Here is a 62287-nt window from a genome sequence, read left to right on the forward strand (position 1 = left end):
AGACCGGTTTCAAATCGGAGTCAACGATCGTTCGCTTCAGGTCAAAAATAATCGAGCCCTCATGAGTTCGACCTCGAATACTGGGGGTCATTACCCTTAGATTAAGGTTTTTAGCAAGGGAAAAAGAAAATTTTGTGTGATAAAAGCTAAGGCTTTGTGGTTATGATTCACTGTAAGGGCCAAACGGTCGAATGAACCGTACCCACATAGTCCACTCTAGCCATGGCATAAGTTTTTATGCGCTTTCGATCGTGTACCTTGCAAATTAAGAAATGAGAGAAATTTCCGCTTTGCTATTATGCATTTTTGCTTCTTCGATCCCAGATCCTCGAGCACGAGCTACCCATACTTGGGGACTGTCGCCCGAAGAAAATTCGGATGACTCGGGCTACCGAATCCCGGAGGCACCAAACCTATTAGGCGGTGCCCAAATATAAAAGGCTACGTCCACCCTAAGAAAGGCTCGGAGACGTCCGAAGCCCGAAACTAGAAAGTAAGGCCTTTACGAAAATTCAAAACCTACTAAAAAGTTACCCTCGGCAAAAACATCGTCTAAAAACACTTAAGCATCTTGGAAACCTTCGGTCTCACCTAGGGTTTGAAGCCACGAGCAAACAAAGTTGCATTGAGGTCGGGCTTCGTTCGAACATCCGAAAAATGAATGCCCCAGAACTACACCAGATTCTATGCTAAGGCATCAAAAACAATACACGAATAGGAATTGCAAGAAGATGCTGGAAAAGTAAAGCCACGATATTGCCAGAAAGGGAAAAATATTTATATATATTCCAAGATATATTTACAAAGCCCCGATAGAACGACCTCAAAATAAACAAAAAATATATATACATAAGTAAACATAAAAAAATTGAAAAAGTACTACAGCATCTATGCCTGGTCTTCACCGAGGCCCAACTCGTCGCCAGAACCGTTGGAGCCCTCAGATCCCTCAAAGCCCTCAGAACTGTGATGACCCAAAATGTCATCTTTAAAGTTAATAATTAATTCTGTATTCTAAGACCACAAAAAGAACTATTTTATTATTACTCGAATTACGTGCGCAATCCGTAAAATTTTTCGGAAAGTTTTTATGTGAAAAATGGATTAAAATGTGAATTAGAGCTTTAAAACTCAACTAAGTTGACTTTGGTCAATATTTTGAGCAAGTGGACTCAGATCAGTATTTTGATAGTTTCAGTAGGTCTGTATCATGATTTGGGACTTGGGTGTATGCCCGGAATTAAATTTCGAGGTCCCTAGCCCAAGATATGAAATTTTGATGAAAACTTAAAAGTTTAAGTTCAAATAGTGATCGGATGTCGAATTATGTGCAAATGACCCCGGAATAGAATTTTGATGATTTCAACAGCCCCGTATGGTAACTTTAGACTTAGGAGCGTGATCGGAATTTTATTTGGAAGTCCGTAGTGAAATTAGGCTTGAAATGGCTAAAATAGAAATTTAAAGTTTGGAAGTTTGACCAGGGAGTTGACTTCTTGATATCGGGGTCGGAATCTAGTTCTGAAAATTTTCATAGCTCTGTTATGTCATTTATGACTTGTGTGCAAAATTTAAAGTCAATCAGACTTGATTTGATAGGTTTCGACATCGAATGTAGAAGTTGAAAATTCTAAGTTTCATTAAGTTTGAATTGGAGCATGATTCGTGATTTTAGCGTTGTTTGATGTGATGTGAGGTTTCAAATAAGTTCGTATGATGTTTTAGAACTTGTTGATGTATTTAGTTTCGACATCGAATGAAAGTCGTATACACGAGGTGACGAGTGTGTACACGGGTTAAATGTGAAGGATTATATTTTTAAATTATGTAGATCGATGTTGCATATTAATTAAATTATTAAATCTTGTTATATTCTCTATCATTGATTTAATTTATATACTTTAAATTTGCTTGGCCTTTCCTGCTAATTGTCTTATCTGTTTAGTTGGAACTTGGTTCTTTAATTATGTGCATTATTTGAAGGTTGATTTTTAAAAAAATAAATATTATTAATATGAAGTATTTGGCATTTTAAATTTGGTATTGAAGCAATGTATTAAAGATTTTGAAATATTATTTTGCTGAATCATTTATTCCTGAATATTTATGTAAGATTTTCGTACTTATTGTGATGGAGCCGTGAGCTCTTTATTGTGAAAAAATATTATTGATGAATTATTTTGGCATGAGCCGTGAGCTCTTTATTGTGGAAAACATTGTTGTTGAATTATTTTGGCAAGTTAAATTATTTGAGCACTTGAGGTGCAAATTGTGATATATTGTGATATTGATACGCATGCGGTGGTATAAGGTCCTGGTATTGAAACGCATACGGTGAGATAAGGGTGGCTTGATACGCGTGGCTAGTAGGGGGAACTATTAGAAGTCATGCGGTGTGATAAGGATTGCTAAAACGCGGGATGCTATTTCGGAAAAAATATTTTCTTTAAAATAAATTGTGAAGGCTCTCGCGGTGAGATAAGGAAATGAGATATTGTGAATTTATTTATGATTTGGAACTACGAGGCGGTACCTCGTGAGTGTCCTTGCTGATATTGACTTATGGCCATAGTTCCCTTTGATTATTTGTTGTGATTTTCATAAAGTTGAAAGGAATTCTGTTTTGATTCCACGAGATATTATTTGCCATTATTTTGTGTAATTAAATGGTGACATGCTACTTGATTCATTTCTATAGTCATTTTATTTTATTATATTGTTAAACATTTTACCATGCAATTATTATTTTCCAGTAGGGCCTGACCTGACCTCGTCACTACTCTACCGAGGTTAGGCTTGGCACTTACTGGGTACCGCTGTGGTGTACTCATACTACGCTTCTGCACATTATTTTATGCAGATCCAGGTACATCCTATCAGACCAGGCATCAGTAAACTAGCTGTACGAGGAGACTTCGAGGTATATCTGTCAGCATCCGCACACTCCGGAGTCCCCTTCTATCTTACTATGTTGTCTTACTTAATTGCTTTAGACTCTGATGTATAGAGACATAGAGAATAAATTATTAGAAGCTTGTGACTTATTTCTACCGGGTTTTGGGAGTTGTAATTATTTGAATTGTAGTTTATTTATTTCAGATATTTATGATTATTCCGCATTGATAGGCTTACCTAGTTTTAGAGACTAGGTGCCATCACGACCTTCTACGGAGGGAATTTGGGGTCATGACAAGAACCCTCAGAGCCTTCGGCACACTCACGCTCGTAGAGCTCCTTTGCCTCGGCCTCAAGCCCCCTAGCTTCTTTGATCTCGACTGATAGGTCGAAACCTCGGGCGTGGATCTCTTCGAGTGTCTCTCTTCGGGATATCTACTTCATGTATTCAGTCTTTGTCTTTAAAGAGTCTCGGCTACTTCCACATCGACCTTGTACTGGGCCATCATTTCCTCGAGATCAACAGAGGTTGTGTCAAATTTGGACCTCAGTGTCGCATATTCTCTTTCGAGAGCATCTCGTTACGTAATGTTCGAAATCAGCTATGCCCAGAGATCATCGTTCAACCGAGACCACTTGTCGGCTTTGTCCTTCGCCACCCAAAGTTGGTTTTCGACCGATGCCAGCTCCGCCTTCGCAGCTTCCTTCTCTGAGGCTAGCAGGTCCATCCTGCCCTTCCACACTTCGGTCGTAGCCTTGACATCATCCATCTCAGATGGTTTTTCATTTTTAGTGTTATTAATCACCACAAGTAGTTTTTCATTTTTAGCTTCAAAGACCTTTACCTTCTCAACCAGGTCGGCGTGTTCCCGCTTCAGGGTCGAGGCCTCCTTCTGAGCTTTTTCCAGCTCTGCCTGGAAAATCAGGAGGTTTTTAAGGACCTCGTCATATTGCTCACTAAGAGCTCTGTACATGTCCTTCTGGACCTGCTCTTTGAGCTTGAACTCGAGCTGGCCAATTTCCAAGCGGTATCGGAGGATACTTTCAAGGTGAAGCACTAAAACCTATAAAAATGATGAAATTAGTAATAAATATCAAAGAAAACCTAAATGGGATTCATAAAGGGGTACAAAAATGTTGATGCCTTACCAGGTTCAGCGCCTACTGCGCCTCGTTGAAAAGACATCGCGTGCCCACCTCATTCATATTTGTTGGGTCCTCCTCGGTCACCAGGCATAGGAGGTAGCTGGCTATGCCCACCAGAGCAGACAGGACCTGAGCATCCACCGGGATTATGAGAACGACCGTTCTCCTGGGTCCGGGTCCACACTCGGCGGGGGGAACTGCTTCACTACTTTTGGGCTTGAACTCTGCCCGTCAGCTCCCGAGGGCACGTCCTTCTTCGGGATCTCCAGGTGACCCAGCCCGAAAAAATCCTCCAATGCGGCCATGTTTATGCCATCGAAAAAGAAGTTGAGGGGATCATCCGAACCCTGCGCTCCCTCACTTGACTTTTCTTTGCCCTCTTGGGCCTCTTCGAGCATGGACTCGATATAGGAGGGCGTCTCCATGATGCCAATGACACTGTTTGTCACGACCCAAAACCACGTGACCGGTATCCGGCACACTACCCGACCCGAGCAAACCAAACCATATGATGCACCCAAATCATATGCATGAAAACCAATTTAACTGCGGAAGCTCCTTGAAAATCATATACATTTTCAAATTAAATGATAAAATATTTTTCAATTCGAAATCACATATGACGCCTTTCATGATAATAATAATGAGACTAAGTAAAATAAATATATTTTCATGTATGTCGTGTACAACCCCATTACTACAACTTTTCACAACTATCTATGGAGCCTCTATACCAAAGAGTAGAATTAAACACTTGGGTTAATACCCGACTAGCGTAAATTAAGACAATAACATGATAGCTACCACACCATACCTTAGGAGTGGTGCCTCACCATATACCTTAGGAAGAAAGACATCCTAGCCCTAACCGCATGCCACATATCATACCTCATCCTGAAACATGTAAAGTAAGCGGGACAAACTTTATACAAATGGTACAAAAGTATCATAGACTCTCTCTAACTTAAGTTCTTGGGACAAACTTTATAAAAATAATGCACCAATATTTGATATAAAATGATAAGAAATTTTATCAATTCATGACCCTTGTCATTTTAAATAACAATCAAGTGAAATATAACCCACAATATAAACTTTTAAAATATTTACATTAATCCAAGATTTTGGATAAAATCATACAAAATCATTTCGTTTGCTTTAAGTCAATGAAATCACTTTCATCTCCTTAGGCCTAAACATAAGAAAATCATCCTTACCTTTCACTGGGAATACTATACCATCACCGACATAAGAAGGTCAACTAGGTTATGTACCTAGCGGCAAGTATCATATACCCTACTTGCTCAGGTCGTCTCATCGTAGTGTTGTACGAATCGACTCAACCATGCTAATAATAGCACAAAATAGTATCCTCTCGAGGGAGAGCACTCTGTCGTAGTCTATACCACAAAGTGGCCATCTACGCCTACACCGACACATGTAGTTTCATGACAACGAACACGATATATCTGAAGCCAATCTCGGTGAACACAAGTAATTCCCAAAATATTTGATACTTCAAAAATAGATTCATAGCATAGTAGCCTCAAAGGATCTATTTTTATCAAATCATAGCATTTATAAAAAATCTAAATCATTTGAACAAAATTTAAATAAATAACCTTTTACATGCTAAAGCCTTTAGCAAGTTAACATTAATCTTTAAAAGATACCACAAGTGTTATTTTGCTCATCAATTTCCAAAAGAAATACTTTCCATGAAAACTTATCTTTAGCACTCAAATATGTATACTCTTGTCAATTATCAAAACTTATAACATTTACCTTGAGTGTCATTTTGCCAACAAGATTTAAAATAATATTTTATAAAATAGCATGCCACTATATATGCAATATAATATTTTAATACATGGAGACATCCGTATGTGTTTGTCCCCACAAGCACGAAATCACATTTGCAAACAACTTAAATATTAACTAGAAATATGCTTTTAAAGAAAATCACTCAAGAAGAGTAAATTTTAATGAACTTACCTCACTTTCGCTTTATTAACATTCACAAGCTTTCAATCCTCATCCATCATTACAATATTGATTAAAATGCTCAACATTACCAATAAGTCGATATCTATAATTAGATATCCTAATTACATCAAAATATGACCGAAGATATTGATCAACATCCATATATGGCTCATAAGTTGGCTACAAGCCTCCAACAACTCAAATCGCCAAATAGTTTTACATGCTAGACCATTCAACTCCATTCTTATGTTTTAATACCCATTCGAAGTCATTAATGATACTACATCAATTGTCCATTACCACCAAGTTACTATTCATCGTCTTCCATAATCAAAACTTGCAAAATATATAATTCAGGTGATTACTTAGTTGATCACTTCCATATTTTGCTAACAAATAATTCCATAGGTTAATTGTATTCATAAATTTCATCACCAAGATTACCATTCATCTTCTCTCTTATTTTCTCAAAAGTATTATTCATGCCATGAACTAGAGTTTTATAATTCAATCTTTCAACCACTAAAACTTGTAACAAATGCTTCAAATACTTCTAACTACTCATAATAAACGAGTTTGAAGCATTGGAATTACCTCTAGTAGATCAATCTTGAAAAATTACAACTTGAGTGATTTTTGTATTCTTGAGGATTTGATGATAGAATCTAGTATTTGGATGTAAGAATGATTTTAGCTCATGTATATTGAGTAAGAATCAACCCAAAACATCATTAACAACTTATCTTAGTTGATTGGACTTGATTTAAGCTCAAAATCATCTCTTCACCTCAAGAACTCTAACCCCCAATACAAAAAATACTCTCTTCCCCCAATTTTGTATTTATAGGCCAAGATTTCTGGGTTTCGAATGTGACCCCGGATGCTTCGCATCCCCACTTCACTCCTCTTCGAAGCCCGGACGCGGACGCTATGGTAGTACTTCACTACCAGCCTTTGGTAATTTGATCATAACTTCTTGTAAGAGTATCCAAATGACGAACAGTTTGAAGCATTAGAAACTAGACTAGAAGATATTTCATTTTATAGGTTGTCCATCACATAAATTATTAAATATATGTATATATGTTCGTCCAAAGTTAGGTCTTGTACGTACTTATTTGGAACTTTAGTCTATCACGTAATTTCCAACTTGACTTAGACTTAGAGATCTCCTTAGACCCCACATCACTTATAATATGCCTCATACACTTATTATCATATCCAATTGATATCCTTCATATTAATAGTCGTCGTCTACATATAAAATAATATAATTAGCACACATTAACTTTCTTAATAGCGCTTAAGTACTTCGAAATTTTTCGGGGTGCTACATCGGTCGCCTTCTTCGGAACAGGAGCGGCTTCCTAGGAGGCCGTAGCCTCCATATCCCTGTCAGGTTCCCGAGTCAGAAGGGGATCGACCTCGTGGTACTTTTTATCGGTCGTCACTTGCTCCCTAGTAGGGGTCGACCCATGAGTGACGAAGATGTCGTCTTTTTCGGGCTTATCCTTAAGCCGGTAGAGAAAGTCAGGGTCCGGTACCCTGGACTTGGTATTCTTCTTGGGATTCTGGACCGGGGTGGCCACCCTCTTCTTCCTCTTCCCCTCGGGATCCGGGGAACTCGAGGACTTTTTTTTTTCTCCTTCTTCGCGGGAGCCCCGGGCTGTCCCAAAATGGAGGGCTCGGCAAGCAAGGATGGATCCTCGTCCTCATCCAGCGGCCTAAGTTCGGTGGTCTTAGGAATACCTGTAAGAAAAAAGAAAAGGTTAGCACTGTTTAAGTTAAAAGTGTGATAATTATTCAGGGAAGAACCTCACCATGAGATCGGGCCTCCCATCTGCCCTCCGAAAGTTTGTGCCATGCGCGCTCGAAGTACGACATCTGCTTACAAATTCCCTCGATCCGCTCCTTGAACCGGGGGATTGCATCTGGAACGTGGGCAACAGTTGCACGACCACAAACACAGGCGATGAGAAAAAGAAATAAAAAGGAAGAAATACCCAAGAAAGACAATACTTACGGGATGCGTTCCACTCCTTGGGGAATAGCAGAAACTCGGGGGAGATCAGGTCTTCGATTTTCACCCAAATGAACCTCCCCTGCCAGCCTTGGTCTCGATTCTCGTCAATGCTAGAGAAAGGAGCCTTACTTGCTCGGCGAATGAGCTTGATCTATCCCCCTCGAAAGATTCGGGGACTGTACAGGCGGAGTAGGTGGTCGAGGGTGTGCCGAGGAGATTTGGTGTTGTTCACAAAATGGCGCAAGAGGATCAAAATCCTCCAGAAGAACGAGTGGATTTGTCCAAGACACACTTCGTACCTCTTGCAGAAAGCAAGAACTACAGGGTCCACATGGGCGAACGTGAAGGGGTAAGTGTAAACACTCAGATACCCTTTTACATGAGTAGTAATATCGTCACTGGGCCCGGGGACGATCACGTCCTTTCCCTCCCACTTACAGTCCTCTCATACTACGGGTAGGGTTTCTTCAGTGACAGAGCCATATGTATCTCCATGCTCCCTCACCTTGGTCTTGTTCACTAGAGGCCTTCTCAACCTTGAAGTCATTCCCGATAGAGCAGCCCCCGAGTATGAAGCTCTTCATGTGGGGATCCTGAGCCACCTCGGGAACGACCACCTCAGCATCTGTGGCCGGATGGGAAGATGAGGGGGCAGCTTGCTGAGGCACTGACTTGGAAGTTTTACCATTATAATCTGGAAACTATTGGTTTGAAGAAAAATATGAAGATTTGAAGATGGTATGGAGGTATGAAGGTTTGGGAAGATGAAGGTTCAAAGAAGAAGTATGAAGATGAAGATCAAGATATGAAGGCTCAATGAACAATGTATGAAGATCTGGAGAGATTAAAAGCTGGTAGAATGTTCGAAGGCGAAGTCTAGAATCAGAAAGTGGAAGAAGTAAAGAGGGTTGGAGCTTTTATAGGGGAAAACACAGTCAATGCGCGATGTTTCGCATTCGAAGACGGCCAGTCGATGGCTAACACATGTCCTAAGTCAGAACGACGTGACTGATGGGACGTTTTGATTCATCTGTCATCTCAGTTATAGCGTACGAGGGAAGAAACCGGGGTTTATCTATCGTTTTTCATCGTTTCAGCAAACCTACTCTCCGGAAAATGAGGGGACTATCTATATACGGATAAAATTGAGGATAGAGCATATCCCGATTTCCCAGTGAAGAAAACGAAAGAAGAGCACGGACGCACAAGACTAAAATTGAGGCCGGGAACCTTTCGTATCGAGACCCACAAAAGAAGAATGGTGTGTTCATCATCAAGCACGATAAAAAGCAACTCTCCCCGGATCCAGAACGAATTCTAAAGCCTCGAAAAATATGGCAAACGATTACACACGACGGATAAAGGGTCGTGATATTCGTACCTGACCGGATATCATGGCGCGGATCTCGCTCGATGTCGGTTACGGATCAGTAATAAATGGGAAAGGAAGATTTTTACCTTTTTAAACTTGTACTAGGGATGAAATTCTCCTACTATATAAAAGGGAAGGTTTTTTTTTTTTGCGGATACATTATAATACGCAAACCAAGGCAATACAAATTTATTTTTCTGCGTTTTATCTATTGCAAAGTTCTTACTTTACTATTTGTTCTTCATTCACAATTGGCTTCGAACCAAGGGTCCGATAGAGGGTAAAACTACCGTTCAACCTAAGTTCGAGATGGGCCGTAACATTATAATTGGTCTACTTATTCATTTTGTCTCTAACTTGTTATCTAATATTCTTAATTATTTGTGTTGAATTAATACGCATCCTTAAAATCGCGTACAAATTTAATTGTTATCTGTTTTAAAGGAAACAAAACTAATCACTTTCAAATTATAATGTTTTCTATGAAAATATATTTTACTAATTTTTTCGGTGTTTGGTTAATGAGGTGACATGTTCTAAAAAAAAATAAGACATTAGAATTAATAGTATTAGCAAAGTAGACTAGTAGCCTATATCTTCAGAAGAACTAGAGACCCAAATGTAGAGCTTTGGCTCGGCTTATGACACCTCGTCCTCAAGTTGGAGTGAAAATAGCATGGGCTAATTAATTTTTAGCCGGGTAATAAAAAAATAACCAATTACTATTTAATGTGGAGATAAAATCCGAACAAAAATATCCTAGCTGAAACACAGAAAGTTTCAGCAAAATATGCTGGATTTTGAAGTTCATGTATATAAACTTCCAACATATTACAAGTGGAACTCCAGCACATTATATATAAAATTCCAACACATTATGGTGGAATCTCATATGTAAAAAATTTGAACTCCATCATATTATGCTGGAATTTTATCGGATATTTAAGAGTATTTTTGTCCATATTTTATCTTTAAATGAAAAAAATAGCTAAATTTCAATTACTTTTAAAATTGCGGCTATTTTTAACTACCAATTATAAATCATGTTATTTTTTATTTATTTTTTCCAAGTTGGAAGGTGGGAGGAAACCCACCCAAATGTTTTCTTGTTTCGGCTGTCTTAAAATAATTTCAAGTTTCAACTAGTATTATGTTTTCTAACCTCTTAAAAAGATCATATATAGAATACTAGTTGTAACCAAACTAACCAAATTTAGTTTTGATGAGCTTCCGTTCTCATTTTAAAGAGAAAGATCAAAGGAATCCGTATAAGGAAATTAGTTTACAACCACAACAACAACAAACTCAGTAGTTTTTCACGAATGGGGTATGGGGAGGATAAGATGTACGCAGCCTTACCCCTACCCCTGGAAGGGCAAAGAGGCTGTTTTCGATAGACCCTCGGCTAAAGAACGACTGAAAAAGAAAAGGTAATTACAACAAATAGGAATAACAGCAAGATGAAATAAGATCGAATCCAAGAATACAGTCAAACTCTAGGTAGTAATAGCCATCTATGAATAAAAGATAACATACTAACATTAATGCTACCGAACTGAGTAAGACAAAGAAAAACGCTCGACTACCTACTAACCTTTTATCCTAATCTTTGACCTCCACACCCTCCTGTCTAGGGCCATGTCCTCAGTCAGCTCCAGCTGCGCCATGCCCCGCCTAATAACCTCTCCCCAAGACTTTTTAGGCCTACCTATACCCCTCCTGCTGCCCACCGAGGCTAACCGCTCACACCTTCTAACTGGAGCTTCTATACTTCTCCTCTTAATATGCGCGAATCATCTCAACCTCGCCTCCCGCATCTTATCCTCAATAGGGGTCACTCCCATATTTTCCCGAATAACTTCATTCCTAATCTTATCCAACTGGGTATGCCCACACACCCACCTCAACATCCTCATCTCAGCTACTTTTAGCTTCTAGGTATGAGAGTTCTTGACTGGCCAACACTCTGCTCCATACAACATAGTCGGTCTAACTACAACCTTGTAGAACTTACCTTTAAGTCTCATCGACACATTCTTATCACATAAGACATCGGAAGTGAGCCTCCATTTCATCCAACCTGCTCCGATACAATGCGTGACATCTTCATCAATCTCCCCGATGCCTTGTATTATATATCCAAGATACTTGAAACTACCTCTCTTGGGGATGAATTGCGTATCAAGCCTTACCTCCATATTCCTTTCCTTGGTACCGTTGCTGAACTTGCACTCCATGTATTCCGTCTTGGTCCTGCTCAACTTGAAACCCTTAGACTCTAGGGTCTGCCTCCAAACCTCCAGCCTCTCGTTAACACCACCTCACGTCTCGTCAATTAAAACTATATCATCAGCAAATAATATACACCATGGTACTTCGCCTTGAATGTGTCTTGTCAATGCGTCCATCACCAAGGAAAATAGGAATAGACTAAGAGTTGATCCCTGGTGCAACCCCATCCTAACCGGAAAGTGTTCTGAGTCTTCTTTCGCTGCCCTAACCTGAGTCTTAGTTTCATCATATATGTCCTTAATCACCCTAACGTAGGCTACTGAGTTTACAACTAAATTATAAAGGTGTATTACAGGCATTTCAAAATCTCAAAATCCATTTTTCTCATCAAAATTTGTGAAATTTATTTGACCGTACATAATATTAATAAATAAAAAAAATGGAGCAAATGCATTTGGGGTATAAAGAAAGCTAGTGTTGCATCCCTTGGACAGTTGGCCGGTGTCAAAGGCATATGATAATTGAGTTGATATTTATGTTGGAAGGGAGCATATGTATTGCGTAGAAAGAAGAAAAATAGATATTGATATTCCTGAGAATCAGGAAAATCTTTTCAGAATAAGTATAATTCTCAAGAGGGCAAAGAACTGAGATTAGATAAGGGGCTTATTCAGGTGACTTTCGGTTTTGCCTTTTTTTCTTTTTTTCTTTTTTGTATTTCAATACACGACTACTTATCTTCCCACGTTAAAAGTTTTATACTTCTTTTTACGCTAACCTACTTGAATGGTAATTTTCAAAATTAATTTTACTCTCCACTTTTGGCACATATCTATGGAAACATGCAGTAGGGTGAAATTCTTATTCTATCTTAATATAATGTCCTTAATTAGAACTCGTTAATTGGAACACATCGTAAATTTATGAATATCAGACACATTGTTAGCAAATAGCAATACTAGTTTGGTCATGACAATACTGACTTCAACATTAATTCTAGTTTGGCCATAAAATAGTATTCGAGTATTTATGAATATACTTATATGACCATGATTATTTGCAAATACTAAGCGAGCATTTGGACATAAGAATTGTCAAATTTTGGAAAAAAAATTAAGTGAAAATGACTTTTGAAAATTAGTGTTGTGTTTGGACATGAATACAATTTGGATTTCTTTTTGAATTTTTGTGAATGATTTGAAGTGAGAATTTTGAAAAATAATTTTTTGAAGTTTTCTCAAATTTTGAAGTTCAATTTGAAATTACGCTTATTTTTTTTTAAAAAGTTCTAAAAAAATCGAAAACATTGAAAATTTTCTTATGGAGAAACGGCCCCTAAATTTCAACAATTTGAGTGCCAATTGAAATATTGGTTTGAAATTGTATTTCAAATAGAATACTACTAGTACTAGTTTTCACTTACTATTCTTTTGCATGTCTTGTGTAAAATCAACTTTGAACTTTCACAAACTTTTTTCAGCTTCAGCTCAAATCTGTCCAATAGCATACTTGAAGTATTAAAATACTAGTTTGGATGTGTATTTCATTTTCACGCATATATCTTCAAGTCTGAACAATCCTTTTTTCACGTAAAATTTTATTCAAATACAAAATTTTAGTATTTCTTTAACCTCAACTCCAAATATTTTTATAACCTCAGCTCAAAAAACAATCCAAGTGCTTTTATTTATTTATTTTGAAAGAGAGATGTAACACGAAAGTGCTAAGAAAGAAAATTCAAGGATTGATGCATTAAAACACCTGGTAACTTATTTGGCCCCAAACCACCCCACACGGCCACAACCCTGGCCATATTTAATAAACACAATCTGACGTTCCTGATTTTGCTCCCACATTTTTCCAAAATACATCTTGACCGTCACTCCCATTAAAGTCTTTCTCCACAGGACCACATGGGCAGCTGAGCTTTGTCCAATTCTTGTCCCCCCAAATATATCCTATCACTTTCCTCAACGCTGCAACTCTTCCTACCGACAACTTTAGCTTGTCTTGTCCCCATTTTTATGCACTCTTCCATTATTTCCTTTTCTTAATTCTCTCCAATACCCCCACTTCACCTAATTGCACAAATCTCTCATCTATCTTTCTCTTTATATAAAAGCCAGCTATCCACCACTTCTTCCATCAATCTCAACCATTCTTTAATATTATCTTCAACCCATCTATTCAAAGCAATCTTGAAAAAGAAAAGCAGCAATCTTGAAAATTTTGAAAAAAAAAATGGAGTGCGTTATGGCTCATGAGAAAGATCTGAATCTGAAAGCAACAGAGCTAAGATTGGGATTACCAGGGACAGAAGATGAGTCTATTGTGTCAAGTTCCAAGAATAAGAAGAGGGGTTTGCCTGAATCAGCTGAGGATGAAGATTGTGAATCAAAGAAGAAGACACAAATAGTGGGATGGCCACCAGTGAGATCTTACAGGAAGAATAACATCCAACCAAAGAAGACAGAAACTGAGTGTGGAATGTATGTCAAAGTTAGTATGGATGGAGCTCCTTATCTTAGAAAAATTGATCTAAAAATGTATAAGGGGTATTCAGAACTACTCAAGGCATTAGAGAACATGTTCAAGCTCAGTATAGGTGAATATTCAGAAAGGGAAGGGTATAATGGGTCAGAATTTGCACCTGCCTATGAAGATAAAGATGGTGACTTGATGCTTGTTGGTGATGTTCCTTGGGATATGTTCTTATCTTCTTGCAAAAGGTTAAGGATAATGAAAGGATCAGAAGCAAGAGGCTTGGGTTGTGGAGTTTGAAAAGAGAAGAATTTCACAGGCGAAGTTTGAAGTGAAAATGTCTCTGTTGGCAGGAAAAAAGTGTCTTTTTCCAGCTTGGGTTGTCGAGTTATAAGAACATTGAAATCCCTTTTGTAATCAAACAATTTTTTCTCTAGATTTCCAACTGGGAACTGCAAACAGGAAAAAAAAAGAACCCTTAGCAATTACAGTTTGAATCTTTTTCTGGGGTAAAATGAATATATATGGCAGGGTAAAAACCATGGTGGTTTTATAGATCTTGCAGTGTTATTATTATTTATTTATTGTCTTTGGAAAAATAGCATCAAACATACAAATGAACGATGTATTTGCTGTGGAAGCAATTGTATAGACACAGTATTTCTGCTACTCAAATGAAATCTTGAATGTGAGCTGTTTCCTTGGTTATCTTATATCTTGTGTATATATTTCTTTGTTCTATTTCCATTTGGGTTTTTTAACAGAACTCTTACTATTTTCAAGTAACAACCAAAAGCTCCCTAACTTGCTTGGAATTGAGACTTGTACTAACAGCCAAAAGGTCAATTTCAGCACATTCACTTGGTTGTTTATATTATTCAGTAGGTAATAACTTGGGAAATAAAACACAAGTTGAGGAAACACAAGTCTCTGTTTCAGCCTTTCAGGATGTGTATAATGGAGGATTGTTCTAATATTTCTGAAGCTTTTTAAGGCAGCAGCCAGTTCAAGGCAAACTAGACCAAAAGAACCAAAGACTCGAGCTCCAAAATTCCATTTTCCTCGTATTGAATTAGTTAGAGTGCAGAGAAATCATTTGAAGCTGGTCTAAATTCAAAGCACTATTTTGAGGAATGTAGGAGAGATTGAACACATTAAGAAAGTATCAATTAGGCATCAATGGTGGTGAGCGTCCAATTTGTGATTATCAACCAGTGAAATAATAAGCCAAATACTTTCAGTTCATTCCTTTAATCAGATATAGCAAATCCATGAAGAATAGGAAATGATGATACAAAACTATGCCGGCATGTGGGCCGGGTCCGGGTCTAAATGGGTTTGGGTCTAAATGACATGCCGGGTCCGGGTCTAAATGGGTTTGGGTCTAAATGGGTTTCGTGAGCTGGTTCTAAGTGGGCCCGATCCTAACTTAAACGGGTTTCTCGGGCCCGGGCTTCACGGGCTTTTGTAGGAACTGGTCCGGGGCCACGAACTAATGGTTCCGGTCTAAGTGGACTGGTCCTGGGCCCAAGTGGAACTAAGTGGACCCAACTTATACTTTCTATTTTTTAAAAAATTTATAGAAGTTGGAAAAAAAATGGTAATAAAAATATGTAAGGCAAATCCTTGTAAATTATATTATATACTATTGTTACCTAAATTTTTTAATTCAAATTTAAAGACAAAAATATTGTAAAGAGATTCAAATCAATGCGTTATAATTTTATTATCGCATTAAAAAAATGGCAATATCTTTCTTAGTCTTCCTCCCCCTGTGGAATGAACACAAAAAGGTGTTAATACCACCATTGAGAAGAAAAAGAAACTAATCAAGATGTGCCAAAACACAAGTTACATATTAATTTTTGTTCATACAAGTTACATGGTATCTCTTACAAATTTCATAAATCGTTCAAGGTCCGAAGAAATTTTTGTTGGTGGTGGCGGGTGTAGCAATATCTTGAGGGTGTAGCAATATGTGTCTAGTCAAACTTCCCATCCTCCGGACCTCCAACATATTTAAAAGCTAACTCTTTGCCACAAGTTTTACATTTAGCCCTATTTGTTTTCTTTTAGTTGAGTAAAAAATGGCCAAACAACAGATATTTATGTCCGTTTAGAAGGTTGTCTAGAAAAAGTAGGTAGTAACAGAAGGGTCAGACGGGGCATCATTTGGATTATTATTAGTTGGGTTAACTTCAGGAGTATGACTAGTGGGTGTATCGTCATCCGGTTGCGTTTCATTAAAATCTATTTCTTCATCATCATTTTCATCAATAGTTGGATTACCATAAAGAGCATTCATATATTCATGCTTTAATTGTTCACCGGGTGCAATATTATGGCAAAATTGACTCTCGGTAAATTGTAATAAACTATTATCGCTATCAAGAATAGCAGGTGTAGGACGGGTAACAGGTTTGGGTCCGGGAGCCGGGAAAAGTGGAGGAGGAACAGATTGGCCACTAGATTCACCATTTTTGGATTTTTCCTTATTTTTATTAAATATTTTTTTAAGGAATAAGCCATCTTAATTAATCAAGCAATACAAAGTAAATAAAACAAACAAAACTATAATATTAAAACTTAAGAGTTGGAACGAGTTTACCGAATTGACGAACTTGTTGAAAATTAATTATCGTTGAAGATTTCAATTCACCAACTTCATAATTTTTCACAAATTGTAACAATAAAGTAAGCAATTATAGAAGAAAATTAGAGAGAGATTGATAATTTTGTAAGAAAAATAAAAGAATGAGGGGGTATATATAGTTAAAAATATGGAAAAAGAATAATTATAAAAAGCTTGGGGTTAAAACAAAGTTGGGGGGAAGGGGGGAGGGGAGAGGTTAAATGGCTATTTTGTAAATAGCCAACACTATTTTGGCAGAGGAAACGACTAGATTTTAAATGCCCAAACGGGCAGATTTTTTTTTAAATTATGGCCGTTGGGACCGTTTAGGCCCTCTAGGACCGCTTCGGTCCCGGTCTCAAACGGTCCGGTCTCGCGAGCCTCAAGATAAGGACCAGCCCACTTGCCAGGCCTACCTCCCCCGGTCCCGGTCTTAAACGGTTCAGCCCGATTAGGCCCACTACTCATATGGGTCGCGGTCCTGAACCGGTATCGGTCCTGGACCGGCCCACTTGCCAGCCTTATACAAAACTTAAGACAAACAACAACAAAACCATATACGAGAAAGAGAATTATAATTCTCATAAAAAAATGAAAAACCTGCAATTTGTTAAGTCCCTATGTCCCAATTTATATAATTTTAACCATAAATTCGGACATAAAATTTTTTGTTATAAGAAAAATCAAATCATGGAGGATGTCTAATCTTCTTTCATGATCTTCTCAAATATTTAATGACATATTTTTATGCTTAATGACATATTCAATGACATATTTTTTTTTCACTTTTCATGCCTATATAAAGGCCTTGTAATAGATAGAAAAATACACACAATTGAAGAAGAAATAAGAATCTCCCTTCCTCTTTTTCTCTCTATATCTCTTAGCTTATTTTTCCTTGTTCTATATTGTTACTTTGAGTAATATATCATAATACGTTATCAACACGAATTAGCTTCCACTCAAGTCTGATCCGTCACACACTAGCTACCACCACTCTACTTTCTGTTTTCATTATGTCGAATTTATCAAAACTTTAAATTTGTGGGACTTGACATCTCCGGAAAGAATTATTTATCATGGGTCCTTGATACCGAAATTCACCGTGCTGCAAAAGCTCTTGAAAATACTACTCCCTCCGTTTACATTTATGTGAACCTATTTCCTTTTTATCATGTGCCAAAAAGAATGACCACTTTCCTTATTTGGAAACAATTTACCTTTATGCAATGATTTATAGCCACACAAAATATATGTGCCTCATTTTACACCACAAGTTTAAAAGTCTTCTCTCTTTTCTTAAACTCTGTACCCAGTCAAATGGTTTCACATAAATTGAAACAGAGGGAGTATTATACAAGGAAATGAAACATCAGGCCAGGATAAAGCAAAGGCTATGATTTTTCTTCGTCATCATCTCGATGAAGGGTTAAAGACCGAATACTTAACCCTCAAGGATCCATTTGAATTATGGAGCAGTTTGAAGGAACGATATGACCATCTTAAGGCAACAATATTGCCAAGAGCTCGATATGAATGGATTCACTTACGGTTACAAGATTTTAAAACTGTAAGTGAATATAATTTTGCTGTATTCAGGATAACATCCCAACTTAAATTATGTGGGAAAATTGTGAATGATGAGAATTTACTGGAAAAGACTCTTTCTACTTTCCATGCCTCAAATATAATATTACAGCAACAATACCGTGAAAAGAGTTTAAAGAAATATTCTGAATTAATCTCATGCCTTCTGATGGCTGAGCAACATAATACCCTTTTAATAAAAAATCATGAAGCTCGTCCCATTGGATCTGTACCATTTTTCGAAGTGAATATGATAGCAGCTACCCAAAAGTATGAAAGAAGATAAAATCATTATCGTGACCGTGACCGTGGCCATAGTCGTAGACGTGGACGAGGACATGGAAGGGGACGAAATAATTATCTTCATCATGGTGAAAATAAACAAGAGATCAATAAGGATCCTCAAAATAATACTTTAAAATGCAGAGTTAATATTTGCCACAGGTGTGGTATGAAAGGTCATTGGGCCCGTGTGTGTCGTACACCTGACCATTTTATCAAACTTTATCAAGCATTCAATATACACTTGACTTTTTAAAATGATGATAAAGCAGGCCCCTCAAACAAATATGATGATGCTGAGGCAAATCTTGCATATAAAGATGATGATTTTGGAAGCCTTACAAATATTACTCATTTAGAAGTTGGAGACTTCTTTGAGGATATTGACTGAGAAAGTAATTATCTTACTAGGGAATAAAGCTTTAAGAAAAGTTGTTATTTTCATATTATGTCTTTATGTAGTTTATTCTTCTTAAGTATACTTTCCTAAAGTATCATATATGCTAGTTTCTATATTCCTCGTGTAATTTCTAATATTTCTTTTATTTATAGTCTTTCGTATTTCTTATGATGTACTTTTTGTTTATTTATGAAAAATATGAAAATTTCCCAGTTAGATCCAAGATCAATAAAGATGATATATATCTTTTGGATAGTGCTACAACACATATTATTTTAAGAGATACAAGATATTTCTCTTATTTGGTGATAAAAGAAACCAATGTTAATACAACATCTGGCAGTACAAGATTAATTGAAGGCTCAGGAAGAGCAAATTTATTACTACCCGGAGAAAAAAATTTGGTTATTAATGAAGCATTATATTGTAGTAAGTCTCAAAGAAACTTACTAAGTTTCAAAGATATTCGCCAAAATGGATATCATATTGAGAAATGAAAAGATTGAATATCTTTATATTACTACAATAAAGTCGGGTAAGAAATATGTGCTTGAAATGTTACCTGCTCTTTCTTCCCGATTTATATTACACAAGTATTAGCGGGATTGAAACACATGCCATAGTAAATGAAAAGTTTACTAATCAAGATAATTTTATTATTTGGCATGACCGGTTGGGTCATCCTGGTCTACTATGACGCGTAAAATAATTGAGAATTCACATGGATATTCAATGAAGAACCAAAAGATTCTTCAATTTAAGGAATTATCTTGTACTGCATGTTCTCAAGGCAAATTAATTATTAGACCATCAACTATTAAAATTAGGATGGAATCCCCTACATTTCTGGAACGTATACAGGGTGATATATGTGGGTCCATTCACCCTCCATATGGACCATTTAGAAATTATATGATTTTGGTAGATGCATCTACAAGATGGTCACATGAGTGCTTATTATCAACTCGCAATATGGCATTTGCGAGATTGTTGGCTCAAATAATAAAGCTAAGAGCACAATTTCTAGATTATACAATTAAAATAATTCATCTTGATAATGCTGGTGAGTTTACATATCAGGCATTTACTGATTATTGTATATCAATTAGGGTAACAGTTGAGCATCCGGTTGCTCGTGTTCATACACAAAATGGTCTGGCAGAATTATTGATCAAACGCCTCCAATTAATTGCTAGACTAATGCTTATGAGAATAAAACTCCCCATTTTAGTATGGGGTCGTGCTATTTTACATGCAACATCATTTGTGCGGATAAGGCCCACAAGTTATCATAAAGTCTCCCCATTGCAATTGGCTTTTGATCAGGAGCCAATTATTTTCCATCTTAGAATCTTTGGTCATGCGGTATATGTTCTAATTACTCCACCACAACGCATAAATACGGGTCTCCAAAGAAGGTTGGGAAAATATGTTGGGTATGAATCTCCTTCTATTATAAAATATCTGGATCCTATGATTGGAGATTTATTTACGGCAAGATTTTCTGATTGTCATTTTGATGAATCAGTATACCCAATATTAGGGGGAGAAAATAAGCAGCTGAGAAAGGAGATAGATTGGAATGTATTATCACTATCTCATTTGGATACTCGAACAAATCAAAGTGAACAAGAGGTTAGATGCATTCACTGATCTACCAAGGGTGACTAAGTCACATATTCCAGCTGCTAATGCTCCAATTCGAGTTGATATCCCGGTAGGACAATCAATTAAAGCAAATGATTTTAAACCATACTTTAAACGTGGTAGACCAATCGGTTCTAAGGATAAAAATCCTCGAAAAAGAAAAGGAGCAAATGATCAAAGTGATCATAATACGGAGGTAGTGGCACAAGAAGAGCATAGAGACATAACAAATGATAAAACCTCAAGGGAGGTTCATGTACCTGAAAATGATAAGAATAGAGAGATCTCAATAAGTTATGTCTCAACGAGAAAAAAATGGAACCGAAATAATATTGTTATCGATAACGTTTTTGTTTATAATGTCGCTGTTGAAATAATACAACAAGATGAGGATTTGAACCAAAATCTGTTGATGAATGTAGACAGAGAAATGATTGGCCAAAATGGAAAGACGTTATCCAGGCATAATTAACTTTACTTGTGAAACGTGAAGTTTTTGGGTCTGTAATCCAAACATCAAATGGTGTTAAGCCTGTTGGTTATAAATGGGTTTTTGTACGTAAAAGGAATGAGAAAAATGAAGTACAAAGATATAAGGCACGCCTTGTTGCACAAGGATTTTCACAAAGGCCTGGTATCGAATATGAAGAGATGTTTTCTCCTGTTATGGATGCTATAGCGTTCCGTTATCTCATTAGTTTTGTTGTCCATGAAAAGCTTGACATGCATTTAATGGATGTGGTTACAGCCTACCTTTACGGCTCACTTGATAATGAGATATACATAAAAAAATTTGAGGGATTTAATATGCCTGACGCACATAATTCAAAGTCCCGGAATATATTTTCAATCAAATTGCAAAGATCTTTGTATGGTCTAAAGCAATCAGGAAGAATGTGGTATAACCGCCTTAATGAGTATTTATTAAAGGAAGGTTATATAAATGATACCATTTGTCCATGTGTTTTTATAAAGAAAATAGCATCGGAGTTTGTTATACTTGTTGTATATGTTAATGACATAAACCTTATTGGAACTCCTACCTAACTTCAAAAGGCAATTGATTATTTAAAAAAGGAATTCGAGATGAAAGATCTCGGAAAGACAAAATTATGTCTTGGTTTGCAAATTAAACATTTGGCAAACGGGACGTTTGTTCATCAATCTGCCTACATAGAAAAGGTATTGAAATGGTTTTACATGGATGGACCACATCCATTAAGTACTTCGATGATTGTTCAATCACTTGATCTGAATAAGGACTCGTTCCGACCTCAAGAAAAGAATGAAGAGTTTATTGGTCCTAAAGTACCATATCATAGTGAAATTGGTGCACTAATGTATCTTACTAACACTACAAGGCCTGACATAACTTTTTCCGTGAATGTCTTAGCAAGATATAGCTCTGCTCCTACAAGGAGATATTAAAATAGAATCAAACACATATTGCGGTATCTAAAAGGGACTATCGATATGGGATTATGTTATGGCAATGATTGCAGTCCTGATCTTGTTGGTTATGCTGATGCTGGATATTTATCTGACCCACACAAGGCTCGATCTCAAACAGGCTATGTGTATACATATGGAGGCACTGCCATATCTTGGCGATCGACTAAGTAATCAATCATGGCTATTTCATCTAATCATGCTGAGATAATTGCTATTCATGAAGCAAGTCGAGAATGTGTATGATTGAGGTCTATAATACATCTTATTCGAGACAAATGTAGTTTGAAGTGTGACAAACTACCCACAATTTTATATGAAGACAATGCAACATGCATAGTCCAATTGAAGGGAGGATTCATAAAAGGGGATAGGACAAAGTACATTTCACTAAAGTTATTTTTCACACATGATCTTCAAAAGAATGGTGATATCAATGTGCAACAGATCCGTTCAAGTGATAATATGGCTGATTTGTTCACCAAATCTCTACCAACGTCAACCTTCAAGAAACTAGTGTACAAGATTGGGATGTGAAGGCTAAGGATATGAACTGATGCTCTCATCAGTGGGAGTTAATACGCGTTGTACTCTTTTTCCCTTACAAGATTTTGTCCCACTGGGTTTTCCTTGCAAGGTTTTTAACGAGGCAACCAAAAGGCGTATTTCTAAACATGTGTACTCTTTTTCCTTCACTGGAATTTTTTTCCCATAGAGTTTTTTCCTAATAAGATTTTAACGAGGTACATTATCTATTGACATCCAAGGGGGAGTGTTATAAGAAAAATCAAATTATGGTGGATGTCTACTTTTCCTTCATGATCTTCTCAAATGCTTAATGACATATTCAATGACATATTTTTCTTCACTTTTCATGCCTATATAAAGGCTTTGTAATAGATAGGAAAATACACACAATTGAAGAAGAAATAAGAATCTCTCTTCCTCTCTTTCTCTCTATATCTCTTAGCTTGTTTTTTCTTATTTTATATTGTTACTTTGAGTAATATATCATAATATTTTTAAGTTTTTAGAGACATAATTTATATATTTGGAAATAAGGATTGAGCTAGGGTGGCAGAAGGAGGTTTGTTCGTTGAAAAATTACACTATAAATATAAAGTCAAAATTATTTTTTATGCATAAATAGTAGATGTTGAATTACCTTGGCTTGTTCGTAGATGCATTTACTTTTCAATATTTCAAATCCACAATTTCTTTTGACGTCTCCACGCCACTGTATACATTATACAGATTATCATCCAGTCCGCTAAGAATATAATTCTTACATAAAAAATCAGAATGCTTCCACGCTTCAATCACGATAAAGCGTTCATTCTCTGGAGTTTTATCTGGCAGATCAGGAACATCTTCCTTGATGAACTCCTATAGACATAACGTAGTTAAGTAGAAGAATATCTTCTGCTGCCAGCGCTTGAAATCAATCCCGAAAAATTTTTCGGGTTTTTCAGCCGGTGCCAACGCCGGTGTTCGGCTTGTCGATGCGTTGGGAGTCACCATCGGAACAACTTGATTTTCGCTTTCAGTCGTCATTTTTTCTATAAAAGAATGACACAAACAAACGTTTTCAAACTGGAGTAAAAATCACGTAGATTTTAATCTCCAATAAAACGCCACGAAGGCTTTACTCTCCAAAATGGGAGTACACAAAACCACAAAGATTTTAGTTTGCAGAATAATAAGAATAACACGAATACAGAAATAAATATTAAATTCCTTAAGATTGTTAGTCCCGCCAATATTGCTGTATTTGTAAATAATAATTCTGAAAAATATAAGTTATCGTAATGAAACAGTAATAAATTCGAGCCCACTGAATTCACAGTATTTCCTTAAGGAATTTAATCCCCTCCTAGTACCCAAGGTTATGGATTATTTCCTCCCAGGATAGAACGAATAACATACTGGTGCAATGTATAGCCAAATCTGTTGAGCGATTTCAGTTTTGTGTCTTGTGTATTGTGTGTGTCTTTCTTCAACAGCTGCTGCACATATATATAGCAGCCAGTGTTGAAGAAGAACAATCGTCCACCCTCCATGGTGGAGCAAGCATTAGCTTGTTTGTGGAGCAAGCACATTCATGGTGGGAAGAGCATTAGGCGGCTGCCTGGTGGTCAATACACGGATTAAAAAATATCCGTTACAAATGCGGATAATCTTACGTTAATATTTACTATTAACAAATAAATTTGGTCCAAAAAATTAATCAATCAATCATTTGACCAAATCCGAAGCCGAAGCCGAAGTCGAGCGAGCGAGCGACGACGACGACGCGAGGCTTGCTTTCTTCTTAACTCTTTAAGAGCTACAAGAAGAGCAATTATATATATACCCACCAAAAATCTTTTCCTCTTCCAATATGGGACAATGTCTCATTGTCAAGAAGGGAAAACTTAAAATTTTACTCAAAAATTTTATTTTCCCTCCATTTCGCATTCACCCTCATTTTAAGACTATTTCATCTTAAAAACAAAACCTCAACAAATATTTAGCGTAGTTCGGTCAATTGACCTACATTCAGAGGCAGAGATGATCAATCCACTATATAAAAGATAGTACAAAATATAGAGAGAACAACCTCTCAAAGATGCACACATAAGTGACATGCTAACATTTGTCCCGAAATTCTCCTCCTAAAAAAGACTATCAAACCTCTTATGGCTATTGTGGAATGTACTGAATGAGAAGGAATGATTCTTAATTTATAGAAGTCAAAATATTTTTCTCCAAAAAAAAAGACTAGTCAGACATGAAATAATTATATTTTTCTTTTATAAAAAAATAATCAATTACGCTAAATATATTGTCCTTTCAGCGAATAAAAAATCCGCATATAATGAAAAAATCAGGATAAACACGATCCCTTAGTTAGTTTTTAGTATCTTTTTATCGAACTTATCATTAGTAGAGTATTTTTATGAGTCCTTTAATAATATTTGTAGCAAAGAGGAGTGGGTTTAGACTTAAAATAGCACGGGCTAACTAATTTTCGGACTGATTATTTAAAAATAGTCGGTGTTTGCCAAATAATTAAAAAATAGTCACGATTTTGCTGCAACAGAGACCGGTCCAGCATAATATACTGGAGTTCGGTGCATCTGTTTAAGAACTTCCAGTATATTATGCTGGACCGGTATACTTTGTTGACTCCAGTATAATATACTGGAACTCCAGTATATTATACTGGAATTCCAGTATATTATGCTGGAGTATTTTCCGGATTTCGAACAATGTTTTCGTTCAAATTTATATTTACATAAAAAATTGGCTAAATTTCGATGACTTTTGAAATTGTGGCTATTTTTGAATGACCACTTATAAATGGGACTATTTTTGAATTTCTTCCGACTTTTTAGATTAAAGTATCCGAGGCTTTATTATTAACCATCTTGTTAGCTAGTGGTGGTTATCAGACATTTATCGGATAATTAAAACTTTTTCTTGAGAATCTTTACGAGCAATTAAGAATATTTCTTGTGCTTTGCTAATCTTTTAATTTTCTGACCAACTTTAAGGCTTAAAAAATTAAGTTAGCTTGGAGCCTTGTGCTACCTACATTAAGCAAAAATAAGTTAGCTGAAAAAGGCGAGATAAGTTCATCATGATTCCTACAATATTGATTTTTATATCTGATCTTATTGTTTGGTTACTGTCTAAATACACTGCTATCTCCGTTCCCAAGTATCAATTCATCATATTGAATTTGTTTATTTGACGTTTAAAAAAAACAAAAATCATTCATTTACCCTTATTGTTTGTGGAATGTTAGTTGATTGAAATGTTTAAAGAGAGATAAACTGTAGTTTAAACAAATACTCCACTTTTGTGATTAAAAGTTAAGATATTTTTTGGGTTTTCCACCCAGTGTCCGGTATTCACATTGGGGCCCGACTAAATTTGAATTCGCGCCGGAAAATCCCATATTGGGGGGTAAAGTGCTCCCTAACAAAGGTGACTCTATACTCAAGACTCGAACCTGATACATCTGGTTAAGGATGAATGAATACTTACCAACTCCATCATAACCTTTGTCGGTAAAGTAAGATTTTTTTTCTTAAAGAGTGAAAAGTGGTAAAAGATAGATAAAATTACTTAGCACTAGTAAGGGTAACCTTTCATATTTTTACCTTTTTAATTCACACAAATTTTCATCCTTCGTAAGATGCTTTTATAGAAGGATATGAAATGATTTACTAAGTTGCATATATTTAGCCTGCAACATTTCCAAATTTAGCATAATCATGTCCAAATATCACATCAAAGGGATGAATTTCCTTTTTTCACTCTCCATATGATTTGTATCTCAAGCTGATTCTTGAATATCCTTCCTCGGGCTCCATATATGAGATTGGCCATAGTATCACACTTTAGGCTTATGATAAATAGTACTCCCTCCGTTTCATTTAGTGTGTTTTAGTTTAATTGAGCATATAAAGTTCAAGAACGTAAGGAAATCTTTTAAATCTTGATCAATTTGATTGATATATCTAGTTCTTCCAAATGATGATGATATGATAATATCACTTGCATATATGAGGGGTGAAAATTATTTACATCCCCAAGTTTGCTTTAAAAATTAAATTCATTCTCCAACTTTGAACAATTATCATTCTGCTCCACATATCAATAGTGACTTCTTAAAATGCTTATTTTACCCTCTATAATTTTTATCTCTTATTTTAATTCTTTAATATAATGATTTTTTTTAATTTTAATTTATGTTATCGACTTATCTCTAGTCTATAGACAAATAAAAAAAAAATTGAAACCAAAAAAGTGAGAAGTAGTAGTCAAGCATATAAGTTAATGATGTTCAATAGTGAAATAAATAAGGGAAAAAATTACAATAAATAATTTACTCGTATCAGTAATTTTATTAATAGCAATCAAAACTCAATCTATTTACAAAATTGAGAATAAAAGAGAGTGAAAAATTTATAAATTATACAATACAGGTAATAAAAATATAATGGGCGAAAATAGAGGTAACTTTTATAATAACTTTGCAACAATTATCTATTACACTTTACATGAACTTTAATTATAATTTAGAAAAAATCTAGTAATAACAATCAGAACTCAAAAATTTATATACACATAGAGAATAAAAAAAATAGTGAAACTTAAAATCACACACACCGACATACATTATATGCATTTTAATATACATAATATTAAAATAATAATAATAATAAAGTAACAATACATTTTGTAATAAATTTATATTATGAATATTTTATTTATAATGTTAGTGAATTTAGATCAAATATATAATAAGATATAATATTTTTAGCATATAAAATAAATACTTGCATTAAAAAATATCTAAATAATATAAAAAAGGCATTACATATATGAGGAGTCGAAAATATCAAGGGTAAAATAGACATTGCGTAGGATGAAAAGATGAAAATGACAATTGTTTAAAGTTGAAGGATAAATCTGATTTTCAGAGTAAACTTGGGGGATGTAAGTGATTTTCACCCATATATGAGAGATTGTATAGATTTCAGGTCCCTCGGACTTCATATGAAACCATTAGACTGAGGTTTAACGTGAAGCATATTCAACGATTCTTTAAAAAACATACAAGCCTGTTTAACTAATACTGCATTAAGGGTCAGGCTACAAATCCTAAACAATTTCAAAATTAAAGAAAGCTAGTATTCAAATTCTATATCCATTTGAAGTACCTAGGCATGTTGAGACAGAAATCAATCAAAACAGTTGCTCATCAATTTCAATATCACTTGTAAGAGATAGAAATGAGGGGTACAAAGTAGAAATTGGATTCCGATCTTTATCTTTGGTATATCCTGAAAGCTTCATATCTTCATTCATCAGACTCAGCATGAAGTATATCCTGTCTGCAGCCACATGGGACACATCTCCCATTACAAACTCATGCACAGCAGAATCCAACTCAATCCAACTAGATCCCCGGTTTTTTCTGATGTGATGCTCTCTAATCATTGCCCTTACTCTAGCTACATCGCACCATCTCCCCGCATCAGCATAAATGTTGGACAAGAGAATGTAATTTCCGGAATTTTCAGGTTCTATCTTGAATAACTCAGACGCTGCAATTTCAGCCATCTGGACATTGCGGTGAACATTGCAAGCTGCGAGCATTGCACCCCAAACAGCCGATGTGGGCGCCATATGCATGCTCAATATCATCTCATGGGCATCCTCAAGGAACCCACCGCGACCTAGGATATCAACCATGCATGCATAATGTTTCTCTGTGGGCTGAATTTTGAATTCTTCAGTCATTTGTTTGAAGTACCGCCTCCCTTCATTAATAAGTCCTCCATGGTTGCAAGCACTCAAAACTCCGAGGAAAATTACTTCATCAGGCTCTATGTTCTCTCTTTGCATATCCTCAAACAAATGTACTGCTTTTTCAACTAAGCCATGATTAGCAAATGCAGCAATCATTGTACTATAACAATGTAGATCTTTCATATCTGCCACTTCAAACACTTGCGAGGCTTTCTCAATATTTCCACATTTTGCATACAGGTCTATTAAACTGTTAACAACACGTGTATCAGAAAAATATCTGGATTCCACATCATTGTTCATAATTGACTCAGCTGCATCTACAATCCCTAATTGAGAGCAAGCTGAGATAATACTCAAAATAAAAGTACCATCCATCTCAAGACTCTGCGTTTTGAAGCTTTTGAACAATTCCAAAGCAGCAGAAGGCTTCCCATGCTTAGCATAGCCACCGATCATGGTAGACCATGTAATAATATTTCTCTCCGGCATTTCATCAAATAAACTCCTTGCTTCATGCAAGTTCCCAGACTTAACATAGCCATCTATCATCATAGTCCATGACGCCGCATTCCTACAGGGCATTTGTTCAAAGTAGTGCCTTGCTCTTTCTAGCTCGCCTACCTTACAATACCCTGATATCATCAAATTCCATGTTCCAGTTTCACGAATAGGCATGGCCTGAAACAGAAAACTCGCGGCCTGCACATCACCAATATCCACGTACCCTGAAATCATCACATTCCAAGCAGCCAAATCCTTACTAGGCATAGCCTCAAAAAGATTCCTTGCCTCTACCATATCTCCCTTCCTAACATAGCCACATACCAAACTAGTCCAAGACACCACATTTTTCTCAACCATGCCATCAAACAACTCTCGGGCAATTTCGACTCTGTCATTACTCACATACCCTGATACCATCGAGTTCCAAGAAATAATATCCTTTTCCTCCATCCCATCAAATAGTCGTCTTGCACAATCAACTTCCCCACATCTCATAAAGCAGTCAATTAAAGCATTTTGCACCAGCAGATCAAAGCCACACCCACATTTCCAGATAAGCCCAAACATCCCCTCACCATATCTCAACCATTTCAGCCGTCCTAACGCCTTGAGTATGGACGATATAGTGAAATTCAATGGCACAACATCTCGGTCACGCATATCACGGAAGAGAGAAAAAGCTTCAATGTGCTGAGAATTTTCAACATACCCATGAATCATTGAAGTCCAAAGAAAAGGGTTTGGTTCAGTAATTTCATCGAACAGCTTGCGAGCATAATCCGTCGCACCAAAGCGTGAATAAAGACGAATGAATTTGTTCAGAGCAAGATCTGATAAGGCAATGGATCCGCATACTAATAAGTGAGCGTGGATTGATTTTAAACTCTTTTGGGTTTTGCAACTTTGGAGGAGATTAGAAACAGTTTGATTCATTGCATGTCATGGCGCCAAGAGCCAAGGGATTAAATTAGGGGCTTAACGGCCATATGAATTCTTTTCTTCTATGCTCTCATTGGGTTTAAGGCTTTCTTTAGTGGCAAAAATTATGTCTTGAATTCGAATTTCAATGTCCTGAATTTTAAAATAACACTTTAGGAATTTAGGACAGTTAGTCCTGAATTTTAATTTAGCATCAGAAATTCCGGATACTTAGACCTAAATTTCAATTAGCAGCTCAAAAATTTAGTACACTAAGTCCTCACTTCTAAATTAGCGGCTCAAAAATTCAGGATACTTAGTTCTGAAGTTTGGACGAATTAGCTAATCTTTAAGCATATTGTACATTATGTATATATTTTAAATAGTATGCTTAAAAGTGGATGCGAGTGCACTTCACTCCCCCGGTTCTTAACCGGATTTTTGTTTTATAATCTTCTTTTATTTTTTAGTTTTTTCTTCCACATTATTTTGGTGAAGTGTGAAGCCCAAAGTGTAAGGTTAAAAGACCAAAATATCCATTAAAAGTTAACCGACATTTTTGCCCTTAATTTAACCACCACTTTATAACATTTTTGTACCAAAAGGTAAGAATATCTCATAATAAATTGGATCTTTATTTATTCTACTTTATATGAAAACATAAAATACAATGTAATGTATGAAATATTTTTTGAAACTTGTGAAATAATTTTTATTCCCAACCAAATTCATCTAATAATCCAGTGAAACTCTTTTAGTCATTTTCATTTTCATAATCATTTTTACTATTGTTAATTTGATAACTACTTAACGTATCTGGTCTATTAAAAACGTCTTATACTTTTTGTATTCCCAATTAAATCCATAGAATTTTTGCTTTGAGTTCCCCATGAAAATGCAATTTATAATATTTTATTATCATATTGTTGTGTAAACAGACTAAATCATAGTAGTAATGTTTACTGGCTATAGTTCCCTGGATAAATAAGGAAGACAAACACTGCCATTATTTTTGCCTGTGGTAATGCAACAAAATAACTTTGCAATTTTGAGTCACCTTATGAGCCTAACAAATCACTTGCCGATAAGAATGACATATCTAATTAGTTCTTGGATATGGTGGTGCCTTTGGATAATCATTGGTGTTGCACCACCAATGAGAAGGCGCTTATGCCAATGAAAGCTTAATGACGCTTGCTACAAAGATAAGAGAGCCTATGTACTGAAACATTTTTTTCTTTTGTGTTCAGACAAATAGTTTTTCGGTATAATTTCTTAAGTTTTTACTCGAAGTATATAGTTTTCTTGACACCTTGAAGGTGTTTTGGCTTTTTGAAGCAAAGCTAACACATATATTCAGATCACCATAAGATATCAAAACCTTATACTTTTGTCTTTAACTTCTGCAGCTCAAATATAATTTTTTGATAATATTGATATAATATTTTAACTTTTATATTATTTACTGATAGGGGAACACGCACAATGCGCATGCTTAGAGACTAGTTAATTAGAAAAGGGGGAAAGAATAGGAAAAGAAGGTCCTTTGAGCAATAACAGTATCGACTCTACGACGTGAGAGCTTCTGACAAGTGAAAGACAATTAGTACTCCACATGTTTCGAAGAATTTTAACATTTGAAACTCCTAAAAATTCCTTGAGGGGAGGATAATCTATACTTGTTAATCGGGTCGGGCCAGCACAATAACGGCTCGGTTCGACTCGGTTCATCCCGGTTCGACTCGGTTCATCCCGGTACAATACGGGATGGGACGGGTTGGGGAGGGTTGGGGGAGCCGGGCGGGAACGAATAATTTTTGGTAATCGGTGCCCTGGAACCCAGTTAGCATGGTTCCCCTTTACCGAGTTTTTACCGGGCTACAACCCTATTTAGCCCGGTTACCGTTGTAATTTTTTTTTTTTTTTTTTTTTACCGTTGCCAACGGTCAAATTCAAAAATGATCGTTGGGCAACGCCCATTTTTTGCAAAAATGGCCATTTCAGCCTACCTTCTTAAGAAAATAGCCCCCCACCCCTAATAATTGATAAATTATAATTTTAACCTTTTAAAAACTATAAACAGCCCCCGTTGTTCTTCATTTTTTCCCTCACATTTTGCTCTCTTACTACTCTAATTCTCTCTTGATAATATTGCTTATTGCTCTTAAATTCTCAATTACTTATTATTTCAAGTTTCATCAAATATTTACTCTAGTCTCTACAGAATTATAATTATCAAATATCAAGTATTCAAATGAAGTGTGGTATCAATATTCAATATCAACAAATATCAAGTATCAGTCTATCAACTGAAGTTTGATATCAAATTTAGTGCGGCATCCGGAATCCCGGTACACTCATTCCATCTCTTTCTCTTCTTTGGTGTATATTTTTATTTTATTATTTAGAATTATTAATTTAATTTCTTAATTTAATTTAGATAATGAATATATTTAGAGCAGCCAAAAAAGCGTGTACTAGTAGGGGTGGTAGTAGTAAGAGTAAAACTTTTAAAAATCAAGAGGTGGTGATGGTTCTTCTAGTAGCTTTACACATATTTCTGAAAGTTCACCTGAAAATTTAAATGTAGATTATGAGCAACTTCAAGAAAATTATGGTATAGATGATAATTAAGATGATATTCAATCACTTGATAATCTTGAAACGCCATCAGATAAACCTGGTAATGCTAGTAAAACTCAAAATATTAGGGGTGGAGGTCGTGGTAATACAGGTAGGCCTCCCCTCCCTATTAAGAGGAATCGAAGATTAAGAAGTAAGTGTTGGAATTTTTTTGAAAGACTAGAAGAAGATAAAAATTATGTAAGATGTCAAATTTGTAAGAAAGTTTATAAACATGAGACCGGAGGTAAGCAAGTGGAACGGGTCAACTTCGTAGGCACATGGTAGATAACCACCCTATTGCATGGGGTGCTGATGAGGAAGGTGGGCAACAAAAACTTAACCCGGGTACTGGCGTTTTAATGGGTAAATACAATATAGCGAAAGATCGGGAAGAATTAGCTAAAATGATTGTTTTAGGTTGTTTACCTTTTTGTTTTGCTGCTTCACCATATCTTGTTACTTATATTCAAAGAATTTATAACCCTTTGTTTAAAGGTATTCCTAGAAGTACTTGTAGAGCTGATATATTTCGGCTTTTTGGACAATATCAGACATATATCCGTTATTTGTTCGCAACTCTTTCTTGTAGAGTTTCTCTTACTTCTGATATTGGTCGTGCTGTTAATGGAAATGATTATTTGACTGTTACATGCCATTGGATAGAAGATAATTTTTGTATGCAAAAACGTATTATTACTTTTAAATATGATGAAGATCAAAGTCATACTGGTGCATTTATAAGTAATATTATCCATGAAGTTGCTATATTTTACAATCTTTTAGAAAATTTTTTGTGTATGTCATTTGATAATGCTTCTAACAACAATTCTGCTATTACAATATTAAAATTACATCTACACCCACCACTTCCTAATTAGAAGAGTTGTTGGTGTAATTCAAGGAAATAATAGAAGTGTTAGATTGAATGCATTTAAGAAAAAATATGTACAGTATGGACTAAAATCAAGACTCATGCCTGAAGAAATAGCTACTAGGTGGAATTATTTTTTGGTAAGTAAATTTTTTATTTCACAAACCAAATATAACATTACAACACTTGTTTTACTAGGAACTTGGACATCATGCCCCAAGTCCTATACTCATCAAACTCTATCATTGAGTATAAGAATGAAAACAACTAAGACTAACCTCAATCTATAGGGTACCACTACATAGCTTGCAACTTCCTAGTTAGCTTCTTATACTGATTTCCTCGACTATGGACTTCTTGTGTTATCAATCGTAAGATGATCTCCTTTGTCCTGGACTTGCCTTAAAATATCCTCAAGTTCCTTTCCATCCATATATGGTAGACACACGCTGCCATGCATAATCTATACATATTTGCCATTGTTGATTGTCCTTTAGCATGAACTTCTGCTCATTGAACTTCTTCAGACCATCCTTGAGCTCTCTTTTTGATTCCCTGCCATTCCAATAATCTCTCCCACATTTGCGATGTCATTTCACATTTAAAGAATAGATGCTCAACTGTTTCTGGTTCTCTAGCACACAATGGGCATGTCAAGTCTTCAATCTGACTCCATTTAGCTATTTTATCTCTTGTTTGCAATATCCCTTGTAAGTTTAGATACAGTATAAACACCCATCTAGGAGCCCCGTAGTTGTTACATATCAGTTTTCTCCAAGAGCATTTAGGGAACTCACCTCGAAGCTTCCTGTACATTCTTTGAATATAAAAGGTCCTTATCAGTATGAATTCCTTCTCTTATAGTCCCACTTCTTCCAGGTATTTTGCGGCTTTTAAGATCTTCTATACAATCCAAGATGCTTGCTTAGGTTAACTCATCCACAGTGTGGTTCTTCTCCCATAGTAGCAATGTATCCACTTCACCCATAACTTATCCTTTTTGGTATAAACATTCCACAGTAGTTTGCATATAGCAGCCTTGTTCCAAGCTTGAATATCCATGATATTTAGTCCCCCTGCAACTTTTGGAATACAGACTTTATCCCACGCAATTAGTGCCTTTTTTGAATTATCTACTCCTCTTGTCCATAAGAATCTTTTGCATACACTTTCGATCAATTGAATCAGCTTCTTTGGTAGGGTAAATATTTGAGAACAGAATGTTTGGATGGAGAAGAGAACACTCTTGATTAGCTGAAGTCTCCCTGCATAAGACAGTATCTTTGATGTCCAGCTTATGACCATGCCTATTATCTTATCAATTAGGGGCTTACATTGAGCCAAGGACAGTCTTTTTGTGCTAAGAGGTACCCTTAAGTATCTTATAGGAAGTTCTCATTTTAAGAAACCAAGGTGGTCAAGTATGTCAAGCTGCAATTGCTGATTAACTCCACCAAAGTAAATACTACTTTTCTCTATATTTGCCTCCAGGCCTGACACTCTTGAGAACATCTGAAAACAAGCATACAAAGCTTTCACAAAAGCCATATCACCTCTACAAAACAGTAGAAGGTCATCTGAAAAACCAAGTTGTACTATGTTCAACTTTGCACACTTAGGATGGAATTTAAAGTCCTTATTCTCCTTCATCCCCTTTAGAACTCTTGTGAAATATTCCATGGCTAGAACAAATAGGAAAGAGGACATAGTGTCCCCCTATCTGAGTCATTTCTTTGCTGGGAATGGCTTCATAGGATTCCTATTAATGAGAATGGAATAGGAGACTGTAGTGACACACTTGATGACCCATTGAATGAAGATCTCTGGGAAATTCAGTTGAATTAGAATCTGTTCTAGAAAGCACCACTCCACAGAATCATATGTCTTCCTCATATCAATCTTCATACAACATCTTGGAGAGATAGACATCCTGTTATACCCTTTAACTAGTTTATGACTTTGTATAATATTATCTTATATTACCCTTCCAGGAACAAATGCAGACTGACTATCATCTACCAGATAATCCATTACCTCTTGTAGTCTGCTAGTAATGAGTTTGGAAATGATTTTATATATGATGGTGCAGCAGGATATTGGTCTGAACTCAGCTATTCTGGATGGATTCTGCACTTTTGGTATCAAAGTCATTGTGGTGCAATTAATTGGCTTGTAAACCTTAGATGTTCTGAAAAACTCTTGTACTACCTCAACTACTTCATCTCCTATAATTCCCCATGTCTTCTTAAAAAATACAGCATTATATCCATCACACCCTGGGGCTTTGAAATCTTCTATACTTTATAGATCCTGGTAGATCTGTTCCTTAGTCACGGGAGTTATTAGCTTCAATTGTTGATCTCTTGTCAACACATTCCCTATCTTCATTACTTCAGGTTCAATAGCTGGAATTTCCACTACTGCTGATCCTAGAAGTTGTTTTTAGAATTGAATGATTTCCTGTTGCACCTCTTCTTGATTTTGGGTATTCAAATTCAGTACAATCTATGCAGAGTAAGAGTGCAACTGTCATAATTGAAGGACCTAAACAAACATGAGGTGACAGGGGAACAGGAGAGCCTGGAGCTCAGAGGAAATTGGAGCTACCTACTCAGCCATTTGCAACGACAAAATGGAAGAATCTATTTGCTGAGAACAAGATGGCTACTAGAGGTATGAATCTACATTACATAGCTCCTACGATTAAGAATAGAGTTGAAGTGGCCAAATTAGACAAAGAGGTGGTTGAGAGAGCTACTGAGCGATGGAAAATGGTTGTAATAGTGTATGTAGTGGGTGAAACGCCTACTATAGCTGCATTTGAAAGATTTGTCACATTCCAATGGAATTTTGTTGCTAAACCCTCAATATACCTTCATAATGATGGGTATTTTGTGGTAAATTTGCTACTATGGAGGATAAAGATGTGCTGTATTCTAGACCTTATACGATGAATAGCAAACCAGTTGTGGTTAAAATGTGGAATGCTGCTTTTGATTTTGCAAATGAAGTATTGAAGACCATCCCACTATGGATTCAACTTCCTAAGCTGCCACTTAATTGCTGGGAGGATGACTCGCTAAGAAGAATTGGTAGTATATTGGGTGTTCCTATATATGCTAATGCTTGTACCACTAAGGTTGAACGTATATCATATGCCAGAATTTTGGTTGAAATGTATATTACTAGACTTCTCCCAAAACAGATCATAGTGGAAGATCCAAACGGAATGGAATTCGAACAGGAAGTTTGGTATGATTTGATTCCTATGTATTGTAATAAATGCTTGCAACTAGGGCATGTGTTCCAGGAACCACAGAAAGAAGCTCTGCCAAAACAAATAAAGGGGAAAAATCAGAAGCCTCAACAATTCCGGAGGAGAATAGGGCATGAGGAAGGGGGTACACAAAGGGATCAGGGCATACAAAAGGATGCTATTCCACAAACTCAAGTACAGGATGAGAAGCAGAAGGGAATTGAAAATGTACAGCCACTGAACTCTTCACAAAGTCCAGCAATGAATGCAGATGATGAAGGTTGGAAGACTGTTAAGAACAAGTCTGTGTCAAATGGCTTAAGAAATGTGGAAAAGAACATGGGGGTGAGCACATCCAATGGTTTCAATACCATTGATCCATCAAGTTCTCAGGTGCCTGCACAAGTAAGCTTGGGGCCTATCAGCTTGAGTAAGTGGGAATTGATGCAGGAGACAGATGATCCTTTTATACCAAGATGAATATAGTATCATGGAATGTTAGAGGCTTGAATAAAGTCTATAAACAAAGAGAAATAAAGAAATATCTTAGAGACAATAAAGTAGTGTTGATAGCAATAATTGAGCACAAGGTGAAACAACCTACGACAGAGAAAACTATCCAAAAAGTCTCTAGGAATTGAAAGTGGAAAGATAATTATGTGGCTAGTAACAGAGGGAGAATATGGATCTTGTGGGATCTTGGAGTACTGGACTTTGCCATTCATAGTTGTTCTGAGCAGTTAATCACTGGGAAGATTATCATACACCAAAGTCATAAAGAATTCTGGATGACAACAGTATATAGTTTGCATACCATTGAACATAGAAAGGCCATGTGGGAGGAGTTGGAACAACTGCATAATGAGTTACATGGACCTTGGATTGTTATGGGAGACTATAATGCCATTCAAAGTTTTGAAGATATGTATAATGGTAACCCTGTTATGGAGGCAGAAACTAGATATTTCTCTGATTTCCTAGAGAACACAAGAATGACAGAACTTAAAACAGTTGGTAGAGAATTTACGTGGACAAACAATCATGTATATAGCAGAATAGACAGAGCTTTAGTTAATGCTAGATGTATGATGAATATGACACAGTTAGAGGTGGTACTGCAGGATCCTCTCTTCTCTGATCATACCCCTGTTTGTGTTTACTTTGAACATGATCACCAACCTATGCCTAAACTATTCAAGTTCTTCAATAACCTAGCTGAGCATAAGGAGTTTCAAAGTCAAGTCAAAGATACTTGGGAAGTTAGCATGCTGAGGCCTGCTATGCAAAGAATTTGGATGAAGTTAAAGAGGCTGAAAAAAGGATCGAAGCAGTTAAATGTTGAGGAGTATAATAGAATTCCTAAAATGATCCAAGCTATTCGAGAGAAACTACAACAAGTACAATTGGAAATGAGAATCCCTAATCACTCAGAGGGATTGAAGAACAGTGAAAAAGATCTGAAAGAGAAGTGGATTATGGTAGAGGAAAGTATTCTCAAGCAGAAATCCAACTAGCGATACCAATTCTGCACTAACAGCTGCCATGCTTCTATACTCTGCTTCTGCAGAACTTCTACTTATTGTCTGTTACTTCTTGGACTTCCAGGAAATCAGTTATTCACCAAGCTTAATGACATAGCTTGTCACTGATCTTCTGGTGTTTGGGCAGGCTGCCCAGTCAGAATCACAATAGGCTGAAATCTCTTCTAATGATCCCTTCTTCAATAATATTCCTTTTCATGGTGACCCTTTTATATATTTCACCACTCTTATAGTTGCCTCCAAGTGTGATTGCTTTGGATGTTGCATAAATTGACTTAGGACCTGTACTGCAAAGCAGATATGAGGCCTGGTTATGGTCAAATAGATCAACTTCCCAATCAACTTCTGATAGCCTCCAATATTTGTCAGCTCCTCATCTCCTTTGAGTCTTATATGCTTATCATAGTCAATAGTAGTAAGCTTTTGATTTTTCTCAAAAGGTGAACTTGCAGTCTTTGCACCACTGAGTCCCAATTCTGATATAAGCTCTAGTGCATACTTTCTTTGATTCAGTAGTATGCCTTTATGTGATCTCATGATTTCAATTCCCAAAAAATACCTTAGTTCTCCCAAGTCTTTGAGTTTGAAAGACTTATGTAAGGTCCTTTTAACTTCATCTATGATATCACTGCTGCTCCCAATAATCATTAAGTCATCCACATATACTAAAATGATCATCAAGTCTGTTCCTGACTTCTTTGTGAACAAGGAATGATCATAGGCACTTTGCATGTATCCTGCCTCAGTAAGAGCATTAGTCAGTTTTATATTCCACTGCCTTGATGCATGCTTGAGTCCATAAAGAGACTTAAGTAACTTGCAAACCTGAGACCCCCCGTCTATGGAATCCTTGTGGCAAAGTCATGCATACCTCCTCATAAAGATCACCCTACAGAAATGCATTGTTTATATCCATTTGGAATAATTTCCAACCTTTAGAGGCTGCAAGGCTAATCACAGTCCTCACTGTGACCATTTTTGCAACAGGGGAAAAGGTCTCATGGTAGTCAAGACCTTCCTGTTGTGTATAGCCCTTAGCCACTAAGCGTGCCTTGAACCTGTCAACCTCACCATTTGCATTGTATTTGATTTTGTACACCCGCTTTGAGCCAATTGCTTTCTTTCCTGGCGGCAACTCTACAATCTCCCAAGTTTTGTTAGCTTCAAGTGCCTGAATTTCTTCTTGCCTAGCTTTAATCCATCTCTCATCTGTAGAGGCTTCATAGAAAGTCTTTGGTTATGTGAGGGCAGAGAAACTGGTAAGGTATGCTTGGTAGTGTTCTGGAAAATGTGTGTAGGTGACATAATTGGAGATTGGATAGGCAATGTGTCCTGATGCCAGTAACATAGTCTTTGAGCCAAATTGCTAGTTTTGTGCCTCTAGTGGATTTCCTAAGGATAGGAGCTTCTGCATTGTTAGCAGGTTCAAACGACTGCAATTGTTGAGTTGCTGCTTGTTGTTCTTGAAAATTTGCTTCAGTTTCCTCCATAATGGCTAGAGGTTCAACTACAACATCTTCTGATGCATTTGGAATATTTGCATTTACTCATGCTGACTCATCCAAATCTGCATCTGATGATTCTGCAGGGATTGCCTCTTCCTCCATACTTCCATTGCTTAAGTCTTCCTGATTTGCAGCAGGAACATCACCACCATATGTTCTTGGTACATTAGTGTTCATGGCTACTAGTACAAGAATGAACAAATCTTCTTGACAAGCTTCTTCACCTTGAAAAGGACAAACATCTTCTCTAAAGGTTACATGCATGCTAACAATGAAAATGTTAGATTCTAAATCAAATAGTTTGTACCCTTTTGTGTCTCTGAATACCCTATCATTACTGCCCTTTTTGCTCTAGGAGCAAACTTATCTCCTCTAGGTAGGGTACTGGTATAACATAAACAACCAAATACTCTTAAATGATCTATACTTGGTTGTTTACCATATAGCAATTCATAGGGAGATCTTTTATTTAAGACCTGTGTGGGTATCTTGTTGATTAGGTATACTGATGTTCTAACACATTTTCCCCAGAATCTGACTGGCATATTACTTTGAATCTTGAGTGCTCTAGCCACATCCAGGATGTTCCTGTGTTTCCTTTCCACTACTCCATTCTGTTGTGGAGTAAATGGACAACTGCTTTGATGCACAATCCCAAGTGAATCGAACAACTCACTACACTGATTGTTGAAAAACTTTGTGCCATTGTCTGTTCTCAATGTCTTAACCATTACACCAAACTGATTTTTTACCAAAGAAAGAAAATCTTTCAATACAACAAAAAACTTCACATTTTGATTTCAGCAAACAAGTCCAAGTATATCTACTACAGTCATCAACCAAAGTGACAAAATATTATTTTCTATCATTGGTTGCTACCTTGTAAGGACCCCATACATCAGCATGCACTAATTGAAACACACAATTTGAACTACTATTACTTATAGGAAAGTTCAGTCTACTTTGTTTAGCTAAAGGGAAAATCTGACAGTTCTTTTGCATCTCTAGCTTCACTTTATTCTTCAAATCCGGCAAGTGTTGCATAGCATGTGTAGAGGCATGTCCTAGCCTTTGATGCCACAGTGTGGTTGTTACTCCTTCTTTGTGAAATGAACCAGTAGCAACAACATCTCTTCTACTAAGTATATAAAGTCCACTATCTTCTTTACCAATCCCCAGCACCCTGCCATTGTATAATCCCTGAAATACACAGAAACCAGAGAAAAAATATGCAGAGCAACATAAGTCCTTAGTCAGCTTGGTCACTGAGAGCAAGTTGAACTTAAAGCACATATAAAACATTCTTAATTTTCTTATTCTCTAGGATTGTAGCATCTCCAGCATGTGTGATTTCAGATCTATCTCCTATAGGTGTTTGAACTTCATAACTACTTTGTCCCTCTATAGGTCTAATGGAATCCAATACATTTTTGCAAAATGTTATGTGGTGTGATGATCCTGAGTCTATTATCCAATCATATACACATACATTGGATACATTAGACATCAATGACATAATACCTGCCATGTTTGAAGATCCTGTCAACCCTGATGGTCCTGCACTCCTTTCTTCTAGTGAAGTTTTCTCTAACAGGTTTACCAATTGTTTGTACTGTTCTGATGTGAGATAGTTTCCTTGTGGTTGAGTTTTGGTTTCAATACCTGCATCTGTGTTAGCATTATTAGCAAAAGGTTTATATGTACCTTGTTGCCCTTTCTTCTTGCTTTTGAAATCTGGAGGATAGCCTATTATTTTGTAGCAGTTCTTTTTCAAGTGACCTTTATAACCACAATGCTCGCAAATCAGTCCTGGTTTCTTGCCTTTGAACATTTGACCCCTTCCTGCAAGCACTGGCAGCGGTTCCTTGTTTGATTGCACAACACCTAGTGTTCTTTGACTCTCCTCTTGTATAGCTACTGCATAAGCTTAATTAACTGATAGAACTGGCCTTCTCAGCAGTATATTGTTTCTCACTGGACTGTAGCTCTCATTGAGTCCCATAAGGAACTGCAACAATCTTTGCCTCACTAGATGTTCCACATACGACCTCGATTCTTCACGGTCACAAGAGGGCAATGGTCCTAAAATGTCCAATTCATCCCATAAATCCTTCATTTTTGAGAAATATGAGGTAACTGACTCAGTTCCTTGCTTTAGTGCTTTAGACTTGCAATCTCAGCCTAATGTTGATAGATCCTAGTCAAATTATCCTTATCAAATCTCTCTTTAAACTCATCTCATACCTTCTTTGCACTAGAAGCATACATGATGCTAGGCACCAATTCACTAGCTACAGTGCTACTCAACCACGAAACTACAATAGCATTGCATCTTTCCCACTGTGTCTCTAATTCTCCTTTGTACGATCCTTTTACACATGTACCGTTCACAAACCCTAACTTGTTCTTCACTGACAATGCAACCCTCATTGCTCTGCTCCATAGGGCATAGTTTTCTGGCCCTGTGAGCTTTAACGAGATCAATGGTATTCAAGGTGCATCTGAATCTCGAAGAAACAATGGATGATTGTGAGTTAGTTGTGCAATCTCATTTGTCGCCATGACTGAGCTTAAAGTTCTGCAACTACAATACTCTGATCTGCACAATTACAGCAATCGAGGCTCTGATACCATGTAAATTTGTTGAATCTATACTCTATGAATCAAGTTTCATAGCATGCGATTGAATCTAGAGATGAATCTGACGAAATCTAAAAGAAGAAATGAAGAGAAGAGACGAAGAGAAAAGGAGCATTTTTGCTTCAGTAGAAGAAGAAGAATGAATACAATACAGTTCTGGAGGGCACTGTTCTATTTAACAGAATCACGTGCTCTTCACCCTCTCTAACAATATGACCCTCAAAGTTCTTTTGTCTACACTTAGGTCCCTCAATTAGTTTCTTCACTAACTAACAACCAACTCTATCTAATGTTCTTGATAAATGTCTTAGGATTAAAAGAACTATAATCAAGCAATGAAGAAAGAAGAAAACTATTAGTGTTATACTGGCCATCCCTTGTGAGTTTCCCCTCTTTCTATTGGATTGAATAAAAGGAACTTTATTTTATTTCACATTAATACATTGAACTAAATTATTTAACTTTATATAACTTGTAAAAGAAACACAACTATTACTTCTTCTTCTTTTTTGTTAAGAACAACACAGTACAAAAAAATTCAATTTTTTTAAGCATATTAACAAACAGCCTGAATGCATTGCTAAGAATAATGCTAACACAACCTCATTTTCAGTCTCTACCAAATAAACAAACCATTGCAGAAGCTAGAAAAGGAAAGTCAGCACAACAGGTCATCATGCAGAGGAATTTAATTACATAAGGATTATATATGGAGTAAGAGAAAATTCACATAAATCAATTAAGTTCCAGATATTAGACTTGTCCCAAGCTTATTGAGACATATTGAGGAACTGAACTTGATCTTAAATTCAATTTAAAATATGCTACACTTTTGTATACCAAGCTTGATATTAAACACTAAACATGAAATTGAACCAACGGAAGAAGGGAAGAATATTACTTTGAGATGACAGATACGTGAGGTAATTAAAAAAAGATACATCAGGCCATAAACAACCTTATTATTTGAAAGAGTGAACGAACGTAGAAAAGCGTAAAAGAAGGTTGAGGAACTCACCGGTCAAAAACTTGAGCGAAAGTAATGAAAATAACTCTTTGTTAATTACCGCATTCACGAAAAGTTAACAAATGATTCCTTGAAGGGATTTGGTATTTTGAAACAACATAATTTACCCAGTGACTCGCATTCTACAATTTTGTTTATCCCATGTGACTCGGTAATATCTTAGGACAATACCTCCTCTAAAATAGCATCAGAATTGTCATCCCGATATCAACTATCAAGCTGCATGTGTGCTGATACTCAAAAGATTACAAATACATGAGTCGAACCACCAAAACAAACCCCCAAAGAAAAACAGGATCGGTCACGATTACGTACCGATGGGCAACAAATCAAAGAAATTTTAGATGAACAATTTGGTATTGGAAAATGAACGGAGGAAAAAATGAATGAAGAATTGAAAGGAAACACAGAGTTAAGAAGCAAACGAACGGTCACTCACCAAAAGAGAAGAGAAATGGAAAAGGGAATTAAAATCAGAGAAAGTTGGGAAAGTTCCTTTCAAATTGCAGAGAAGAAGCTATATAGGGAAATGAACACGTGAAAAGCTAAAAGAAGAGTATTACCATTTTGCCTATACACGTGTTTACCACTGATGATCGAGAGCACATGAAATACATCATTTAGAAGCTAGGTCTATTTACCGTTCTACCCTTCGTCGTACATACTCACTCTGTTTCAATTTATGTGAACATATTTCCTTTTTAGTCCGTGCCAAAAAGAATTACTCCTTTCCTTATTTGGAAACAATTTACCTTTATGTAATGATTTATAACCAAACAAAATATATGTGCCTCATTTTACACCACAAGTTCAAAAGTCTTCTCTCTTTTCTTAAACTATGTGCCCAATCAAATGGGTTCACATAAATTGAAATGGATGGAGTAGTTAAAAGTGACTCTAGCTAGGAACTGTTGTAGCCAAAAATTGTCGTGACCTACTTCAGGGGCGGATTTAGGGACTGGAAGGGGGTTCACTTGACCCTTTTCACCGGAGAATTACACTGTACATATACCAAAAAAATCTTTTTGTGCCTTTACATATTCTATTTTGAATCCCCTCTCCCCAGCCTAAAAGCATAGATTAGTGGTCAAGGGTGTTCAAAACCTTTCTGAGGTTGTTGGTTTAATTCCCACTAGCCACAGTCCCTTTTAATTTTTTAATGTTTTCTTTTATGAACTCCTTAGCAGAAATCTTGCCACTGCCACTGCCTACTTAAATTGAGAATTTTTTACTTGGGGTGGTTTATGAGAACTAGCTAGTAGTAAAAGATTCTGCTAGTTTGCAGTGGTTGATCATTTGTCACGATCCAAAACTCGACCTGTCGTAATTGCGCCTATCATAGTACTAGACAAGCCGACATCTCACACATACCAACATTTTTAAAATTCAAATATGCGTAAGAAAGTTTAAATAATTAAGAATTTCACAAAATACCGGATATGAACCTCGAAACTCAATACAAAATCCTCCCAAAAGATCTGGGTGTCATGGAGTACATGAGCATTCTATATATATAACAACATAGTCTGGTACATTATCTGGAAAGTAAGACTAAATACATAAAACCGAAAGATAGGGAAAGGAGGATCAAGGTCTGCGGACACCAAGCAGCTACCTCGATGATCTCCGAATAGGTAGACTTCACGATCAACGACCGCCGTGCCCGAAAATGCCTGAATCTATACACGAGGTGCAGAGTGTAGTGTGAGTACAACCAACTTAATAAGTATCGCAAATAATCAAGGCAAGGTAAGAGAGGCTTAATTTGTTGAAGTCACTAGTTAAATCAGTACAATTCTATCCTTTTTAATTAACATAATGTGAGATTTAAAGCTAGCCCATAAGGCTTCGTGATACGAATATCCGTGTGTGCATGTACACTGGTTCTCAACTGCCCTGCTCAACAGTATTATGGCATGTAGGGGAGAGAAAACAAGTAAATCAAATAAATGATAAAAAATACAAGTTTTACACACTGCACGGACAACTCACATACTGCACGAACAACTCATGTGCTAACAATAGAATCTGCGCGGACAACTCACGTGTGTCACGTGCAACTCACGTGTCAATAATATCAATATATGGATCGACACGGACAACTCACGTACCAATAATATCAATATATGGATCCGCAAGGACAACTCACGTGCTGCACGGACAATTCACCTACCAATAATATAATCCGCCCGGCATAGCCGCAGGCCCTAGTCCAAAATATCATACAGAAGAAATAAAGCAAGTGTACAGGTATATAATAAATGAAATAAGATTCTCTTATCCCTCGACTGGTGTAAATAACATGCTAAAGTGTAGGCATGTGCAAAGTTTGCTATCGTAGCTAAATCCAGAAATTTCATCAATGAAAAGCATTTATCAAGTTCATTCAGGGATTAAACCTCTAAGCAGACTCATCATGGCTCAATTAGATCACATAAACCGTTACCACATATTAGATATCGAAGCTCAAAGCTTAACATTCATTTTTGGGCTTATAGGAGCCCGAGCACAACCCAAACACGAATATACAACCCCGATGCCCTGCACATGGGATCATCCCTACACATGTGCGCACCCAAAAGCACGTGGCTATCACAACAATTCAAACAACTGGTGCCTCAACCGAGTGTAAATACGATACTTACCTCAAGCAACACGAATCACTCCGCTAGCAAGCCCTTGCCTCGTGAATCGACCTTTGAACGCCCCGAATCTAGCCATAAACAATTCGATACAATCAACACGAGCTAAAGGAATCAATTCCATAAGAAAATACCAAGTTCTTAATCAAAAGTTAAAAAATCACTCTAAAGCCGGCCCCCGGGCCCACGTCTCGAAATCCGATAAAAAGCACAAAATCCGGAAGCCCATTCAACCACGAGTCTAATCACACCAAATTTACAAAAATCTAACACAAAATCGACACCCAAATCCCTAGCATTAAACCCCCAAATTACACCTTAAAACCACACAATCTAGGTGGAAAAATCAATGGGAAAACATAATTATTGGGAAAAATAAACCACAAGTGACTTACCTCAAGTATCCCTTCGAAATACCTCTCAAAATCACCTAATCCCGAGCTTGGAATGTTCAAAAATGAAGAAAATCTCGGAACCCTCGTTTTTAATACACTACCCCACCTTTTCGCTTATGCGGCTCACTTAACCGCACCTGCGGTTCCGTTTTTGCGGACACACCTCCGCTTTTGCGGACCTGCCTCACCAGGCCCCTCTTTGCTTCTGCGATACTTCCTCCGCATCTGCGAACTCGCAGGTGCGGAAATTCTCTTCGCACCTGCTCAACTCCCCCAGCTGGCCAAACTCCGGTTATGTGCCCAATGCGCCGCATCTGCGACCACGCAGGTGCGGAAAATCACCTCGCACCTGCGACCACTGCCCATTTCTTTCCAGGACGCTTCTGCGATTCCCTTCTCGCTTCTGCGAGCTCGTACCTGCAGTCAGAACTCCGCAAGTGCGATCACACCAGACCTAGTGCACTTTAGCAGTCTTTCAAATTCCAATCTTGATCCGTTAACTATCCAAACTCCACCCGAGGCCCCCGGGACCTCAACCAAATATACCAACATGTCCTAAAACACGATACGAACCTAGTCAAACCCTCAAATCACATTAAACAGTATGAAAAACATGAATCACACCCAAATTCAAGCCTAGTGGAACTAAGGGATTCCAACTTCTACAAACGACGCCGAAACCTATCAAATCACGTCCGATTGACCTCAAATTTTGCACGTAAGTCACAAATGACACCAAGGACCTACTACAACTCCCGGAACCCTAATCCGAGCCCGGTAACCACAAAGTCCACTCTCGTTCAAACTTTCGAATTTCTAATTTTTTCCATTTCAAGCCTAATTTTACTACGGACCTCCAAATCACAATCCGAACATACTCATAAATTCAAAATCACCCATCGGAGCTAACAGAACTATCAAAACTCTATTCTGGAGTCATTTACACATAAGTCAATATCCTGTCAACCTTTTTAATTTAAGCTTTCAACCTTGAGACTAAGTGTCTCAACTCGTTCCAAAACCTTTCCGGACCCGAACCAACTACCCCGGCAAGTCACATGGAATCTATAAGGCACAAAATGAGCAGTAAATGAGGGAATGGGGCTACAACTCTCAAAATGACCGGCTGGGTCGTTACATCCTCACCCTCTTAAACAAACGTTCGTCCTCGTACGGTTCTAGAAACGTACTTGGAGTCTCAAATAGGCGTGGATATCTGCTCCGCATCTCCCGCTAGGTATTTCAAGTAGCCTCTTCAACCGGCTGACCTCTTCACTGCACCTTCACTGACGCTATGTCCTTTAATCTCAACTTTCAAACCTGTCGATGCAAAATGGCCACCGGCTCCATATCATATGTCAAATCACCATCCAACTGAACCGTGCTGAAATCCAAAACATGAGATGGAGCACTGACATGCTTCCGAAGCATAGAAACATGAAATACTGCATGCACACTCGACAGACTAGGTGGCAAGGCAACTTTGTAAGCCACATCTCCAATCCTCTGAAGCACTTCAAACGACCCAATATACCGAGGGATTAACTTGCCCTTCTTCCCCAACCTCATCACACCCTTCATGGGTGACACCTTGAACAGTACCTTCTCCCCAACCATCTAAGCAATATCACGAACCTTCCGATCGGCGTAACTCTTCTGCCTAGACTATGCCGTGCAAAGCCGATCCAGAATCAATTTAACCTTGTCTAAAGTATCCTGAACCAAGTCAGTACCCAATAGCATAGACTCGCCCGGCTCAAACTAACCCACCGTAGATCGACACCGTCTCCCATAAAAAGCCTCATACAGAGCCATCTAAATGCTCGACTGGTAGCTGTTATTGTAGCCAAACTCCGCGAGTGGCAGAAACTGATCCTAAGAACCCCTGAAATCTATGACATAAGCACGTAGCATATCCTTCAGTATCTGAATAGTGTGCTCGGACTGTCCGTCTGTCTGAGGGCGAAATGTTGTACTCAACTTAATATGGGTGCCCAACTCTCATTGTACCACTCCCCAAAACTACGATGTAAACTGTGTGCCCCGATTTGAAATGATGGATACCGGCACACCATGAAGGCAAACAACCTCGCAGATGTAAATCTCAACCAACTGCTCCGAGGAATAAGTAGTCCCAACTAGAATGAAGTGTGCGGACTTGGTCAGCGGATCCACAATCACCCAAATAATATCGAACATCCTCGAAGTCCGTGGGAGCCCAACTACAAAATCCATGGTGATCCACTCCCATTTCCATTCTAGAATCTCCAGCCTATGAAGCAACCCCCCGGTCTCTGATGCTCATATTTTACTTGCTAGCAATTTAGGCACCGAGCTACAAACCCCAATATGTCCTTCATTCTCCTTCACCAATAGTGCTACTTAAAGTCCTTGTACATCTTCGCGGCACGCGGATGAATGGAATACCGCGAACTGTGGGCCTCCTCAAGAATCAACTCACGTAGCCCATCTACATTGGGCACACAAATCTGACCCTGCATCCTTAACACCCCATCATCCCCGATAGTAACATCCTCGGCATCACCGTGTTGAACCGTGTCCTTAAGGGCAAGCAAATGAGCATCATCATACCGGCGCTCTTTGATGTGATCATATAAGGAAGACCGAGAAACTACACAAGCTAGAACCCGACTGGGCTCCGAAACATCTAATCTCATGAACAGGTTAGCCAAGGCCTGAACATCAATTGCAAGTGGTCTCTCACCAACAGGAATGAATGCAAGGCTACCCATACTGATTGCGTCCAAATGTACACCTCTTAAAAGGTATGAAACGGTCGATTGCAATTATAGTAACCCAACGAAGAGTCGGGGTCGAATCCACATGGAGCTAGATGGGAGTTAGGGGTATATATTCTAATACATGAAATTGAACTATCTTAATTTGCACTTCCACAAATTGGATTTTTTTTTTCTATTTCTAATTTTACACTAAAGCTTGCAGAATAAAGAAATAAGAGTAGGATGATTGTTTTTTATGGTTTTCAAATTGGTAAAGAGCCTAGGGTTGTGACCATTATCTAGGTGTTTGCCTAATGGGATAAATAGCTTAATACTTGTTTTGTTGATTGCGGTGTGTTATAGCTATCAACTCTCAATTATCCACTCAATACCTCTCGGTTAGAGAGTGATTTTTTCCAATTTGACTTTCTCAAGACCAAATGGGTATCACACGAATACAGTTGATAAAAGCTCAAGTCGGACTATTACTATCTCTAGGTTGAACCCTTTAACTGGGTTAATCAATCTCTCGATTGACCCAAATCCTTGTTAGCCAAGTTTTCCTAGACTAAGTCTCTCTTTCTCAAGTAGAGACTAAGTCAAATAGGCATAAACCAATGTTTGCAACCATTAATTTCACAAATTAAAGCATGAACTAGGCTAAATAATAAATACCCAAATCATAAACAAGCACTAATTTAATTACCCATAAGGTTAACACACTAGGGTTGGGTCACAACCCTAGTAAAAATCTAGCTACTCATGCTTGGGTTTGAAGAAGAAGTAGAAGAAGAAGAAACACCAATTAAAATCTAGCTACTCATGCTTGGGTTTGAAGAAGAAGTAGAAGAAGAAGAAACACCAATTAAACTCATAATGTAAGCTTAAAATAATAAAATCTTTTGTAAAATATACCAAAATATAGTAAACTTCCAAAAGAGGCAAAGAAAAACGGCTACAGTACTTGTTGATGTCAAAACTTAACCTAATTTTGTGAAACTCATCTATTTATACAAGGCTGAAAATTTCTGACAAAATGCCCGTCATGAGGTTCTGCGGCCGCACAATTCCATGTGCGGTCCGCAGAACTCTTCATCGGAGCTGATATTTTATGGCCGCACAATTATGAACTGCGGCCGCGAGAAATTATTTTTGAGGTCCACAGATTTTGCATTACGACCTCAAGGCCCTCTTCTGTGGTCCACAATAGTATGATTACGACCGCAAGACAATCTTCTGCGGCCGCACAAATCTTATGCGGACCACAATTCAATGAAGCTCTGGACTTAGCTATTTTTTCATCTCTCTGATCTTGGTCTTGAGCCCTTCGTTTGCGGCTGCACAATTCATGTGCGGTCCGTAATTTGCACGAAAGTCTGTTGGGTTTTCCTTCTTTGGTTGTGGCCGTAGATGGAATTTTGCGGACCGCAGTTTCTTCTACTGACACAGAATTTCTTCTGCGGACCGCACTTTGTATGCTTTTGTGTCATTTTGTTGCTTTGTCCTCGGACTACTCCTCTTTGAGCCGGATTTCATCTCGGGAGTCCAACTTACAACATTCCTAAAAATTTCCCCAAACTCATTAGTTTTGGGAATGTAATTCAATGCCTTTAGACTAAAACAAAAGCCAAAAAGTGCTAATAAGTAGTCAAAATCTCCACTTATTAACTCCCCAAACTCAAGTCTTTGCTTGTCCTCAAACAAACAAAATAGTTCCCACCTCCACAAGTTAATGGTCATTTCAGCCAGTCAAAGGTGAGCCATTCACACATCAATTGGGATTAACAATTACCAACACTACTTATGGATTATCAACAAGGTGGCAAGTTAACAATTTATGCACATATAGTTCCAGTGTGATACTTGAGCATGAAGAGTTGAATTTACTCATCAAGGAAGCTCGTTCTCTCATGTAGGTCATTGTGGATCCCAAACTCTTCCTCCTCTACTCTCCGCTTGCCTAGCTCACTTAAGAATTTTAGCACTCAGTCCAAAGATTTATGAAAGGTTCACTCATCTCTCTCAAAAGAATGTCACAAGTACGGATTCAAGTACCATAGGCTTGCCCCTCATGTAGTTCGCCACTAATGTAAGCTTACTCGGCTTGAAATCAGGTAGGACTTCTTTTGGGATGTAATGAAGGCTTTTGGGTTAGGGTTGGATACAATATGGTTGAGTGGTTACACCTTTCCTTAAGCACTCCATCTTTTTATTCTCGGCTCACACCTTGATAATTTTTTGAGGCATTTTCTTTTTCTTGGGGGACTAGAGAGACTTAACATCACCCTTTCTTGATCATTACACTCATATTTCTCCATGTTTAGGCTTATTTTCTTTCTTTGAATCCCTTCAACTCTTTTACTTATTCATTTTTGTTGAAATTTTCTTTTTGTTCTTTTCTTTTCTTTGCCTTTTCTTCTCATCATTTCTTTTTTTTTCTTTTTGTGCCTTGATACCCTATTTCAATTTCCTCGTCTCTCCCCCAAACTTATGTTTTTAGCCATTTGTTTCACATGAGTGTTAAGGAAAGATCGGGTGCCAAGAGGGGGTCACAATAGAATGGGTAAAGGCTTGCAACATGGTTTTCAAATGAGAAGGGCTAAAGGATTGAAGAGTTTGACTAGGGATGACATGATTGGTAGGCAATATAGAACTCAAACGAGCCAAGAAAAGCCTACAATCACTTCTCAAGCCAAGAAAAACTTAGGATTTCGCCTTGAAACACATTCGAGACAAGTTCTAGACCTTTCACATGGTTACTTGGACTAACAACAAAGAATCTCATCGCTCACACAACTGGATTATTAAAGAGGAAAGAGTCGAGGGCCCACAAATACCACATTCAAGATTGAAAATCACTATGGTTCGATTAAACCACTCGACGGTTGCCCAAGTCAACACAAGAATCACAAAGTCACTAACTAGAGCTATTTCTTTCAAAATAAAACTTGTTTCTAACCATAAGCACGTAGTTAAGTGTGGTGGTACCAAGTGAAGCATGTTTGACTCTTCGAGCATGACTTAATTAGGTCCTTTTATTCATTCCTACTACTATTATTACCTAAATACAAAAACGGACTCAGTCCCTTAAGAAGGTTGTCACACCATCCATCGTTGGGAAAAGTCACCCGGTTCACACAAAAACTACCTTTGGAAAGAACCGTGGCATTAAGAAAACCAAAGGCTTATTATCTACTAAAACATAAATAGAAGCTACTAAATCAAGAAAAAGCTATTAATTCAAAAAGAAGCTACCCACTTAAACACTAACTAATAAGAAAACAAACATAAAGAAGCTACAAAGAAAAAACTATTGAAAGCCTAACGAATATACACAATGGGGGAGAAGGAGAACATATATACATAATGAGAGAAGAAGAGAGAATATATAAAGAATAAGGAAAAAGAAGAAAAATAATGTCAAGTTATTACAAACCAATTATCTCAGAATCATCAAATAAGATCAAATAAACTCTACCCCCCCTCCCGAATAAAAATAAGCATTGTCCCCAATGCTTAACAAAATAAGAGTAATGGAAGGGAAAGAGTGAAGAAGACTCCCTATGACTCCTTGGACATCTCTGTGTCCCCAGCAATGTTACCACCCTCAGTCTATTCCAATTGGATCTCATCATCCTTAACTCTGGGAGTGACTGGGCTGGTGAACATCTGACGCACTACCTCGGCAATGTCGGCAGCAGAGTCTGGCTCCTTAGACTGGCCAGTTGGTGCCATCGATGTTGTTGGTGCTGCAGGATCTGGGCCTGGGTGGTGTGGGTAAATCAGCATGTCAAATGGAATATCTTCGGCTGCAGCAAGCTTGGTAACTTGTCTCTGGAGCTTGTCCACTGACTTCTTGGAGGCCTAGGACTTTCTCATCTTCTTTACATCATTTTCCAGCTTTTCGATCACTGACCCATGCTGCACCAATGTAGCCATGATTGTGTTCTGGTTCTCTAAGAGCTTCTTCAGAGTTTCTTCCACTGATGGGGGCAATCTGAGATGCCAGAATAGAAGACTGTGCTACAACAGTACTGGATAAATCAGACTACTTTCCAGTGGCTGTCTGCATCCAGTTGTTGAGGCTCGCCAATGTCTGGGAGACTCGTAGCATAGAAAGTGAAGTAGTAGGCATGGGCACCAGCTTCAAAGCCGAGGTGGAACCTGTGGCAGGAATATTGTGGGAACTGAGGATGGTGGTGGAGGCATGGCTGCAGCACTAGATGAAGGCTCGACCAAAGTGGATGGAATATCAACTGCCTCTGCAACTACCATTGATGGCTCATCAGACTGGCCTGTGGTGGTAGACGGCTGACCCTTTTTCTTAGGGTTGTGTGCATCCATCAGTGAGTACTATGAGAAGGGCTTTTTCCGCTGCACCTTTGTGTCAAAATCCCTCGGCTCTACCCTCGCATCCGTGAGATACTCTGTAATGGTATTAGGATACGGGTAGGATGTGTCAGCTTGCCGAGCGACCATAGAGATGTTGGCTGATATCACGGCACCCACATTGATAGGGTACTCGGCCATGATGGAAGCAACTAGAACAACTTGAGAGATCGAAAGATATGTCTCGTTCTGGCATGGGTCTAGTCAGTTGCATACAAGGGTTTGCCACCCTTCTGCCTCAAAGATCAGCGTACTCCTGTGAATAAAAACCCCTACTGTGATCCATGGTGGTGGTGGCCCAGGAGCTGCTAAAATCTTTGCCAGCCAAGGACGAGCTGCATCCCTAAGTGCACATTTCCCTAAGTACTCTGTGGCCTCGACATCATCAAACCCCAAGTAAGTGTTCAATGTGTGCTAATCAAATCGCACCTTCCTCACTTTAGTAACCTTTGTCCCTTTCTTGATATGTGCTACATTGGCGTAGAATTCCTAGACAAGGTACTCCTTCGCATCCACCATGCTCTGGGTAAACTACATCCACCCTTTGTGTTCCCGAAACTGCCTCAAAACTGCAGGGTTATACCTTTCTAAATCTTTCAACTGAAATTGTCGCTCAAGAGTGATCAACCTTACTGGCCACCAATCACGGAAGCTGGAGAAAGCAGCCAAACTAACAAACCGGACCTCCCATACCTCTTCCTCCTTCGATCGTTCAAGGCCGGCAACTGTAGCATCTCCCCCTCTGTCATCAACGGGGATGTCCTGAACTGATGTCTCTTGTCTCTGGGGGATAGGTATAGTAGAAGGCTCAGAAGCCTGACTGGCACTCTCTGAACCCTCGGAAGTGCTGTGTGATGTGGATGACTTATCCCTGAGATGATTCCTCTCTAGCGGCCTTGACTGGATAGTCGACTGCTCATGTACAGAGGCTGAGTTGCCCTATGATGCTTCCCAAGATGGGGAATAAGAACTGGACTCGGAAAAGTCTGCACCTCTCCCTATGTCGGCTGCTATTTTCTTCCTGATTTCATGTTGTTGGGCACTAGGCAAGGGTCTCTTCCCTCATCCACGAGAAAGATCACCCCTTCCTTTTGAAGTGTCGCCCCTACCTCTAGATCAAACCATTTTCTGTACCAAGCAAAGGCAATTGTTAGATGCAATTCAAGTTCAGACGTACAATGAATATAAGGACACACCAGAAGATATAGTGAGAAACGCAGTTGAAACATATTTGCAAGGTAGGGATTTGCGGTCCGCATATTTTTCATTGCGGCTGCAAAATTGAATTGCGGTCCACACATTTTTCATTGCGGTCGTAACTCAGATACCACTAATATGCCAACTCTCTAATAATAGAGAATTGGCTCTTTTGCAGCCGCAACCTATTTTTTGAGATCCAAACAAATTGTTTTGCGGCTGCACATGTGAGTCACCAATTTGACAACTCTCCGATCACAGGAAATAGACTGTTCTGCGGCCGCAATGGGATTTTTGTGGTCCGCACAATTTTCTTGTGGCTGCAGAACCATTCCTTTCTAAAGTACCCTAGACTCAACTTCTGCAAACCGCACAATTTCTTGTGTGGCCGCAAATTTCAAACATTGACGAATAAGCATTATGTTTTACCCAGGGCTTGCAAGTTTTGCACAATTTTGACATGGAAACATCATCTAAGCATGAAAATCTATTTACCCATTCCCTCTAGAGCATTTTCCAGGCTACCCACTACAGATTTAGCCCACATGGTTGTTCAATTAGACTCAACAGACAATGGTCTAAGTTTTTTTACTAAAAATCTAAAATTAAAAGAAATTAACAAGATTATAAAGCATACAAGATATGGATGAGTGAAAGAGATGATTGATCAACAATTACTAGGCGTGTAGGCAGACAATTTACGATGAAATTACAAATTTGTGCAAGGTGTGAGCTTAAAGAGGGAAAAGGGGAACAGTTCCCTAGCCTCTCTATTTATATTGTTCGATGTTTTCCAAGGGAAAGGGGAAGTGAGTGCGTGTGCAAAATTCTGATTGCGGGCCGCATTGTATTATCTAGGGGCTCAATTGCCCTTTCGTTTTGTGGTCCATAAAATTATGTATGCGGCCGCAGAATGGCCATTTTTCTGACGGACCAACTTCAGAGAGTTGTCATTTTCCACTTTCAATTTGTGCGGTCCTCAATGTAATGGTGCGGCCGCAGAGCACTTTTTGCTGCAGTAACCATAATTGTGCGGTCCGCAATTCTTTCCACAATTAACCAAATTTCTAGGCACAATTCCTATAAAGCACACCTATCCCTCCAATACACTTCAAATCCAGTTAGCACAAAAATAACACCTAAATACAAAAGAAGAAAAGAGAAGAAAAACACATGGGTTGCCTCCCAAGGAGCGCCTGATTTAACGTCGCACGACGCAGATTACCATCATTTGAAATGAATCACCACCACGACATGGCCATCACCAACTTTTCCCAAATAGTGTTTCACCCGGTGACCATTGACTCGGAATACCTCATCATTTTTGTTCTTCAAGTCCAATGCACCAAAAGGTGTCACACCCACAATTTCAAAGGGACCACTCTATTTAGACTTTAGCTTTCCGGGAAACATCCTCAATCATGAATTGAACAACAATACAAGATCACCCACCTTGAACTCTTTGTTCCCAATGTATTTGTGATGAAGATATTTCATCTTTTCTTTGTACAAGGACGAACTTGCATAAGCATGGTACCAGAACTCATCTAATTCATTCAGATGTGCAACCCTCAAGTTACCGGCTACATCCCAATCAAAATTCAACTTCTTTAGAGACCACATGGCTTTGTGCTCAAGTCCCGCCGGAGATGACAAGCTTTGCCGGACAATAACTTTTGCACCCATCAAATACGGGCGAAACTTCTCAATTGCAAACTCAATGGCAAGGAGCTCTTTCTCCGTAATAGTGTAGTTAACTTAGGCATCATTCATGATCTTACTAGCATAGTAGATCGGATGAAAAATCTTGTTGATGCATTGTCCCAAAATATCTCCAACCGCTACGTCACCAGCATCGCACATGAGCTCAAAAAAGATACTCCAATTAAGAGAGGTGATAATGGGAGTGGTTGTCAACTTGAACTTTAACAATTCAAAGGCTCTCATGCAATAATCATTGAAGTGAAACTTAGCATCTTTCTCTAAAATCTTGCACAACGGGTTCACCACTTTAGAGAAATCCTTGATGAAGCACCGGTAAAACCCCGCGTGGCCTAAGAAACTCCGCATGCCTTTCACCGAAGTTGGAGGTGGAACTTTAGAAATCACCTCAATCTTTGCCTTGTCGACTTCAATACCATTCTTTGAGATCTTGTGGCCAAGGACAATGCCTTCCTCGACCATGAAATGACATTTCTCCCAATTTAGCACCAAATTCGTTTGTTCACAGCTTGCCAATACTTTATCCAAATTTGCCAAGCAATCATCAAAGGAATCCCCAACCACTGAGAACTCATCCATGAAAACTTCAAGGTATTCCTCCACCATGTCCATGAAGATAGCCATCATACACCTTTGAAAAGTTGTTGGTGCATTACATAACCCAAAAGGCATCCGCTTGAAAGTGAAAGTACCATAAGGACATATAAAGGTTATTTTCTCTTGATCCTACGGAGCAATAAGGATTTGGTTGTAGCCCGAATATCCATCTAGAAAGCAATAGAAAGCATGAACAGCCAATAAAGCATTTGGTCAAGGAAAGGAAGTGGAAAATGATCTTTCCTTGTGACTTTGTTGAGCTTACGATAGTCCATACACACTCTCCAACTGGTCACCATTCTTGTAGGAATCAACTCACTATTGTCATTGGTGACCACCATCATGCCCCCTTCTTTGGGACACATTGAACCGGAGAAGTCCACGAACTATCAGAAATAGGGTAGACAATAGAAAGCACGAACATCCAATAAAGCATTTGGTCAAGGAAGGGAAGTGGAAAATGATATTCTTGTGACTTTGTTGAGCTTACGATAGTCTATACACACTCTCCAATCGGTCACCGTTCTTATAGGAATCAACTCACTATTGTTATTGGTGACCACCGTCATGCCCCCTTCTTTGGGACACATTGAACCGGAGAAGTCCACAAACTATCGGAAATAGGGTAGAAAACCCCGGCATCCAACCACTTGATAATCTCCTTTTTAACCACTTCTTGCATAGCCTCATTGAGTCTCATTTGATGTTTAATAGATGGTTTGGATTCTTCCTCTAAATTGATTTTGTGCATGCAAAATGCGGGGCTTATTCCCCGAATATCTGCCAATGTCCATCAAATAGCCTTCTTCCACTTATGTAGCACTGCCAATATAGAATCTACCTGCACGTTAGTCAAATAGGAGGAAAGAATAACCGGTAAAGTAGAACAAGGGCCAAGAAATTCATACCGAAGATGTGGAGGAAATGTCTTCAACTCCAAGGTCGGAGGCTCTTCAATTGAACGTTTTGTAGGATGAGTTTTCCTATTTTCAAGATCCAATGAGAGTTTTCAGGGTGCATAGTTGTACGACCCCATTCCTTGCAAAGAATTCACATATTCCATGAAGCCATACATCTCGACATCATCAAAGTTGAGCAAGACGACCTCCAACATATCACCCACATTGATCGTGGCACTTGTATCATCAACAATCACATCGGTCAACAAGTCCACAAAAGAACACACTTCATTGCTATTTGCCCGCATAGATTTGCACACGTGGAATACCACCTTTTCATCACCCACCCAGAAAGTGAGTTCTCTGGCTTCCACATCAACAAGAGTCTTCCCCATAGAAAGAAAAGGTCTTCCAAGAATAATCAACACCTCATAGTCCACTTCACAATCAAGAATGACAAAATCCGCCAAAGAATAAATTTATCAACATGAACCAATACATCTTCAATCACTCCCAACGGTCTCTTCAAGGTATCAGTCATTTGTAATCTCATAGATGTGGGTCTTGGTTGCCCAATTTCCAAAGTCTTGAAAACTGAATAGGGCATCAAATTGATACTTGCCATAAGATCACAAAGAGATTTAGCTAACTTGGCACTTCCAATGGTACAAGGGATTGTGAAAGAACTGGGATCTTCTAATTTAGTATCCATTGAATGCACAATTGCACTCACTTGATAAGTGACTTTGTTAGTTTCAAAATTCATCGACCGTTTCTTTGTCACCAAATCCTTCATAAACTTTGCATAGCTGGACATTTGTTCCCAAGCTTCAACTAATGGAACATTGATTGAGAGACTTTTCATCATGTCAATGAACATTTTGAATTTATTCTCGCCATTTTGCTTGGCAAGCCTTTGAGGATATGGAGAAGGAGGCTTAGGAAATGGTGTCTTAGCCTTTTGTACTACCGGTTCCGGAATGTTAATAATGTGATACCTAGATGGGTTCACTTCCTCTTGGGTCTCCTCCACATTGTCATCAATATCAATTCGAACTCCATTATTTGATTGCATCACATTGCTCGAGACCTCTTCTTCTTGTACCACTTTCTCATCATCACAAGTTGCCTTTGACTTGAAGTGGATGCATTCCTACCTCTTCCACTTCTTGTAGTAACGGCCATGACATGCCCCGTGTTGTTCCCACCATGTCACTTGGTAGTGCCCCCTTAGGACGAGAATTTAGATCTTGAGAGATTTTCCCCATTTGAACTTCTAAGTTGCGGATCGATGTGTTGTATGAGGCAAGTTGGGCATTGGAAACGTCATTCTTTTCCATCATTTGCTTGAACATATTCTAAATATGCCACATCTCATTAGTTGAATAACTAGGACCATAGAAAGGATAAAGAGGCGGGTTGTTCAGTTGTTGATACATCGGGGGCCTTTGAAAACCCGACCCCCGTTTGCCTTGATTATTGTTCCATCCACCTTGATTGTTACCTCCCCAATTACCTTGATTATTGCCATTCCAATTTCCTTGATTGTTGTTGTTATGCCAATTCCCTTGATTGTTTCCACCACTCCAATTACCTTGGTTATTAGAATTCCAATTGCCTTCATTTTTTTGAGGTTGCCATTGTTGTTGATTTGAGCCTTGGAAATTGCTTCGTTTCCCTTGAAAGTTGTTCACATATTGCACCTCCTCTTCTTGGTCATTGTAAGAATCATCTTGATCAAACCCACTATCTTCTTGCACAAATTGTCCACTCATTGTTGCTCTTGGACCCTTGGTTTTCCATTTGTTCACCATCATGTTTACTCCCTCCATGGCATTGACTTGCTTAGGACTTTGCACTTGTTGAAGTTGAACTTTTCCTTGTTGATTCATGGTTGTAGTCAATTTGGCTATGGCTTGCCTATGGTCATGCTACTCTTTATGGAGGTAAATCACGTTGGGATTATCTTGTGGAACATTAGCCCGAGATTACCATGGCGTTGATGTGTCTGCCATTTCATCTAAGATATCACACGCCTCTGCATAATGTGTAGTCATGAAGTTCCCACTGGCAAGTTTATTCACTACACATTGGTTGGTTGTGTTGATCCCACGATAGAAAATTTGTTGAATCATGTTCTCCATCATATCATTGTTGAGACATTGTTTAACCATTGTTCTATATCGCTCCCATATCTTGTGTAGTGTTTCATTGGGCTCTTGCTTGAATGCTATAATCTCATCCCTAAGTGTAGCCATGTGCCCCGGAGAGAAGTAACTAGAAATAAACTTTTCCGCCAATTCATCCCAAGTGGGAATGGAATGGTTCAGCAAACGTTCCAACCAATCTAAATCTTTCCCCCGTAAAGAAAAGAGAAAAAGCCTTAGCCTCAAAGCATCCTCGGAGACATTTGTTTGTTTACTCCCCCAACACGTGCCCATAAACCCCTTCAAATGTTTGGATGCATTTTCACCTGGAGTACTGGTGAAGAAGCCTCGTTGCTCTAGCAAAGTGAGAATCACATTGGTTATTTGAAAGTTGCCCGCACTAATACGGGGAGGGACTATTGCACTTGCATATCCTTCATTGGGAAACACCCGGTATGGAGCCGCTCGTGCTGGAGGTGGGGGTGGAATGGGCACATTTTTATAAGGCACTCGGCCTCTTCTATTGGCTTGAGGTTCAACAGGAACCTCATCCACTTGATCATCCTCAATGTCCACATCCACCAAAGCAATATTTCTGAACTCATTGTTTGCCATGGTTGCAACTACAATTTCTCAAGCACATAAGTAACACTGAAGGAAAAGAAGATATTCCAAAAACACACCCAAATATATAGCTAACACCGTTTTTAACTCCCTGGCAACGGCGCCAAAAATTGATCGCGACCAAATGCACACCTCTTAAAAGGTATGAAACGGTCGATTGCAATTATAGTAACCCAACAAATAGTCGGGGTCGAATCCATAAGGAGCTAGATGGGAGTTAGGGGTATATATTCTAATGCGTGAAATTGAACTATCTTAATTCGCACTTCCACAAATTGGGTTTTCTTTCTATTTCTAATTTTACACTAAAGTTTGCAGGATAAAGAAATAAGACTAGGATGATTGTTTTTGATGTTTTTCAAATTGGTAAAAATCCTAGGATTGTGACCATTATCTAGATGTTTACCTAATGCGATAAATACCTGAATGCTTGTTTTGTTGATCGGGGTGTGTTATAGCTATCAACTATCAACTACCCACCCAATACCTCTCGGTCAGAGAGTGATTTTGCCCAATTTTGCTTTCTTAAGACCAAATGGGTATCACAAAAAATAATCGATAAAAGCTCAAGTCAGGTTATTACTATCTCTAGGTTTAACCTTTTAATTGGGTTAATCAATCTTTCGATTGACCCAAATCCTTGTTAGCCAAATTCCACAAATTAAAGCATGAACTAGGCTAAATAACAAACACCCAATCATAAACAAGCACTAATTTAATTACCCATAAGGTTAACACACTAGGGTTGGGTCACAACCCTAGTAAAAACCTAGCTATTCATGCTTGGGTTTGAAGAAGAAGAAGAAACACTTATTAAACTCATAATGTAAGCTTAAAATAATAAAATCTCTTGTAAAATACAGCAAAATATAGTAAACTTCCAAAAGAAGCAAAGAAAAACGGCTACAGTACTTGTTGATGTCAAAACTTAACCTAATTTTGTGAAACTCGTCTATTTATACAAGGCTAAAAATTTCGGACAAAAATGCTCTTCAGGAGGTTCTACGGCCGTACAATATCATGTGCGGTCCGCAGAACTCTTCATCTGGCAGGAGCTGGTATTCTGAACTGCAGCCGCGAGATACTATTTCTGTGGTCCGCAGATTTAGCACTGCGGCCACAAGGCCCTCTTCTGCTGTCCGCAATAGTATGATTGCGGCCGCAAGACAATCTTCTGTGGCCGCACAAATATTATGCGGACTGTATTTCAATGAAGCTCTGAACTTGGTTGTTTTGTCATCTCTCTGATCTTGGTCTTGAGCCCTTCGTTTGCGGCCACACAATTCATGTGTGGTCCGCAATTTGCACGAAAGTCTACTGGTTTTTCCTTCTTTGGTTGCGGTCGCGGATGGAATTCTGTGGTTCACAATTTTTTCTGCGGACCACACTTTGTATGCTTATGTGCCCTTTTGTTGCCTTGTGCTCGGACTACTCCTCTTTGAGCTGGATTTCATCGAGTCCAACTTCCAACATTCCTGTAATTTTGCACATTTCATTAGTTTTGGGAACGCAATTCAATGATTTTAGACTAAAACAAAAGCTAAAAGGCGCTAATAAGTAGTCAAAATCCCCACTTATCACTCACCGCCTTCCTACTCAAGCCATC

General features: G+C 38.0%; 6 protein-coding genes across 10 annotated transcripts; 3 read left to right on the forward strand and 3 right to left on the reverse strand.

Annotated features, from left to right (window-relative positions):
- The first annotated feature begins 13671 nt into the window (after positions 1–13671).
- LOC104107847 (auxin-responsive protein IAA4-like) lies at positions 13672–14848 on the forward strand. The gene has a single exon (XM_009616758.4). It carries the CDS (start codon positions 13896–13898, stop codon positions 14433–14435), a length of 540 nt encoding a protein of 179 aa, XP_009615053.1. The 5' UTR covers positions 13672–13895; the 3' UTR covers positions 14436–14848.
- A 12878-nt stretch (positions 14849–27726) lies between these two features.
- On the reverse strand, positions 27727–43827 carry LOC104107848 (pentatricopeptide repeat-containing protein At4g02750-like). Of its 5 annotated transcripts, XM_070177642.1 has the most exons (3): positions 43320–43827; positions 41183–42260; positions 27727–40861 (listed from the first exon to the last, which is right to left on the reverse strand). In XM_070177642.1, the coding sequence occupies exon 3, from the start codon at positions 29876–29878 to the stop codon at positions 27872–27874; it is 2007 nt and encodes a 668-aa protein (XP_070033743.1). In that variant the 5' UTR covers positions 29879–40861; positions 41183–42260; positions 43320–43827; the 3' UTR covers positions 27727–27871. The 5 variants fall into 5 exon arrangements, with proteins under 5 accessions (XP_070033743.1, XP_009615054.1, XP_070033744.1 ...); XM_009616759.4 differs by lacking the exon at positions 41183–42260 and having other exon boundaries at positions 27727–34871; XM_070177643.1 differs by lacking the exon at positions 41183–42260.
- Positions 36310–37095, forward strand: LOC138894496 (uncharacterized). The gene has a single exon (XM_070179196.1). The coding sequence runs from the start codon at positions 36310–36312 to the stop codon at positions 37093–37095; it is 786 nt and encodes a 261-aa protein (XP_070035297.1).
- LOC138894497 (uncharacterized) lies at positions 37449–38129 on the forward strand. The gene has a single exon (XM_070179197.1). It carries the CDS (start codon positions 37449–37451, stop codon positions 38127–38129), a length of 681 nt encoding a protein of 226 aa, XP_070035298.1.
- Positions 41589–42091, reverse strand: LOC138894498 (uncharacterized). Its single transcript, XM_070179198.1, has 2 exons — positions 41906–42091; positions 41589–41771 (listed from the first exon to the last, which is right to left on the reverse strand). The coding sequence occupies exons 1-2, from the start codon at positions 42089–42091 to the stop codon at positions 41589–41591; spliced, it is 369 nt and encodes a 122-aa protein (XP_070035299.1).
- A 14504-nt stretch (positions 43828–58331) lies between the features above and the next one.
- Positions 58332–59802, reverse strand: LOC138894499 (uncharacterized). The gene is made up of 2 exons (XM_070179199.1): positions 59505–59802; positions 58332–59017 (listed from the first exon to the last, which is right to left on the reverse strand). The coding sequence occupies exons 1-2, from the start codon at positions 59800–59802 to the stop codon at positions 58332–58334; spliced, it is 984 nt and encodes a 327-aa protein (XP_070035300.1).
- Positions 59803–62287: the final 2485 nt, after the last annotated feature.

The sequence above is a fragment of the Nicotiana tomentosiformis genome, chromosome 6 (assembly GCF_000390325.3).
Source record: "Nicotiana tomentosiformis chromosome 6, ASM39032v3, whole genome shotgun sequence".
Taxonomy (NCBI): Eukaryota; Viridiplantae; Streptophyta; class Magnoliopsida; order Solanales; family Solanaceae; genus Nicotiana; species Nicotiana tomentosiformis.

Coding starts and splice junctions, on each gene's coding strand:
- LOC104107847 (XM_009616758.4), top strand. CDS start 13,896: ATGGAGTGCGTTATGGCTCATGAGAAAGATCTGAATCTGAAAGCAACA.
- LOC104107848 (XM_009616759.4), bottom strand. CDS start 29,878: ATGAATCAAACTGTTTCTAATCTCCTCCAAAGTTGCAAAACCCAAAAG.
- LOC138894496 (XM_070179196.1), top strand. CDS start 36,310: ATGAATAGCAAACCAGTTGTGGTTAAAATGTGGAATGCTGCTTTTGAT.
- LOC138894497 (XM_070179197.1), top strand. CDS start 37,449: ATGTGGGAGGAGTTGGAACAACTGCATAATGAGTTACATGGACCTTGG.
- LOC138894498 (XM_070179198.1), bottom strand. CDS start 42,091: ATGAGGGTTGCATTGTCAGTGAAGAACAAGTTAGGGTTTGTGAACGGT. Junction 41,772..41,905: donor ATGCTTCTAGTGCAAAGAAG/GTATGAGATGAG, acceptor TCAAAAATGAAG/GATTTATGGGATGAATTGGA.
- LOC138894499 (XM_070179199.1), bottom strand. CDS start 59,802: ATGAATCAACAAGGAAAAGTTCAACTTCAACAAGTGCAAAGTCCTAAG. Junction 59,018..59,504: donor TTGGAATTCTAATAACCAAG/GTAATTGGAGTG, acceptor ATGATGAGAAAG/TGGTACAAGAAGAAGAGGTC.